The following is a 72,089-nucleotide window of genomic DNA, read 5'->3' on the forward strand; positions in this document are numbered from 1 at the left end:
TCATTCTGTGTAACTGCTGCCAACTCTTCATCCATTGTTTTTCACCAAACTAACTCTTTTACTGCATCTTCAAAACATCTTGGTTCTACTTCAATCTCAGACATCAAAGAAAAATTAGTATAACCATAAATTTCATTTAAAGATTTTGTCCTTTTTTGGAGGAGGACTTGGACTTGAAACAGGACTTGAAGTAGCAGAAGATGATGGAGTGGATGTGGCCTCTGAAGTATTTTGATTACTGGATGGATTTGCAAAAACAAAAGATTCATCCTCTTGTACAACAATACTTGGAGTGTGTTATTTCACATCACGATTCCACTGCCATTCTTCTTTCTCATCAAATAACACATCACGACTAATCATTAATTTTTCAGTTTCTAGATTGTACAATCTATAACCTTTGGTTTCCTCACAATATCTAATAAAAATGCATTTCACACTTTTATCATCAAGCTTTCTTCTCTTTTCAGTTGGAACATGAGCATGGGAAATGCAACCAAAGACTCTAAAATGAAAAATATTGGGTTTTCTTCCACACCATGCTTCATATGGGGTAATATTTTTCACACTTCTTGTTGGGCATCTATTAAGGAGATAAACAGATGTAGCTACAACTTCAGCCCAAAAAATGTTTGGAAGTATTTTACCTTTCATCATGCTCCTAGCCATCTCAGCCATTCTGTTGGGGAGTATAACTAGTTGTCAATTGCCTTTGAATTCCATTAATTTTAAAATAAGAATCAAACTTATTGGAAGTGAATTCTCCCCCTCTATTTGTGAGTAATATTTTTAGACAATAACCTCTTTTCTTTTCCACAAGAGCTTTAAATTGTTGAAATATGACAAATGCATAAGATTTTTCTTTAATGAAATATACCCATGTTCTTCTACTAAAAGAATCCACAAAAATAATGAAATACTTATTTTTGTTGAGAGACAAGTTTTGCATAGGACCACTTATATATGCATGCATTAGTTCCAATGGTTTACTTGCTCTCCATGATTTTCCTACTGGAAATGAATCTCTATGTTGCTTACCAAGAATACACCCTTCATAGAATTTATCATTAGAACTAATAAGTGGTAACCCTTTGACCATTTGCTTGTTATATAACAGTTTCAAGCCTTTCATATTCAAATGTCCATACCTTATGTGCCATAGCCAAACTCTCATCATAAGCAACATTTAATGTTATACTTGCTTCACAAGGGAGATTGAAAGCAAAAATCTGTTTTGCAGCATATTAGTCTTAGCAATAATTTTATTGTGATCATTTTTATCATAGATTATGCATTGCTTGTCTTTGAAAACAATTAAATATCCCTTTTCAAGGAGCTGCCCCACACTCAACAAATTATGTGCTAGATCAAGAACATATAAAACATCATTAATTTGCTTTGGTTTTCCTTGTTTTGTCTTCACTGCAATTGTTCCCTTACCTTTAGCTTAAACTGGTTTGTCATTTCCCAATAGTACATCAGATTTTGTAGATTCATCTATCTCTACAAAGCCATCTTTGTTTCCTGTAACCACTATCCATAAGCCACACCTCTTTGGAAACATTATTAGTTGAATCAGAAGCCAAGAATAAAGTGCCAACCTCTTCTTTTTCTTTAGAAAAATTAGCTTCTTCTGTTTTTTTTCCAACGATTTCTTTCATAATGACCAAATCTTTTACAATAAAAACACTGAACTTGGGATTTATTAAATCTTTTACCTCCATCATTGTCATCATTACCTCTTCCTTTGTTGTATGCAGAAAAAAATCTTCCTCGACCTCTGCCTCCTCTATATGTTTGTCCTCTTCCTCTTCCTCTTCCAAAAGTGTTCTGGCTTTCCTCATGAGAGGAACCACTTTTGTCTTTGAAAATATTTCCTCTTGCTTGAAAAGCTTGCTCAATAGATTTTTCAGAAGATCTATTGATTCTTTGCTCATGAGATTGAAGAGACCCCATTAGCTCATTCATAGACAAGTGAGTTAGATCCTTAGATTCCTTAATAGCAACAACAACACCATCAAATTTTGCAGGCAAACTTCTTAAAATCTTCTTAACAATTTTTTGATCTTTTAAATATTCTCCATAAGACCTAATTTCATCCAATATATGCATTACTTTAGTGAGAAAATCTTGAATAAATTCAGAGTTTTGCATGCACAAGGTTTCAAATTCTCTTCTTAATGACTACAACTTAACAATTTTTACCTGATCACTTCCTTGATATGCTTGCTACGAAGCATCCCATGCCTCCTTTGATTTTGTTACTCCAACTAGTATTGGAAAAATAGAATCATGCACTGCTTGTTGGATTAGGAAGAGAGCCTTTGAATCTTTCTTACGGTTTTCCTTTAGTTGGTTTTTTTGGTCTTGAGCCTAACAGGCAAGTGTTTGAGCATGTAGTTCTGTATATCCATTCTCTACGAAATCCCACAAATCTTGTGAGAGAAACAATGTTTTCATATTAATGCTCCAAAATCCAAAGTTCTCACCTTTAAACATTAGTATTTGTGGCTGAGAAATATTCATATTGTTGGCCATTGCTGCTCACTGTTGAGCACTCTCACCAATAACTTGAATCTACACAAACTTCATAAAATTATGAAAAGTCTTGCTAATGGCTTTCATAAACTTTTGAAACCTCCTACCAACAAAACACACTTTACATATAAATAAATTATCTTAACCTATAGCTTTGATACCATGTTAAATCTATCAAGAGCATACATATGAAAACATAAACAAAACTAATAATAAAAAATAAGAGAAATCTGATTCTCAATCCATGAGCTGAACTTATTGGAATCTCATATCTTCATAGGAGCAATGAATACATTATTATATAGCCCACATATTTCTAATTTCATTATCCATTATCTCACTAATCTATTGTCCCTAATAATTTGTTAAATGATGAATGACTACATCTATAAATTTTTTGTCCGAATTCTCATAACTCAGAACACAAAATTTGTTGGCTAATTTATTACATATCTTTATTTTAAACATTATCCTCAACAATATGAACATTAGCCATGCATTAAACCAATGATTAATTTAGTGACTTTTGCTAATTGGCCATGAAATAAACCAATAATTGACTTAGTAACTTCTTATTTATTTGCCTAAATTCTTTATATGTACGTTCACTTAGGACACTTTGGAAATTTTATTAATTATTTTAAGACAATTCAAGCTGTAAAATTGTCTAAAATATGTGAATTAAGAGAGTATCGAATCTTTATTCTATAGGGGAAAAATAAATGTGAATTAAGAGAGTATCGAATCTTTATTCTATAGGGGAAAAATAAAAATTTCGAAAAGTCGCGCTGGTCTATTTAACAGCTCACTCCATTTTATGGACGACAACACAAGCTTTTATAAACTCAAATATTAAACACGCATTCAGAAATAAGGTATAAGTTACGCTGTCTATAGTGTTGGATGCACTAAATTGGGCATTATACTGTTGTCCCATAAATATGTGAAGTTTTGATTTATACTTCTTTTTTGAATAGTTTCGAAGGATTGTGATTTTCAACGAAACAATTTTAATTTATATATGATTCTCATCATCAAATACTTATATAAATTATTTGAGAGTGTTCTAATGCATTACAAGTAAATTATTTAACAAATTAATAGTGTTATAATATATTACATGTAAATTATTTAACAATATTATATGTACCTTGTTATTACTTTGACTAGTGTTATACTCTTCCACATTTTTAAAGAAACCCGGCTATTTGTTTGAATATTTTTGGCTGGACCAATACGTCACAAATTGAATTGCTAATTATTTATTTCATGATCATTGTGGTGGATGTTAAAAGAGTTTCTTTGTGATCTGAAATGATCATATGTTAAAACTGAAGTAGAATTGATTATGCCAACAGTGAAATGAATGTTAACTTAAAGTGTTGAAACCGTGAGAACTGCTTGAGAAGAAAGACTTTACGACAGATGAGAAAACATAAGAGATGCAAAACAGAAGTGAAAACAACAAATACACAGCGATACCAGACAACAAGATTGATTACGGAGTTTGTCCTTGATGGACTCCGTCTCCGAGTCCACTTTCAAGATGGGTAAGCGCTTTATTAGGATTGAAACCGAAGAGGTCGATTACATAGCAATTTGACCGAACTGAATGTGAAAGTAGGAACATTTGGTCATTGTCATAAGAAATCTCTCTAAACTAACTTTACAACACCTATCTCAGTTTCCAATTTCGACTACCGATGCCCTTGTTACACTGAAACCAAAATAGACTATATCTTTCAGAACCTGCACATAAAACTCAAAACCACTCCAATGTCCTCCTCATGAACAAAATTGCCTTTGTACCCCTTCAGATGCATTCTAACTTCCTCTTGCCTAAAGTTGGCATGACTAGGTTCTAATTTTGGTCAAAAAGGCTCGGTCTAGTTATGATTTGCTACCTTACGATAAGTTACATTGTCATTTAATTGAAACAACACCAAAACTGCAACGAAAACCCAAATCGGACTTCAGATTAACACCGAACTACTGGCGGTCAGAATAAAGCGCGGAGTAGTTAATTGTTAGCATGTGAACAGTTAGGGTCTAATCATTGTCAGACACCTGGTGGCTACCCCTAACGGCGCAGTAACAATGCTACTCACATGGCACATTCTCCGCCCGACGGTTTCGTTCATGCGCGGTTTAGTTGCTGCGGTTACAATAAACTCTGTGGTTACTGCCCTCTGGTCATATGTCATAATGGGACATCGTAGCTGCTGCGGTATGAACTCCGCTCAGTTAACCATAACATTTTTCCTACTCACATAATTATAGTCCTCGAGGTCTTCTCCCGTGCGGTTTCACTGTTGTTAGGACCGTGGGTTGTAATTTTAATGTTTTGTAATGTATTGTATAGGACGAGAGGGTATTACATAGGGTTAAGGTTTTTTAATGTATTTTTAATGTATGTTTAATATATGGGTTTAGGAATGAGGTTAGGGTTTAGTGTATTAGGATGAGGAACTTAGGTTTAGTGTCCTTTAATGCATGGATTTAGGTTTTTAGATGTAGATTACGGTTTTAGGTCTTAGGTTAGAGTGCGTCATTACATCATTTTTTTCTAAAACAACAAATTGTCACAAAGTGACATTTGTGACAAAAGTCACATGTGTAGATTTTAACCCCGTACAAAAATTACCTTCATACGAATTCTAAAACACAGAAAATAAACAATGCGAGAGCATAACACATAAAACACATATACACAGAGATTTCCCCTGGATCGCAAAACCGGGACTACCAGCTTGATTTTTCATTATGTTCCTTTCAATGTTACAATACATATTTATACATGCTGAAGCATCCAATACCATGGACTGAAAACCGTCGCGTCCAAAACCATCTGCGAAAACCATGCACAAAACCATAGGTAGGTCTGTCAAACCTAAGATAGGGTCCAAAAAACATTTTGCTCGGGGCGTTGCCCCGGACCCCATAGAGAGGGGCTACTTGCCCCCCTCAAACCCCCTGTGACCCCCCGACTGCGAAATCAGTGCAACGAAGGGGGGGCTCTACCCCCACTCTAACCCCCTAGTTAACTACGTGGGCTAGTCATGGAAAGAATATAACATAACCCAACATTCTCCTACTTCTTGTTTTCTTTCCACTGGAGAGCTTAATCATTTATCCAGCCCTAAAATGCCATTGTTTCTCTACACCAAGAGAACTTCTCAGAGCTCACAGATTTTGTCAATGCATCTGCAATATTCTTCAGAGTGTCCACCTTTCCTAGCAACACCTTTTTTTCTTCTATCATATCCCTCACAAAGTGATATTGGACATCATTGTGCTTTGTATTTAAATGATAAGCATGGTTCTTTGCCAAGAAAAAATGCACTTTAGCTGTCACAGTCTATCCTTATAGCTCCTTGTACTAACCCCATACTTGAACACATTCTCTGCAACCAAACTGCTTCCTTGCTTGCATGAGTGGCTGCCATGTATTCTGCCTCTATAGTTGATAATGCCACTACAAATTACTCCTTACTCATCCAACTGAATGCACCTCCAAATAGGTTAAACACATACCCACTTGTAGACATTTTATGATCCAGATCTCCAGCCCAGTCTACATAAACAAAGCCACGAATATCCAAGACTATGTCCAATCCTGGTCTTCCTTTGTAGCACAAACCATAATCACTAGTGCTAGGAAAATACCTGAAAACCCGCTTCACTGTTATCCAATGCTCCTTCCCTCATTTTGACATAAACTTGCTCAATACTCCAATTGCATATGCAATGTCTGGTCTAGTAGAGACCATCGCATACATCAAACTACCGACTGCACTTGCATATGGAACACGGGACATGTCCTCTTCCTTTTCTTATGCCTTGGGACACTATTCGGTAGATAACTTTACACCTACAGGAATAGGAACCTTCATCGGTTTACTATCCTACATATCAAACCTTTGCAGTATTGTCTTGACATACTTCCTATGGTTTAACCAGAGCTTCCTCTTTGCCCGATCTCTTTTAATTTCCATGCCCAAAATATAGTTTGCAGCACCAAGATCTTTCATGTCAATTTTGGAGGACAATTGGGTCTTCAAATCCTGGATAATTTCTTTGTCATTTTCTGTTGGGTCCCTATAATACTAGTGATTACCCCATTACTATTGTAGTTATACCCCTTATTTATATTGTTGTGCCCCTATTACCCCCATATTGTTATTTCTGTGCCCCATAGAATCCCTCTATTGTTATTTTTGTGGCTTTATATTATTATTGTTAGGTCGGCTGGATTATATTGTGACTCCTTAGACTCCTATATATAGAAAGGAGGTTTTGTCATTTGTATCATCCAAGAATTGTTCATTTATGTAATGTAAAGGAGGTTGCCCCCTCGAAGAGGCTGAATTCTAAGGCGTTGATCTATCTTTTCTATCTTTTCTTGAGCTGGTTTCATAACATTTGGTATCAGAGCTTTGGATTCTAGGGTTTCGCTGCTCCAAACAGGTCATCGTGGCATTTTCGCTATAACTTTTTTTCTGTGACGTTTCAGAAGTCGCAAAAAAAAACCCATTTGAGAAGAATTGGCGCTGAACCTTGGGTCCGAATTTCAGAGCTTTTTGCGCGATATTTTCGGAGATATGATCTGAGGAAGTTGGTCTTTTTGCAGACTCCTGAATTACATTCAAAACAGGTGACCTGGGGAAAATCGTCATAACTTTCTCTCTGAGGATCGGATTGAAATTTCGTAAAAAGGTACAGAAAGAGGACGGACTGTAGTTTCTTGTGGGTGTTGTTTAGATCCAAAGGTCGAAACAGTGACTCGTGGCACGTCGTACAAGTTCGCTCTACTGAACTAGTCTATAATCAAGTCACTGTGGGAGATTTCGCATAACTCTTCCTTGGAGAATCCAATTTGGGTCAGACTTGTGGCATTGGAAAGAGGACACAGAGAGCTACTACAGGTCACAATTTCAGAACTAGATGATTGGAAAGTACAGAGATACATCAGAGGCAATATCGAGCTCCTACAAAGTGAAAAAAGGTGTGTAGATTTTTTTAAATTTTTGCTTAAGCTTGGTTTGAAAAATTATTTTGAAGGAATTCAAAGGGCATAGTAGAGCATTATTATCGGTAACTGATGCCCCGAGGAAAGAAAATGCAAACACCTAGTAAGGAACCTGAAAGCTCTAGCATGACTCATGAAGAAGAGGAAGAAATGCTACATGATATATCAAAATTACAAGAACAAGTGCAACAAATGTCACGCTCACAAAAGCTAACAGATGCTAAGATAAATGGCGTGGAAGCTAAGATGAATGGCATGGAAGCTAAGATGGACAATTTTAAGATAGATTTGAACACAAATTTGAAGACAGGCATGGCAGATTTGAAGACAGATTTGACTAATTTTCTACAAGAAATACTTACTAATGGTGAAAAGGTAGTAAAGGAAACTCATGATGAGAACAAAAGAAATGTTAATCATGATTCCATAGATCTAATGTTGGATCGAAGAATCACCATATTCCAAAAATCGATATGAGGAAGTTTGATGGCAAGGATCCCGCCACATGGATATTACAGATGGAGCAATTCTTCGATCTCAATAATGTGCAAAACACACAAAAGGTACGTATGGCAACTTTATATTTGGAACCAAATCAGTTTGTATGGTATCAATGGCTTTGTTCTCGTAAACAATTTATCACTTGGGCAATTTTTACGGAAGAATTGATAGCACATTATGAGGATACAAAAAGCAACACTTTTTTTAGCCAATTGATAAGTCTCAAACAAAAGGGTTCAATAATGGAGCACATTGAGGAGTTCCAAAAATTGAACATAAGGGTAAAAGATATTCCAGAGGAGCATAGGATTGATGTGTTCATAGGGTCTTTAAAGGATAATATCCAACATGATGTGCGCCTTTGGGAACCTGATTCATTAGAGAAGGCATTCAGGTTAGCAAGAAAAATGGAAAGCAAAATTATGGCAACTAGGAAGCATACCATTCACAACTATAAAGACGGAAGTGTTGTTGCCCATAGTCTTCCACAACCTACAAGGTTGACACCACAACAATTGGAAGAAAAAAGAGCAAAAGGGCTTTGTTACAATTGTGATAGCAAATACACAAAAGGTCATAAGTGTGCTGAGAAGAAATTATTCTACATAGATTGTGAAGAGGAAGAAGAAAAGGAGCAAGAAAGGTCAAAAGAAGAGGATATATTCCAGGAACAAAGCCTAGATGAAGAACAAATAAATCCGACCATATCTTGTAATGCATTGGCGGGAATTACCACTCCTCAAACCATCAAGATAGAAGGACAAATCAAGAAGAAAAAGGTAATAGTGTTGATTGATTCAGGAAGCACCCACAATTTTATTCATTGTAGGGTAGCAAAAGAATTGAATTGCTTCCTATATCCAGCACCAGAGTGTCAAGTGATGATTGCAAATGGAGGAACAATAAATTGTTCTGGAAAGTGCCATAATATCAAGCTATCCATGGGAGAATATGTATTGACTAGCCCAATGCTTTCCATTCCAATGGGAGGTGCTGATGTTGTACTAGGAGTCCAATGGCTACAATCCTTGGGTACAATAGCTTTTAATTTTCAAGAACTTTTCATGAAATTTTCTGTGGAAGGAAAGGAAGTTGAATTAAGGGGTATTGCAGGGAAACCAGGAAAGATAATCAGCTCTAATGGCATGACAAAGCTTCTAAAAAAGGAGCAAAGAGGTGTAATTGCACAATTATGTTCGCTAGATGTTTCCACATTGGAATCATCTATTTCTCCAGATCTCCAAAAAGTCCTGGACAATCATTCCAAGGTATTTGAGACTCCCAAAGGTCTCCCACCTATGCGTGATCATGATCATGCTATTCATCTGATTCCAGGAAGTGTTCCTCCAAACATCAGGCCGTACAGATATCCCTATGTCCAAAAAAGTGAAATTGAACGTATGGTTGCAGAAATGCTAGAGGCTGGTATAATTCAACCGAGTCAAAGTTCTTTCTCAGCTCCAGTAGTATTGGTGCACAAGAAGGATGGATCATGGCGCATGTGTCCAGATTATAGGGAGCTCAACAAGCTCACTATTAAAGATAAGTTCCCCATTCCTGTCATTGATGAATTACTGGATGAATTGCATGGATCAATTTACTTCACCAAGTTGGATCTTCGTTCGGGATATCATCAAATCAGAATGAAGATTGAAGACATTCCGAAAACGGCATTTAGAACTCATGAGGGTCATTATGAATTTTTGGTCATGCCTTTTGGCCTTACCAATGCACCTTCAACATTTCAAGGTTTGATGAATTCAATTTTCAAACCATTCCTTAGAAAATTTGTGTTAGTATTTTTTGATGATATACTAATCTACAGCAAGTCTTGGAAGGATCATGTTGAACATGTTGACAAGGTGCTACAACTATTGGAGGAGAAACAATTATATGCAAAAAGATCCAAATGTTTCTTTGGAGTCCAGGAGGTGGAATATTTGGGTCATATTGTATCTCATGAAGGAGTTAAGGTAGACCCTAGCAAAATTAAAGCCATTAAGGAATGGAAAATCCCCACATCCATAAAGCATCTGCGAGGATTTCTTGGGTTGACAGGGTATTATCGCAAGTTTGTTAAGAATTATGGGAGAATAGCAGCACCTCTAACAACATTATTGAAGAAAGATTCATTTTCATGGACTCCGGAAGCAACAAAGGCCTTTGAACATCTTAAAGAGGCAATGTGCCAAGCACCGGTCTTAGCTACACCGGACTTCACAAAAACCTTTATTGTGGAATGTGATGCTTCAGGAAATGGAATTGGTGCTGTTCTAATGCAAGATGAAAGACCCATTGCTTTTGAAAGTCGTCCAATCAAGGGAAAGTTTTTAAGCAAAGCTATTTATGAGAAGGAAATGTTGGCAATACTCCATGCACTTAAGAAATGGCGACCCTACCTAATGGGAAGACACTTCAAGGTAAAAACGGATCATGATAGCCTTAAATACTTTTTAGAACAAAGATTATCCTCTGAAGAGCAACAAAAGTGGGTCACAAAGATGTTGGGTTATGACTTTGAAATCATCTACAAAAAAGGGAAGCAAAATGTGGTGGCAGATGCACTCTCAAGAAAGGATGAGGATGTGGAAGCATTGTTGTGTGCCATTTCTATTATCCAACCAGATTGGATAAACGAAGCAAGGGAGGAATGGAAGAATGACGAAGAAGTGTGGGCACTTATTCGAAAGCTACAACAAGATTCCAGTACTTCTGATACATTTAGCTGGCAAAATGATTCGTTATGGTACAAAGATCGCTTATACCTCTGTAAGAATTCCCAGCTAAAACAAAAGATTCTTATGGAATTGCACACTTCTCCCTTAGGAGGGCACTCAGGATTTTTAAAAACTTACCACAGGGTTAAGAAGGAATTTTTTTGGGATGGCCTTAAATCAGATATTCAAAAGTTTGTGGCGGAATGTTTGGTTTGCCAACAAAATAAAGTTGAAACAATTAAGACACCGGGTCTATTACAACCTTTATCCATTCCAAGCCAACGTTGGGAGGAGGTTTCAATGGATTTTATCACAGGTTTACCCAAGTCTGAGGGAAAGAGTGTCATCATGGTGGTAGTTGACAGACTTACCAAGTATGCACACTTTTGTGCATTATCACATCCATTTAAAGCCAGTACAGTTTCTACTGCATTTATGGAAACAGTTCAAAAGCTACATGGAAACCCAAAGATTATTGTAAGTGACAGAGATCCCATTTTCACTGGAAATTTTTGGACAGAATTATTTTCTTGTCTTGGTACTCAGTTAGCTCATAGCTCATCTTATCATCCTCAATCTGATGGGCAAACTGAGATAGTAAACAAATGTTTGGAAGGATATCTTCGTTGCTTTGTATCTGATAAACAGACACAATGGGTCAAATGGTTGCCTCTGGCTGAATGGTGGTATAACACTTCCTTCCATACAGCAACAAAAATGACCCCATTTATGGCACTTTATGGGTATCAACCACCATCCATCACATCATATTTAAGAGAAAATTCTAAGGTTCAGGCAGTGGAACATCACATCGAACATCAACAACAAGTCCTCCAACTCTTAAAGGATAACCTCGTGTTGGCACAAAATAGAATGAAACAACAGGCAGATCAACATCGCAGTGAAAGAAGTTTTGATGTAGGTGATTGGGTATTCCTACGGCTACAACCATATAAGCAAATGTCCCTAAAGCAAGCTAAGAAGGATAATAAATTATCACCAAAGTATTATGGTCCGTACAAGGTGTTGCAAAAGATTGGTACTATGGCATACAAATTGGAGCTTCCTGCAGCTTCTCGATTGCACCCAGTTTTCCATGTTTCATGTTTAAAGAAGGTTATAGGCGACAAGCTCCCAGTTCAAACAATATTGCCAGAACTTGACGAGGAAGGAAAAATTATATTGGAACCGGAAGCAGTCACAGAAACAAGAACTCGACAGCTACGAAATCGATCAATTTCAGAGTATCTTATCAAGTGGAAGAACTTATCCGCTGAAGATTCCACATGGGAGGATGAGAATTTTATGCAGAAGTATCCAGAACTACTCAAGCGTTGAGGACAACACTTTTTTGAAGGAGAGGGGCATGTTGGGTCCCTATAATACTAGTGATTACCCCATTACTATTGTAGTTATACCCCTTATTTATATTGTTGTGCCCCTATTACCCCCATATTGTTATTTCTGTGCCCCATAGAATCCCTCTATTGTTATTTTTGTGGCTTTATATTATTATTGTTAGGTCGGCTGGATTATATTGTGACTCCTTAGACTCCTATATATAGAAAGGAGGTTTTGTCATTTGTATCATCCAAGAATTGTTCATTTATGTAATGTAAAGGAGGTTGCCCCCTCGAAGAGGCTGAATTCTAAGGCGTTGATCTATCTTTTCTATCTATTCTTGAGCTGGTTTCATAACATTTTCAACCAGCAACATATCATCCACATACAAGACCAAATAAATAACACGGTCACCAATTAATTTAAAATACACACAGTGATCTGTTTTTCTTCTGGTGAAGCAAAGTCCCCGTATAAATGTATCAAATTTCTGATACCACATCCTTGGTGATTGTTTTAACCCATACAAATACTTATTTAACTTGCATACCAGTTCTTTCTTACCCTTCACTGGAAAACCTTCATGTTGCTTCATGTAGATCTCCTCTTCTAGATCCCCGTGAAGAAATGTTGTCTTCACTTTCATTTGTTCTACCTCAAAATCAAAAGCAGCAGCAACATATAGAGGTAATCTAATAGAAGCCACCTTGGCAATAGGAGAAAAAATATCACCAAAATAAATTCCTGGCATCTGCGAATAACGTTTTGCTACCAACCGTGCTTTGTTTTTCTCCACCTTTCCTTATACATTTGTCTCCTTCTTGAATACCCATTTGCTACCAATGGGTTTCCTTCCACCCGGAAACTCCACCAGATCCCAAGCCTCATTTTTGTGCAAAGATGCCATTTCATCAACCATGGCCTCTTTCTAGAGTTTTCCATTCTATAAATCTACTGCTTCCTTCACAGTTCTGGGATCATCATCAGTGATAGATAAAGAAAAATTTGAACAGAAAGCAGATGGAGTATACCTTTCTGGCTGCCTTTTTTCTCGAGCTAATTTTCTTACACCCGAAGTTTGTGGCTCTTCATCTTCTGATTCCTCCTATGTTATAGAGTCTGATTCTTCCTCCTTTAGATCAAACTCTATCTTCTCAGGTTCCTTTTATGGGACTTCATGTTTAATAACATCTTTCACCTATCTGAACACCACATCTCGATAGTACACAACCTTCCTTGTTACTGGTTTCCAAGGCTTATAACCCTTTAAACCATCCTTATACCAATAAAGATGCAATTTTTAGATTTACGATCCAATGTGGTTCTTTTCTCCTTTGGAACATGTCCATATGCATCGCATCCAAATATCCTTAGATGTGAAAGAGAGGGTTTCTTACCAGTCCATACCTCTTGTGGAGTCTTATCCTCCAATGTTGATGAAGGTGATCTATTGACTAGGTAACATGTTGTCTCCACCGCCTCTGCCCAGAATTCCTGTCCTAACCCGACACCACTGAGTATGTTTCTTTCCCTTTCCATCAATGTTTTGTTCATTCTCCTGCAACTCCATTTTTCTCAGGTGTGTATGGAGTAGTCTTCTGCCATGCTATACTACACTTCTTACATAATTCTTCAAATTCCTTACTGCAAAACTCTCCACTGTTATCTGTCCTCAGCACCTTTATCTTCTTCTCTGTTTGGTTTTCCACCAAATCCTTAAATTCTTTAAACCTGTCAAAGACTTCAGATTTCTTCTTGAGGAAATATATCCATGGATTCCTTGAGAAGTCATATATAAATGATACATAGTACATAGACATACCCAGTTATGGAACCTTCACAGGTCCAAACACATCACTGTGCACAAGCTATAATATATGTTTCACCCTCTTACCACCAAAGGGGAAACTGACTCGATTTTACTTCCCATATACACAATTTTCACAAAAATAAAAATCTAGAGAGCTATTACTCATACCTTCTACCATACCTTTACCATGAAGTATTCAAAATCCCTTCTCTCCAATATGTCTAAGTCTTTGATGCCACATCATCATCTTCTCTCCAGAGACTACTAGATTTTCTACTCCACTTTTAGGAACCAAAGAACTGTTGCACCCATCAACAACAGTGATACCTTGTAGCTTGTACAGAGTTCCAATCCAAACTCCCCGCATCAATACCAGTGCTCCTTGAACCATCTTGTAGGTATCCTTCTCAAACACTTTTTTTACACCTTCATCTCCAACTTTCTTACAGAAAACAAATTTCTGGCCAATGCAGGAATATGCAGAACACCCGGAAGCTTTCTAACCCTTCCACCTTGCAACTTCAACTTTACTTTTCCGTGACCAATGATTCTAGCCTTCCTATCATCCTCTAAGAAGACATCACCACCATTGTATTTCTTATACTCGTAGAACCACTCTCTATGTGGATTGAAGTGAAAGGATTCACCTGAGTCAATCAACCATGCCTCATGATCTACATGTGTACTTGAAGAAGACAAGTACACATCCCCACCTTCATCTGAGTTGGTTTTCATCTCTGCAGAAGAAGCATCATCTGATCCCTTTCCTTTATCAAGAGAATTAGATTTATAGTCCCTTTTGTAGTGTCCTTCCTTTCCACATTTCCAACAAACTACCTTTACAGGTTTTCCTGTAGATTTAGATCTCCTACTCGATGACTTATTTTTTTTCTGTACTGGGCCTGTCCTGATATAGACAAGGCATCGCCATTATCGCTCTTTATATTTTTCTGTCTCATCTCCTCCGTCAACAAGGATGAGATTATTCCATCAAACTGCAAGGCAGTTGCATTGCTACCTATTACAATAACCAGACTATCCCAAGAATCTGGTAGAGAACACAACAAACTGATGCACTTATCTTCATCTAAAATTTTAATATCAATAGATAATAATTGACTTACCACAGTATTAAATGCGTTCAGATGCTCTGTCACCGAGTCTCCATCTTTCATCCTCAGGGTATACAACTTTTTTGATAGGAACAATTTATTCACCAAAGACTTAGATTGGTACAAAGTCCCTAACTTGTACAACAAAGCCTTAGCCGTAGCTTCCCCTGATACATTCAACAATACTGAATCTGAGGCACACAATCGTATTTTTCTCTTTGCCTTCCGATCCAACTTCTTCCATTCTTCATCGGACACTCCCATTGGTTTAGTACTCGGATCTACCACGATCCACTTATCTTTATCCACCAATAGATCCTCCATTTTGATTTTCCACAACTAAAAACTCTGACCATTAAATTTATCGATCTCTATCTTTCCATTGTTCACCATCTTCTTTCACCACTAGAATCGATCTCGCAGATCTCCCACTGAACAGGGTCTACCATAGGCCCGAGCGAAACCCCTCAGCAACAAAGACGTCCCCTTGAAGCCAAAACAACTCTCATACCAAATTTAGGTTTTAACCCCATATGGAAATTACCTGCTGTTGTGCCCTAAAACAACCCCCCATTTCATATCATTCTTATTTTTCAAAAAAATTAACATGTGGAATGGGTCCCTTTTAAAATTTTGGCATCAATGCTTGCATGTTCAAAAAAGGCCGCATAATCAAATGAGCTTTCATGTACTTAAGCCTTTTTTGGACATTAATGTTTCAAATAACAAACAATCTTTTATTATTGCGATAAAGCGATCGCAAGATCGCATATCGCAACAACATGAGAGATGCATTCAAATGGAATTTTGGTTTCCGCCGATGCGATATCGCTATCGGCGATCGACAATGTTACATACACACCAAGTAAAGGCACATAACTCATGTCCCGATGCGACGCGATATCGGCGATCGGTTATCGGCGATACCTCATGTGAAACCGCCTTGTGATTTAAATCCCGACCCGATGCGATATTGCTATCGGCCGTCGCGCACTTCGGTAAGGCATTCGGTTCCTACCCTCGATGCGATGCGATATCGCAATCGGTAACCCCAAACCATTGTATATGCGCCTACTTCTGTTCCCATGCGCTAGCCCGATGTGATATCGCTTATCGGCTATCGGCACGATCTTTTGGTAATAATTGTGCAGCACCTAATCCCCGAAGCGATGTGGTATCGCTCATCGGTGGTCGGCAGTCTTAAAAGCCATCACTTAAAAGCTTTAATTTTATATTCATATCCGGTTGACAAAGCGCGAATCCCAAAATGCCGTTAATACAAGGGATAAGGTAATGCGTGGGTATTTAAAAGATTTTGCCCCTTCGATTAATGAGCACCTGCGTTTAACCTCCAGAATATCTGTTGCACGCTTAAGTGAGTCATTCACCCGGATAACGGTATAATTATCACATTTAATGAGTAGTAGGCCTCAAATCACCATTAATGCATCTGCAATATACTCTTAGCGATTGGATCCGCAGCCACTTTTGAAAATTAATCTTGGCACGCTTCAAATGATATATCTATCTCACTGTGTAGCGTCATTGTTATTATGTTGTTACGATTTCTCTTGCAATTGTGTAGAATTCGTCTTTTGAGAGAAGCTTAAGCATGATGGGGAAAAGATCCAAGAGGGCTACGGGCTCTACTGTTACACTTGTAGTAGGTCAAGCTGCTGCAAATAGCAAGAAAGGCCTCGTTTCAGACACTACATGCACTGGTCTTAACAAGGCTACATGGCAGGGCCACATATAATCTATTAGAGGCCGAACCTACCACAAGTTTCAGTGACAGTAGCTACTGCGGACCCACTCAAAAAGTCCGACGCAACTCTCAAGGAGTTGGCCGATTCCTTTCTTCACAGAATAGCTGCTAGAGAGCAAGTCCTTCCCTACACTGATGTAGTGCGATGGGCAATTGAGGAAATTCCAATCACTGATAGAACGTTCCACACAAGAGACGGACGGATTTTCGGGTCGTTCAAGCCAGAGCACCTGAGGGAAATGTATCATTTGCCTGAGCCAGAGATAATCTACAACAAAGACTTCGTGGAGAAGTTTGCAGCTGAAAACGATGTACCATCTGAGCCCATTCGAGATTGGAGGCAGAACCCGACCAAACACAAGCACGAGAGCTCGGGTAAGTATTCTGTCGATTCCTTGGCTTCTCCCTATTGCTATGCGGGAATTATGATGTGTAGGCTATGGGGATTACATGATTCTGCCAATTTCGATATAGAAATGGTTCCCCTAATGGAAGCAGCTGTTAATAGTTTTATCATGGATTGGGCCACCATTCTTTCTGATAAATTGACTGTAGCTATTCGGGATTTTAGAGCTAAATCTGTAGTCACCGAAAGGAAAATCCCCCCATTTTATTATAGCGCCTACATTATGGACACATTGTGTTTTAACTCTGAGTTTCCCATCCTCGGTTGGAGATGGACCACCCAAGACCCTTCGCCCATTCATTTGTATCATCGGAAATTATGGAAGTCCTCTTACAAGGACCATTTGTATCAAATTTGCAATGGTTTTATGGTTCCCATTCATTATTCCATTTTTAATCGGCCTATTCCCAAAATCTCCTATCTCGCTTCCTTCGACTTACCAGCTATCGCAGGATGGTTTGGAGAAGAGCACTTTACCTATATTAGGGTTTATGGAAGCCAAGCCAAACCGCATGTTCTCCCTCTATATGTTCCAGATAAACTGTTAGCCCGAGAGATATCCTACCAAATTATGGCTGAGAGTGTAACCCAAACACTCAAGAAAGAGAAGAAGAGGGGCTGGCCCTCTTTTCCCTTAAGGATGGGTGTTTTTACTCTGCATAATCTCCAACATGCAGAAAAGGAGGCTATAAAGATGCAAGCTTTATCCCTGCCCACTATGCCAGCCAGACTCTATGATCCACATAAAACTGCTTACAATGCCCTAGAACAGGCCAAACTGACTAAGATTGACCATCAAGAGGATGAGTTTGATGACCTGTTCAGAGCTGCCGATTCAATAGGCCAAACCAAGTAGCTTGCCAAGATGAGATATAATGATGAGAGTTTAACTGAGTTCAATAAACTTAGAGAGCAGAGGTTGCAAACTTTGCCTCTAGATTTATTTTCATTAACCTCAGCGTCCTCCTCAAGCGAGCCTGGTCAGAAGCATACAACCCAATCTCCTGTTGTAAATAAAGAACAAAATAAACAACAGGAGGAAAGACAAGAGAAGCTGCAGGCAGAGAAGCAGAAAAAGGAGCAAATGGCTAAGTAGCAGAAAGAGCAGAAGGAACAAGAGCAGAGAAAGCAGAAGCAGATAGAGGAACAGCGGAAGAAGGAAGAGGAAGAAAAACAAAGGAAAGAACTGGCAGATAGACAGAAAAAGGAATTAGCAGATAAGCAAAGAAGAGAGCAAGAAGAGAAACAGAGAAAGGAGTTAGAAGAACAGCAGCGGAAAGAGTTGGAGGAGAAAAAGAGGTTGGAACAAGAAAAGGAGAAGAGTAAATCACAGACCTCCATAGATCCTGAATTGCTGAAACAATGGAATCAATTCGATTCCATTATCAGTGGAAAGGAAGGCTCCAAAGACGCACCAGACACCACTTCTTCTCAGGTTCTATGTGGAACCAGCGGCCCACCCATTTCAAAGGATCTCGAGGTAATCACCAAAGACCCTTCCGATCAGATTGTGCTCCAGGTGGAAGATATTCCTCCCCTGGACGTTTTCTACAGCCCAAGGCTCAAAGCAGTTGTTAAGCGCTCAAGGAAGAGACGAAGGCTTGATCAACCTTCCATCTTTCCTGAACAGACAGTCACAGGGAATGTAGTCTGGAAGGAAGAATTGGACCCCTCTGATGATCTTACCAAGCTATCGCAGTATGCAGGAGCTTATTATGCAGCAACTATAGATAAAGCATCAGAGGTAAGTCTTTTGTTAAAGACTAAGGACCAAGAGATTTGTACATTGCAAGCACAAGTAGCCGAAGCACGAAACAAGACAACACAGGTAGAAGCAAACAATGTATTAACCCAGCAACTGCAGACTGAAAAACAGAGGATTGATCAGAGTGCAATCCAGAAGCAGAAAGAATTAACGGAGGCATTGGCATAATTGAGAGAGGCAAACGAGCTAATGACGAAGTCAAAGGATGAGCAAATCGCTCAATTTTTAGCACAGCTCGAAGATATCAAGGGCACTAAGAAAGTCGAGAATTTCAAAGCAGAGGCAGCTCAAATAAATAATGCATTAATCTCTCAGGTTAGACTCTTGTGCCAACAATTAACTGAGGCTGAGCCATTATGGGAAGTATCTACAGCAGTATGTCAGCAGATTGAAAAAGCCAGAAATGAGCTAGATCAGACCGAAGAAACCATAACTTCATATCTTGATTGGCAAGATACTGATATGGGGAAAGAAGCAAAATTGCCTAGGATCTATGAGCCATTCAAAGACATACTCTTCACGGAATGGAACACTCAGATGATGAAAGCGGAAAGGGCAGCTTCAAGGTGTAAAATGATTGCCAACAATATGATTGATTTGGTCAACAATACACTCTATTGGGCCAACATGATCTCTCAGTGTACACCTGGAAGCATAACCATGGCGAACATAATTGAACAAACAAATTATCATGGACTGGAAGAAAGGAGAAAGTTAATCGCTGGAGTAAATACTTTAACCTCTGACGCATATTGGCACTTTCTAATCAAGCCGCACACTCAAAGGTCGGCTCTTAAGTGTTTAACAGATGCTCTCAAGTGCCTAATCCCCGACTTTCAAGATGCCACATATGATGCCCAGCTCACGTCGCGTCTCAACACTCCACCGGAAGTACAGCCAATGCTTACGATATGTCAGTTGAGGTTTAAAGGCAAAGAGCCCACTGAATGAAGCATTGCTGCCGACTGCCAAATCACCAAGAAAGATGGAAAAACATTTATTGATGCCAATTTCATAGTTGTTCAGTTTTTCTTAGATATTTAGATTAGATTAGTATTTATAGACCCTTTCATTGTTTTGGAAAGGGTCGTAAAATTTTGTAATAGACTTAAAGGCTGAAGTTTGCACTACTGTGCTTCAGCCTATATTCTTTTGTGAAACTCGACCAATAGTCCTTTATTTGACGAGAAGGCTATTTTATGCATTTGTGCACTATTGTCTCTTTTCTGGAATGCTTTCTAGTTTGAAGAAAGGACTGCGACATAGCGATTTATATAATGGATTGTTGAGCAGCTTACATGGTACTTTTATCTGCATCCGTCCTCTTTCTTTTCATATGAATTGCTGTGTTATTATCTTTTGCTATTGTTGATTACGTGTATGCGCTGTAACAGCAAATCTTCATTTCATTCCACTATTGGATGTTTTGTGATATGCCTTTCTTTTAATCATGCATGTAGCAATGATATGAGTGACAATGTGTAATAATTCGCTATTATCGCTCTGCATAACTAATTATGCAGAGCAATCTTAAATGGTTTAAACATCTATGCTTTAGTGTTAGAGTCATCTATATGCCTGCCTTAAAGCACAGATTATCAAACGCTACGCTTTGAAAGATTGATAAGTCCCGGGATTAGATTATAGTTAATATATATTTCGCTGATAGTTTTAGTTGTTTATTCATCACTATCATACCTCACAAGTTATTCATCCATCCCACTTTTATCTATTATTGGGAAACTGGTCCCATTATCCCCAGTCAGAGCCACTATCCCAAACGAAAAAGGAGCTACTTTCAAGGTCCAAACCGGGTGGTTTCCCCTTTGTTGTGGCAGCGATTTTCGAGGCCTCAACAAAATTGGCGCTAGAAGGAGGACCTCAGCTGTGAATGGAACATAAATCCAAACCTATAAGCCATTCTAAGAGTACTTCGCCCCTTGAATCTCCTCGATCTTCCCATTTGTATACTGGTTCGCCGGTACCCAAACAAGAAGAAGAGGAATCAACTGCCACTGCTCAAACCCATCATACCACAGAACAATTAAGTCTTGAATCACCTGAAGTTCAGTCTCTAATCCATAAACTTCAGAGCTTCTCGATTTCACCACAGAAATCTGAGGTATCAGAAAGCAGTGCGACTTCGCAGTTCAACCTTACTCACCCTCTCACCAGACTTCAGAGCGAAAAACTCGGTATTGAACCCACTGAGTTTCCTTTACCTAAAAGGAAAAGGGCAAAGAAAATTACTGAAGGGTCTGCTAGTGAAGGGCTTTCATCCACGTCCTCCATTTCATTTTCTCCACTGCAAGGTCGACCATCCACTCCCCCATTACAAATTGTCGTTCACCAGGGATCAGAAGCCTCGATATCCCAACCTATTCACTCCTCATCTTTAATTCCTTCCCATACATCTGGAATCCCAGCATTAGTCTCAACCACTGTTGCTATCATAATGGCAGATCCATGGACTAGGCCAGGAGCAGTCAATATGCCTGCACCCTTGCATCATCTACCCGATTATCCCGAAAAATGGCTGCCTAAATTCAATCCAGATGATGGGACTCAGGCTGAAGAACGCATCAACAACTTTATGTTAGCAGTTAACCTAAAAGGAGTGACAGAGCAAGATGTTGTTGTAAGACTTTTCCCTTACACTTTACAAGGATCAGCAAGATCCTGGTATTTTTCCTTACCTTCTGGTTCAATTACCAGTTGGAACACATGCCAAGAGCAGTTTCTCACCAAATATGGAGATGACAGGTCCCTAGCAACTTTAATAAACGACCTCTCCAATTTGAGAATAGAGCACAGGGAACCAATAAAAGAGTTTAATGCCAGATTTAATAAACTACTGAATAAAATCCCTACTGCTTCTAAACCAAGTGAAAAAATCTGAAGCGAATGGTATATCACTGCCCTACCTGCCAACATAGCCATTTTTGTAGACAGGGCTGGCAAACCTACCTTAGCTGAAAACATGAGAGAAGCACTTGTTGTTGAAAAGCGCATTAACGCTCTAGAAAAGAAAGCTGCTCTAGAGGATAGAAAAGCTAAAAAAGTCTCGTTTAAAGAAGATTCCAAGAAGAAAACCCCGAAGGACCCGTATGACATGGAAGGTTTACAAAAGGTCCTTAAAACAATGTCTAACGAAATGGTTGAGATAAAGAAGCAGGTGGCCGAAACTTCAAGCAAAAGACCATTTAGAACTTTTAAGAAAACCGAATCAAAGCCGCCCAATGTAATATCTAATGCCGATTCAGACCAAGAAGAAGAGGAAGAGGAAACATCTTCACAGACCGATGATGAAGAAGAAGTAGCAGAATGCCACAGAATGTGGGATTTTATACTCCCAAACTCTGATACGGAGAATGAAGAAGAAGCCTTCCCGGTTACTACAAGAAGTAAAAGCACTCTTGAACCCGCCCAGGCAATTTCAAAGAAGAGGAGCGCAGGCGCTACTACAGCAAAGGAAAAAGTTCCCCCAAAGAAGTTACCTGTAGTAGTTCCTCAAAACCAGCCTTCAACTTCTAGTTCTCCTTCAACATCCAAGACTCTAGTGGTATCGGATTCAATGGAATATAACATTGTTGATGACATGAAGAAGACTAAGGCAAATATAACCATGTTTGAACTCAGTAAACTAAAACATCAACAAAAGCTACTTCTCAAAGAATTAAATGCTGTCCCCTCTACTCCCCTTCCCAGTGCAAGAGCTGCCAACGATTCAGGCCAGCCTCCTGCAGGTATGGTTGAAATTACCGATTCAGTTTTAATCAGAGATAAATCTAATTCTCACACTCCACCCTTCCTGCTCACTTATGAGATTTATAATAGAAACTTGCACAATTGTTTAATTGATTTAGGGGCCTCATCTAATATAATGCCAGCTTCAATTTGCTCTAAGCTGAACATTGAACCCCAGAAGTCTGCCATTCATATAGTGCAGTTGGATAGGACTAAGGTGCAGGTTGTGGGAGAAATTAATTCTGTAACCATCAGGTTGTCAGCCGACCCCAGAATAGTTCAGAGGATTGACATCTTAATTGCCGACATACCTGAATTTTATGGTTTGATTTTAAGCAGAGATTGGTCCGAAAAACTACATGGGTATATTTCCACAGATTGGTCACATATGTGGCTTCCCTACAAGGGAAAGCCGAATCAAATAAGGATCGATCGGGAGAAGCATATGACCCACACAGTTACTGAATTTGAGCAAGAAAACCAACCTGTGGCATTCAACAACAATATTTTGGGGAACTATTCGTCCGAATCATTCTTTGGCAACTTTGTTGCCCAACCATCTCCTTTTTCAGTTAATCATTTTACATCTCAGATTGAAAATTTTTCACAAACAGATAAGTCCAGATGTTTTAATGATGCTGAGAAAATTGTAGATATGTTTGTTAATACTCCTTTATTTTGGTCTTTATATTTTGATGGCTCTAAGTCCAGTGAAGGCTCAGGAGCAGGTTGCATTTTGGTTAGCCCGCAAGGAGAAAAGACAATGTTGTCTTGTAGGTTAGAATTTGAGTGTACTAATAACACAGCCGAATATGAAGCTTTGATCCAGGGTTTATATAAAGCGATCGGCCTTGAAGTGCAATATCTAAAAGTGTTCGGCGATTCGGAAATCATTGTTAAACAAGTTAGAAATGCAATTCATTGCCTTTCGACTCACCTTAAGCATTATCAATCGCTAGTGCAGGATCTTACCTCACACTTTTCAGCCTTCAACATTTCTTCTATTCCTAGGTCACAAAATTCAGCAGCCGACCTACTAGCCAATGTAGCCTCCAAACTGCTACCTTCCGAAGACTACAGCCTTGATAGATTTTCTGTAGAATTACTTTTTAGACCTTCAATTCCTGACAATGTCACTAATTGGAGAGTATTTAACCATGATGAAGATATCTTGCAGTTTCTAACTTCGGAACAATCCTATGACAATCAAGTCATTGAGGAAGATGATCACGATCTACAGATGAAACAAGCGCCTCAAGAAAATTCGATTCCTAAACCCATGGTGAAGCTTGAAGACCTTTATGATATCAAAGACAGGTTTAAACCTATAATTAATGCAAAGCTTCAAAGTTCCACCCTTAGGTTTGAATTAATAAATCTAGGCACAGAAGATGCTCCTCAAAACATCAACTTAGGAATAGGACTTTCCCAAGAAGAAAAGGAAGCATTTATTAAACTATTGAGAAAAAACAAACAGATCTTCGCTTGGAAATATGATGACCTAAAGACATATGATACATCTATTATCCAACATACCATCCCTATGCTTCCTGATCAGAAACCAATTCAGCAAAAATTAAGAAAAATACATCCAAATTTGGAGACCCAAATAAAGTCGGAGCTTAATAAGCTTTTGAAAGCCAAAATTATCTTTCCGGTCCGACATTCAAGTTGGGTCTCTAATATGGTGCCAGTCAGGAAGAAGAATGGCGACATTCGAATCTGTATTGATTTCAGGAACCTCAATAAAGCGAGCTTGAAAGATAATTTCCCGTTACCTACTATGGAGCAAATTCTTCAATCAGTAGCAGGTTCTGAATTGATTTCCTTTCTTGATGGATTCTCCGGATACAACCAAGTTTTGGTTCATCCTGATGACCAACTCAAAACCACATTCAGAACAAAATGGGGAACTTATGCATATCAGAAAATGCCTTTTGGACTCATAAACGCAAGAGCGACATTCCAGAGAGCCATGGATATAGCCTTCAAAGGGTTGATTAATCGATCAGTAGTCATCTACTTAGACGATATTACTGTATATTCTAAAAAGAGATATAATCATTTGCATGACTTAAATCAAATCTTTCAGCGATGCAAAAGGTATGGTATTTCTCTAAACCCAAAGAAGTCTTTCTTTGCTCTTGATCAAGGAAAGCTCTTAGGCTTTATAGTATCCAAGGATGGCATTTATATTGATCCTGATCGGATTAAGGAAATTTCTGAAATCCCTTTCCCACACAATAAAAAATCGATGCAGTAATTCTTGGGTCAGATTAATTTTGTCAAACGATTTGTTCCAGATTTCTCTCAAATTGTATTACCACTTCAGACAATGATCAAGAAGAATTCAGTCTTCAAGTGGGGAGCAGAAGAAAAGCAAGCTTTTGATGTTATCAAGCAATCAATAATCAATGCCCCAGCCTTGAATACTCCCAATTTTTCTAATCATTTTACATTGTATACCGTTGCGTCCGATGTATCCTATGCTGCAGTTCTCACGCAGCCAAATGCTCATAACTTGGAAGCACCCATTTCATTTTTTAGCTCAAATCTTCAGGGTGCCGAATTAAATTATTCTGATGTGGAGAAACAAGCCTTTGCTGTGTTCAAAGCAGTTAAACATTACATGCCCTTTCTTTTGAAAACTCACACGAAAGTTATAGTCCCTTTCCCGGCGGTAAGGCAACTTTTAATTCAAAAAGAACTAGGTGAAAGAAGGGCCAATTGGGTCACAGCACTTCAAGAATATGACCTAGAAATAAAGCCAGCAAAGATTGTTAGGGGCCAAGGTTTTTGCAGGATATTGGCAGGAGCATCAAACATTCCTGAATCAAGCGACATGGATCAGACTCAAACAATCAATCAGATAAGTGTCACTGATTCCGAATCTCAATATGCAGATTTGATATTTTATTTGAAGAATGGTTATGCTCCTCCAAATTTATCTTAAAAAAATAAAAGGGCCATTAGGTTAAAAGCAAAGAATTTTACTCTCATTAATGATGTGCTCTTTAGACAAAATTATGATTCTATCCTGTTAAGATGTCTTGAGAGACCTGAAGCTCAAAAAGTTTTACAGGAACTACATGATGGGCCAGCGGGAGGACATTTTGGGGCAGACAAGATAGCCCACAAAGTTATTCATGCTGGATATTATTGGCCTACACTGTTTAGAGATGCTCATGAATACGTAAGAAAATGCTTCAATTGCCAAACTGCTAGTGGAAGACAACGGAAATCAGCTTTCCCCCTGCAACCTGTCAACATTGAACAGCCATTTGAACAATGGGGATTAGATATCATTGGAGAGATTACTCCACCATCTTCCAAACAACACAGGTATATCCTCACTGCTACCGATTATTTTACCAAATGGGTAGAGGCTATTCCTTTGAAGGCAGCAAATTCAGAGGCAATCATCGAGTTCATAGACCAATTCATCATTACCAGGTTTGGTGTCCCAAACGCTCTCGTTTTTTATAATGCTTCCTATTTCTCAGGAAATGCTATATATGATTTTGCTATTAAGAGGGGGTTTAAATTGAAATATTCTGCTAATTATTATCCCCAGGGAAATGGTTTAGCAGAATCTACTAATAAAAATCTCATCAAAATCATTAAGCGAACTATTGAACAGAATCATAGAAACTGGCACAAATCTCTAGTATTTGCATTATGGGCTGATAGGATTACACAAAAGGCTTCTATAGGTTCCTCCCCATTTAATCTAGTTTACGGAAAAGAAGCATTATTGCCTACCAATCTTGTTCTACCCTCTTTAGCCCTAGTACAGTACATCGAAGAGACTCCTTCTTCCTCTATCCAACTTAGACATGACCAAATTCTCAAATTAGAAGAAGAAAGGGAGAAAGCCAGAATCACTCACGCCAAACATCAACAAATGATCAAAGCATCCTTTGACTTAACCTCATCCGATTCCAAACACTTCCAAGTTGGTGACTTAGTTCTCAAATGGGACAAGGCCCATGAAGATAAAGGTAAGCATACCAAATTTCAGAAAATGTGGCTTGGACCATTTCAGATCTGTGACAAGATAGGCCATTCAACCTTTATATTGCAAGACTTATCAGGGGTGAGAGATTCTCTCCCTGTTAATGGCCTGGTCTTGAAGAAATTCTTTAATTGAGAAGGTGATCCCTTCTCCTCTTTGTAGATTTGTGTAGTTTGTAGGATCGATAGGAAATAAAACTGTAGAGTATCTCCATTGACCTTTAGCTTGGTTCGAAAAAGCTGTCTCACAAAATAATCCAAATATTTGCTTTTAGATAGTAGAACCCTCAACCAAAAGGAATAATTTCTAGGGAACTAGATATCTGTTTGTTCTGAAATCACCACTTAATGTTTTGAAGACTCTTCTCGAAAGGTTAAAGTTCTGTAAATCATTCTCGGTTTTTTAAATACTGGTCTCCAAAGGTTATTCATTTTAAGATAAAAACTAACCCATTTTCAGCATCTTCAACTCTTCACCTGTCATCCATTTGCTCTTAAGGAGAAAATTGTTCACCCCATTCACTAAAGTTTATGGTTACTCAGAGTGTAATTCTAAAATATAGAAGATTAAAGATAAGAGGTCTTATTACAAGCCTGCTTACCATGTTCATAGGAAAGTAGTTTGACTGACATTACCAATACTGCCTATCATAACAGGGTAATGGCTTGAAATTTCAAGACAAAGAGGTCTCATCACGAGCCGGCTTGTTCAGTTAAATTATTACCAGTGAATGGCATTGTCAATAGCTGGCCACCAAACCAGGACAATGGCTTTTTATCTTATCAATGACAAAGAGTGAAAAAACGGATAAAAAATAAAATATGGCAACATATTTTAGTTTCATTCTGTTAACTACAATCTTATGTGAATGGAAAAGTGAATAATACTATGGTTAAAAGGTATCCCTGTCGAGACTATAAAAGTTTGCTGGCAACAGAGGCTCTACCTATGACAGAGGGGTTAATTATAAAAGCTGATTTGGGAAAGTTTTTTGTTTTATCATTATAAACCAATAAAGGCCTATTTTCAGACTAAGAATGTATTTATTTTTCTCGAAACCAAAAGGATAGAAGTTAACAGAATTCACTTGGTTCAGAACGCGCGAATATCCAGTTAAATTAGAAGTTTTTCCCTTCTGATTGAGTTTCTAATTTTGAAAAGCTTAAGTGTTTGGATTACTTTCAGAGATAACTGGTTCTTCCAGCGAATCGCCAATTGTTGTGCCCTACAACAACCCCCCATTTCATATCATTCTTATTTTTCAAAAAAATTAACATGTGGAATGGGTCCCTTTTAAAATTTTGGCATCAATGCTTGCATGTTCAAAAAAGGCCGCATAATCAAATGAGCTTTCATGTACTTAAGCCTTTTTCGGACATTAATGTTTCAAATAACAAACAATCTTTTATTATTGCGATAAAGCGATCGCAAGATCGCATATCGCAACAACATGAGAGATGCATTCAAATGGAATTTTGGTTTCCGCCGATGCGATATCGCTATCGGCGATCGGCAATGTTACATACACACCAAGTAAAGGCACATAACTCATGTCCCGATGCGACGCGATATCGGCGATCGGTTATCGGCGATACCTCATGTGAAACCGCCTTGTGATTTAAATCCCGACCCGATGCGATATCGCTATCGGCCGTCGCGCACTTCGGTAAGGCATTCGGTTCCTACCCTCGATGCGATGCGATATCGCAATCGGTAACCCCAAACCATTGTATATGCGCCTACTTTTGTTCCCATGCGCTAGCCCGATGCGATATCGCTTATCGGCTATCGGCACGATCTTTTGGTAATAATTGTGCAGCACCTAATCCCCGAAGCGATGTGGTATCGCTCATCGGTGATCGGCAGTCTTAAAAGCCATCACTTAAAAGCTTTAATTTTATATTCATATCCAGTTGACAAAGCGCGAATCCCAAAATGCCGTTAATACAAGGGATAAGGTAATGCGTGGGTATTTAAAAGATTTTGCCCCTTCGATTAATGAGCACTTGCGTTTAACCGCCAGAATATCTGTTGCACGCTTAAGTGAGTCATTCACCCGAATAACGGTATAATTATCACATTTAATGAGTAGTAGGCCTCAAATCACCATTAATGCATCTGCAATATACTCTTAGCGATTGGATCCGCAGCCACTTTTAAAAATTAATCTTGGCACGCTTCAAATGATATATCTATCTCACTGTGTAGCGTCATTGTTATTATGTTGTTACGATTTCTCTTGCAATTGTGTAGAATTCGTCTTTTGAGAGAAGCTTAAGCATGATGGGGAAAAGATCCAAGAGGGCTACGGGCTCTACTATTACACCTGTAGTAGGTCAAGCTGCTGCAAATAGCAAGAAAGGCCTCGTTTCAAACACTACATGCACTGGTCTTAACAAGGCTACATGGCAGGGCACATATAATCTATTAGAGGCCGAACAACCACAAGTTTCAGTGACAGTAGCTACTGCGGACCCACTCAAAAAGTCCGACGCAACTCTCAAGGAGTTGGCCGATTCCTTTCTTCACAGAATAGCTACTAGAGAGCAAGTCCTTCCCTACACTGATGTAGTGCGATGGGCAATTGAGGAAATTCCAATCACTGACAGAACGTTCCACACAAGAGACGGACGGATTTTCGGGTCGTTCAAGCCAGAGCACCTGAGGGAAATGTATCATTTGCCTGAGCCAGAGAAAATCTACAACAAAGACTTCGTGGAGAAGTTTGCAGCTGAAAACGATGTACCATCTGAGCCCATTCGAGATTGGAGGCAGAACCCGGCCAAACACAAGCACGAGAGCTCGGGTAAGTATTCTGTCGATTCCTTGGCTTCTCCCTATTGCTATGCGGGAATTATGATGTGTAGGCTATGGGGATTACATGATTCTGCCAATTTCGATATAGAAATGGTTCCCCTAATGGAAGCAGCTGTTAATAGTTTTATCATGGATTGGGCCACCATTCTTTCTGATAAATTGACTGTAGCTATTCGGGATTTTAGAGCTAAATCTGTAGTCACCGAAAGGAAAATCCCCCCATTTTATTATAGCACCTACATTATGGACACATTGTGTTTTAACTCTGAGTTTCCCATCCTCGGTTGGAGATGGACCACCCAAGACCCTTCGCCCATTCATTTGTATCATCGGAAATTATGGAAGTCCTCTTACAAGGACCATTTGTATCAAATTTGCAATGGTTTTATGGTTCCCATTCATTATTCCATTTTTGATCGGCCTATTCCCAAAATCTCCTATCTCGCTTCCTTCGACTTACCAGCTATCGCAGGATGGTTTGGAGAAGAGCACTTTACCTATATTAGGGTTTATGGAAGCCAAGCCAAACCGCATGTTGTCCCTCTATATGTTCCAGATAAACTGTTAGCCCGAGAGATATCCTACCAAATTATGGCTGAGAGTGTAACCCAAACACTCAAGAAAGAGAAGAAGAGGGGCTAGCCCTCTTTTCCCTTAAGGATGGGTGTTTTTACTCTGCATAATCTCCAACATGCAGAAAAGGAGGCTATAAAGATGCAAGCTTTATCCCTGCCCACTATGCCAGCCAGACTCTATGATCCACATAAAACTGCTTACAATGCCCTAGAATAGGCCAAACTGACTAAGATTGACCATCAAGAGGATGAGTTTGATGACCTGTTCAGAGCTGCCGATTCAATAGGCCAAACCAAGCAGCTTGCCAAGATGAGATATAATGATGAGAGTTTAACTGAGTTCAATAAACTTAGAGAGCAGAGGTTGCAAACTCTGCCTCTAGATTTATTTTCATTAACCTTAGCGTCCTCCTCAAGCGAGCCTGGTCAGAAGCATACAAGCCAATCTCCTGTTGTAAATAAAGAACAAAATAAACAACAGGAGGAAAGACAAGAGAAGCAGCAGGCAGAGAAGCAAAAAAGGAGCAAATGGCTAAGCAGCAGAAAGAGCAGAAGGAACAAGAGCAGAGAAAGCAGAAGCAGATAGAGGAACAGCGGAAGAAGGAAGAGGAAGAAAAACAAAGGAAAGAACTGGCAGATAGACAGAAAAAGGAATTAGCAGATAAGCAAAGAAGAGAGCAAGAAGAGAAACAGAGAAAGGAGTTAGAAGAACAGCAGCAGAAAGAGTTGGAGGAGAAAAAGAGGTTGGAACAAGAAAAGGAGAAGAGTAAATCACAGACCTCCATAGATCCTGAATTGCTGAAACAATGGAATCAATTCGATTCCATTATCAGTGGAAAGGAAGGCTCCAAAGACGCACCAGACACCACTTCTTCTCGGGTTCTATGAGGAACCAGCGGCCCACCCATTTCAAAGGATCTCGAGGTAATCACCAAAGACCCTTCCGATCAGATTGTGCTCCAGGTGGAAGATATTCCTCCCCTGGACGTTTTCTACAGCCCAAGGCTCAAAGCAGTTGTTAAGCGCTCAAGGAAGAGACGAAGGCTTGATCAACCTTCCATCTTTCCTGAACAGACAGTCACAGGGAATGTAGTCTGGAAGGAAGAATTGGACCCCTCTGATGATCTTACCAAGCTATCGCAGTATGCGGGAGCTTATTCTGCCGCAACTATAGATAAAGCATCAGAGGTAAGTCTTTTGTTAAAGACTAAGGACCGAGAGATTTTTACATTGCAAGCAGAAGTAGCCGAAGCACGAAACAAGACGGCACAGGTAGAAGAGCAGTTGCTGGCGCAACAGCAAGCAAACAATGTATTAACCCAGCAACTGCAGACTGAAAAACAGAGGATTGATCAGAGTGCAATCCAGAAGCAGAAAGAATTAACGGAGGCATTGGCACAATTGAGAGAGGCAAACGAGCTAATGACGAAGTCAAAGGATGAGCAAATCGCTCAATTATTAGCACAGCTCGAAGATATCAAGGGCACTAAGAAAGTCGAGAATTTCAGAGCAGAGGCAGCTCAAATAAATAATGCATTAATCTCTCAAGTTAGACTCTTGTGCCAACAATTAACTGAGGCTGAGCCATTATGTGAAGTATCTACAGCAGTATGTCAGCAGATTGAAAAAGCCAGAAATGAGCTAGATCAGACCGAAGAAACCATAACTTCATATCTTGATTGGCAAGATACTGATATGGGGAAAGAAGCAAAATTGCCTAGGATCTATGAGCCATTCAAAGACATACTCTTCACGGAATGGAACACTCAGATGATGAAAGCGGAAAGGGCAGCTTCAAGGTGTAAAATGATTGCCAACAATATGATTGATTTGGTCAACAATACACTCTATTGGGCCAACATGATCTCTCAGTGTACACCTGGAAGCATAACCACGGCGAACATAATTGAACAAACAAATTATCATGGACTGGAAGAAAGGAGAAAGTTAATCGCTGGAGTAAATACTTTAACCTCCGACGCATATTGGCACTTTCTAATCAAGCCGCACACTCAAAGGTCGGCTCTTAAGTGTTTAACAGATGCTCTCAAGTGCCTAATCCCCGACTTTCAAGATGCCACATATGATGCCCAGCTCACGTCGCGTCTCAACACTCCACTGGAAGTACAGCCAATGCTTACGATATGTCAGTTGAGGTTTAAAGGCAAAGAGCCCACCAAATGAAGCATTGCTGCCGACTGCCAGATCACCAAGAAAGATGGAAAAACATTTATTGATGCCAATTTCATAGTTGTTCAGTTTTTCTTAGATATTTAGATTAGATTAGTATTTATAGACCCTTTCATTGTTTTGGAAAGGGTCGTAAAATTTTGTAATAGACTTAAAGGCTGAAGTTTGCACTACTGTGCTTCAGCCTATATTCTTTTGTGAAACTTGACCAATAGTCCTTTATTTGACGAGAAGGCTGTTTTATGCATTTGTGCACTATTGTCTCTTGTCTGGAATGCTTTCTAGTTTGAAGAAAGGACTGCGACATAGCAATTTATATAATGGATTGTTGAGCAGCTTACATGGTACTTTTATCTGCATCTGTCCTCTTTCTTTTCATATGAATTGCTGTGTTATTATCTTTTTCTATTGTTGAATACGTGTATGCGCTGTAACAGCAAATCTTCATTTCATTCCACTATTGGATGTTTTGTGATATGCCTTTCTTTTAATCATGCATGTAGCAATGATATGAATGACAATGTGTAGTAATTCGCTATTATCGCTCTGCATAACTAATTATGCAGAGCAATCTTAAATGGTTTAAACATCTATGCTTTAGTGTTAGAGTCATCTATATGCCTGCCTTAAAGCACAGATTATCAAACGCTACGCTTTGAAAGATTGATAAGTCCCGGGATTAGATTATAGTTAATATATATTTCGCTGATAGTTTTAGTTGTTTATTCATCACTATCATACCTCACAAGTTATTCATCCATCCCACTTTTATCTATTATTGAGAAACTGGTCCCATTATCCCCAGTCGGAGCCACTATCCCAAACGGAAAAGGAGCTGCTTTCAAGGTCCGGACCGGGTGGTTTCCCCTTTGTTGTGGCAGCGATTTTCGAGGCCTCAACACCTGCATACAAATTCTAGAACACAGAAAATAAAAAATGTGAGAGCATAACACATAAAACACATATACACAGAGATTTTCCCCTGGATCCCAAAACCGGGACTACCATCTTGACTTTTCATTATGTTACTTTCAATGTTACAACATGTATTTATACATTCTGAAGCATCCAATACCATGGACCGAAAAACATTGCGTCTAAAACCATGTGTGAAAACCATGCACAAAACCATAGGTAGGTCTGCCTAACCTAATATAGGGTCCAAAGAAAATTTTGCCCAGGCTGGTGCCTCGGACCCGTAGAGGGGGGCTACCCACCCCCCTCAGACCCCTTGTGACTCCCCCGCTACGCAATCAACGCAACGAAGGGGGGGCTCCGCCCCCCTCTAACCCCCCTGTTAACTACGTGGGCTAGTCATGGAAAGAATATAACACAAACCAAAAACGTGATGATGAAAACTGAACCCTACAACATGGACGACAAACCCACATCGATGACCAAATCCTATGAGACAGATGACAATCACATATAGATGACCAAATCCTATGAGACAGACGAAAATCACATGTCGACAACCATATCCTGGCAGAACTAAAGACAACCAGGTACCAAACCATATCACCATGAAAATCATATACATTATCAGACAACCTGAACCATAAACATCACTGTCGAAGCTGACGACACCGGACGTTGAATGTTGACGACGAAATTGAACTTGTGTAGCTGATTTGACGAGATCCTCCTGGATCAATCCTCTCCACTTGAAATCTTTTGGACAACAAAATTTAGACTTAAACAGATAGTAGATGAGGGTAGAGTTCCCTCACTCTCCACCTTTCCCTGATTATTTACCAATACATTCGATCAACCACCTGAAAGTGATGACCCTGATGATGCTGAAAATGGCACATTTTGAATCGATGAACTGTTTCATCTATGTGCAGTATGAAAAACTTGTGAAGATGGTGAAACAACCTGTTATGAACATGGTAATTCTCTTCTTTCCACGAAATACCATGAGTTAGTGATTCATAATCATCGTTGAAAATGGTCTCTACAGGAAATTGTTCAATACTATTGACATGTATTAATAGTCTATATTGCAGAATGACAGAGACAATCAAAGACATTTTTGAAATCATACCAGCGACTTGATTTAATATAATTTCCTGATTCCTTATTATAAAGTGATCTTGCTCCAATAAACCCATCAAACTGTGAGGTGTAAACTGTTGCAACTTAGTTTGACTTTGAAAGTATTAAAGTGGTTGTTGATTTGTTTGAATCACTGTTTTCTTATTCATTAAATTATGTTTCCATTGATTAGCACATTTCTCTGATGCATAAGTTTCCCTTAGATGTATTGGATACTTTGACACTGCTTTAGCAAATGCTTTGATATGAAAACAAATGGGCTTCCTCTCCACTTGAAAAGAGGCTTCCAAACTATTTGAAACATGAAATGGTGACACAATACAAGATAAATTTAACACTAACTTTCCCTAATACTGACCTACATCCCTATAACTATTAACTTCCAAACTTGGACTGAATTGATTCATTTTGACATTAGGAAAAGCAGCTTTAGGCACAAACTGTAAGTCATGTTTTATTCCCTTCTTGTGAGTAAGATGTTTGGTTTCTTTAACTAGAACTGGAAAAGTTTCTACATCTTTGATCAAACTATATTTAAGTTGAGACTCATAACTTTAACAAGCATCATGTTGATTGTTATGTTGTTCCTTTACACACGTGATTACAAATCTCTTATTGGAACTTATTAATCGCTTCATCTGATTAGCAACAACTAAATTCAAGTGATTTTTATTTTGATGTGCCCCGACAATAAATTCAACCCCATCTTTCTTAAGGTGATATTTATTCTCTCTCTTGTAAAACACTGCATCACAATCATAAAGATAAGGACTTCCTAAGACAACTCCATATATGTCTATTGGAACCACATCTAATTCCACTTCATCAATGTAATTATATGTAATGGAAAATCTTAATCAACACTGTTTTGTGACTTTTATCTGAGTTGATTTATTTAGACATCCTAATGGGTAAAGTCTTGGATGATTTTGTGTCTCCAAACCCAAATTCTTAACTAAATATTAAGATGTTAAATTTGCTTGTGATCCACTGTCAAACATTGTATCTATCTTTGTGTGCTTAGAAGTTATCCTTATGTTAAACAATTCAACTCTTTTACCCTCATTTGAAGTATTTATGTTTAATGAAGATGCAATAGTATTCGAACTTGAACCAGTGTCAAAAATTTTACTTGTAGAAACTATGGCAACTATCCTCCTTTCATCACCTGAATGGTAACCTGGATCTTGTTGGACTGCTGCAATTGGCTTCTTTTCATCCTTCTCTTTAAGGAACATTTTGGGCTTAAGTTCTGGATGAAGTTTCGAACACTTATATTTATCATGACCGATTCTCTAGCAATGAGAACAAGTAGGTCTTTCCTTCTGAGCTATCGCTGATTTCTTTCTCTTCGAATTGTTCTTCCCTTTACTATCATTGGAATCCTTGATTTCCAACTCTTTGGATGATTGTGGTGAAAACTTGAATGGTCTGCCACCTGATTCAATATGTATGGCTTGAACACACACTTCATCAAAAACATCAAGATTAAACATCAATAATGTATGTTGGAAATATGAATGTAAACTGTCGATTTATTTTAATAAATTTTCATGTCTATCCAATGAAATACCAAGCGTCAATGCTTTCTTTCCGAACTCCTAAGTAAACTCTTGAAAACTTTGCCCTTTACCTTGCCTCAAATGCTACCATTCAATAACAGCTTGTTGCATGTATCCTAAAGGATAGAATTGTTTCCTAAGATCTTTTAAAAACTTAGACCATGAAGAGATGAATTTACATTTTCACTTTACATCTATCTAAGTTTTAATTTCCCACCAGATTAAAGTTGTTCCGCCATTCTAAGTGTATCTAACTGAATTTTCATTTTATCATCAGAAATGTTCTCAATACGACAATACACTTCTAACTTCTTAATCCAGTTATCTAGCTTTTCAGGATTCATTTCGCCATCATAAATAGGTAACTCAAATTTTACATCAAGTTTCAAAAGAGATGTTTTCTTAGGTTTCTTTTCTGTTTCAGATTCTACACTGGAAGAAGAAGAAGAAGATGATGATGATGATGGAGATGATGGAGGTGAAGGTGGTTTATTAGCCTTGCCTTTACCTTTATCCTTCTTTAATGTCTTTGAAGAAGAATCTGCATCTCTCACCTTCTTATCTTCATAAAGTTCTCCCAACATCTGCTGCATAGTCAAGAATGCTTGCTGAAACTATTCATCACTCATCTTAGTTTCAGGATTTTCACCGACATCAGTTCCTGTCATGGTCAACTTATGAATGAATCTTCGCTTTCCAATCTCTGGATTAATCTCCTCAAGGATTCCTTCTCCTCATTGCGACTTTGACCTAGTTAACATTCAATAGGAAATCCTACAAATGCAACTTGCTCTGATACCAAATTATATGATCTAAAATGATCATATGTTAAAATTGAAGTAGAATTGATTATGCCAACAGTGAAATGGATGTTAACTTAAAGTGTTGAAACCGTGAGAACTGCTTGAGAAGAAAGCCTTTATGACAGATGCTAAAACATAAGTAAGATGCAAAATAGATTTGAAAACAACAAATACATAGCAATACCAGACAATAAGATTCATTACGGAGTTCGTCCCTGATGGACTATGTCTCCGGGTCCTCTTTCAAGATAGGCGACCGCTTTATTAGGATTGAAACCAAAGAGGTCGATTACACAACAATTTCACTGAACTAAATGTGCATGCAGGCACTTCTGGTCACTGTCATAATAAATCTCTTTGAACCATCTTTCCAACACCTGTCTTGGTTTCCAATTTTGACTCTCGATGCCCCTGTTACATTGAAAACAAAATAGACTATATCCTCCAAAACCTGCACATAAAACTCAAAACCACTCCAATGTCCTCTTCATGAACAAAACTGCCTTTATACCCCTTCAGATGCATTTGAACTTCCTCTTGCCTAAACTTGGCATGAATGGCTTCTAATTTTGGTCAAAAAGGCTCAGTCTAGTTATAGTTTTCCACCTTAGGATAAGTTACATGATCATTTAATTGAAACTGCACCAAAACTACACCAAAAGCCCAAATCGGACTTTGGATTAACATCAAACTTCTAGCAGTCAGAATAAAGCACAGAGTAGTTAACTATTAGCATGTGAACAGTTAGGGTCTAACCATTGTCAGACACCTGGTGGCTACCCCTAACAGTGCGGTAACAATGTTTCTCACATGGCACATTCTTCGCCCGACGATTTCATTCGTGCATGGTTTAGTTGTTGCAGTTACATTAAACTCTGTGGTTGCTAACCTCTATTCATATATCATAACCTAATACGACAGTTGCTGCAGTCTGAATTCTACCTAGTTAACCATAACATTTTTCTTACTCACATGATTACAGTCCCTGCGGTCTTCTCCCACGCGGTTTCGCTGTGGTTAGGACTGTGGGTTGTAATTTTAATGTTTTGTAATGTATTGTATAGGCAGAGAGGGTATTACATAGGGTTAAGGTATTTTAATGTATTTTTAATGTATGTTTAATACATGGGTTTAGGAATGAGAAAAGGGTTTAGGTGTATTATGATGAGGGACTTAGGTTTAGTGTCTTTTAATGCATGGATTTAGGTTTTTAGATGTAGATTAGGGTTGTAGGTCTTAGGTTAGAGTTTGTCATTACATCATTTTGTTCCAAAACAACAAATTGTCACAAAGTGACATTTGTGACAAAAGTCACATGATGACGACAATCAAACCCTACAACATGGACGACAAACCCACGTTGATGACCAAATCCTCTGAGACAGACGACAATCACATGTAGACGACTAAATCTTGTGAGACGGACGAGAATCACATGTCGACAACGATATCCTGGCAGAACTGACAAAAACCATATTTCGACAACCAGGTACCAAACCATATCACCATGAAAACCATATACATTATTGGACAACCTGAACCATAAACATCACTGTCGAAGCTGACGACACCAGACACCCAATGCTGACGACAAAACTGAACCTGTGTAACTCATCTGATGAGATCCTCTGATCCGGATTTAAATAGGAACACAACAAATTACAGAGATAACCATATACACAAAGATGCAGCGGAAATAATACTTCATTTCATTAATGGAAAATACTGAAATATTCTTACAACCAGAAATGGAAATAAACCAGCTAGGGTGATGGTAGCTTATCTCTGAGAAGAGATGTGGTGGCTACATGCCTCTGAACTGTGTTACAATGAGGCTCGAAGGCCTATTTATTGTTGAGAAACAATGGAAAACCCTTAACATTCCAAAACCTAACCCTAGGAGATGAAACGCCAAACTATGGGCCCCGTTTGGGGGTAAGTTGGTACATCAACTTCCTGGGGTCGTAATTTTGGCATATGATCTCCGTTTGACGCATACAATAGCTCATTAGAAAGATCTATCCGAGCACTATCATTGTTGGAACGGGCAACATGGGTGATGTTGCCCCTGGATTCCCCAAAGAACGTCGTTTAGGGCCTCAAAATGGCTCCGGAAGTTCAGGACCCGAAAAACTGCTAAAAATAGTAAGTTGTGCTACAATTAAGGAAACTGAAAATGCTGAGAAAGACAATGGTGGGGGTCCAGGTGGACTTGGCAGGTGGCCACCAATATCCACCTGGATCATTCCTCCCCCCTTAGGAAGCAATGGTCCCCATTGCGTTGAGCTCCTCCATGAGATGAGGAAACTTCTGCTGAACTTGTTCCCTGGTGAGCCACTTTCCCTGCTGAAGGAGTTGGCCTGCTTTGACAACTCGATACAGTTGGATATTCTGTTGGCGAGTGTTCTTGATCTGTGTGTCCATGATCCGATCAGTTGCAGCTTGTTCCATGCAATCTGGATTTAATTCTGTGGGTTTGAGTTGTTCTGCAATGTCGGATGTGTCTAGCAATGGTGGAAAGTATGGCCGAAGGGTCCACATTGAACACTGGGTGTAGGCCAAGGAATGGGGGAATGCTGAGCTCAAATGCATTGTCTCCCATAGCCTTAGTAATGGTGTAAGGACCATATCGGAGTGGTCTCAATTTCCGATAGGCTCCAGTAAGGCGTTCCTTTTGCAAATGCAACCAGACTTTGTCGCCCACCTGAAACTTGTGTGGCACCCGGTGTTGATCATGTCGCTGCTTGTACTTGGCATTTGATTTCTCAAGAATGTCATGGACCTGCTGGCGAATATGTTGGATGCGCTCAATGAAGCTGGTGGCCTTATCTGTTTTGGACTGGACATGAGCTGAATTCATGTGAGTAGCTGCAAGGGGCATGGCCACATCAATGGGGCATAGTGGCTGGAATCCCAAACCCACCTGAAAAGGGCTATGGCCAGTGGAGCTGTGAAGAGCTCGGTTGTAGCTATGCTGAACATAGGGGAGGCTCTCGTCCCATGTGCGTGGATGCTTTGAGTTATACATGCGCAGAATGTGCACAATCATCCTATTGACAACCTCTGTCTGGCCATCAGTTTGAGGATGGAAGGCTGTGGACTTTGTGAGTTTGGTGTCCAGCATTGACCAGAGACTAGACCAAAATGTGCTGAGAAACCGACTGTCCCGATCTGAGATGATAGACTGTGGGATCCCAAAGTGCACCCACACTCGTTCAAAGAAGAGTTTAGCATGGCTTCTGCTGTGATATTCTTCTTGCAGGCCATCATAATGGCCATCTTCGAGAACCTGTCGACGACCACAAAAACACAGTCATTTCCATGCTTAGTGGAAGGAAGGCCTGACATGTAATCCATGGAGATGGATTCCCAAGGTCGACTAGGGGTAGGCAACGGGGTATAGAGGCCGTGCTTCTTAATGGTCGGTTTGGCAATGGCACAGGCAGTACATGATCGGATGTACTTCCCAACATCCTGTCGAAGATTCGGCCAATAGAAATAATTTTGCAGTACTGCCACTGTTTTCTCGACCCCGAAATGCCCAGCAGGCCGACTGTAGTGTGCTTCCCAAATCATCTTGGCACGCTCGCTTGAAGGAACACAAAGGTGACCGAGGTGGCATAATAGGGCATCCTGGAGGTGAAAATCTGCAACATGCCGACCCTCCAAGAGTGTCTGGTATGTGTGGCCGAATTCTGGGTCGCTTTTGTAGAGAAGTGGCCAATCAGCAGTCTCGTGCCCGCAAGAGTTGGGCACGGTGGTTAGCGCCATGATCGGTGGCCGACTGAGGCAATCTGCAACATTATTGGTGCTGCCCTTTTTATACTTGATATTCAAGTGAAACTGTTGCAGGTATGTAGACCACTTCTGATGGCGATCATTCTGCAATTTCCCTTGGGTCTGTATGAACTGCAGAGGTCGGTGGTCTGTGTGGATGACCGTTTCCTTCCCCAAAATGTAATGCTTCCATTGTCGGCAGGCCTGTACAATGGAATACATCTCTTTATCATAAGTGGGGTACTTCCGGACTGTGTCTGAAAGTGTTTCACTGTGATATGCCACTGGATGTCCATGTTGAGTAAGGACTGCCCCAATAGCATAGTCAGAGGCATCTGTCTCGACCTCAAATGGTTGTTGTAAATCTGGTAACGCGAGCACTGGTGTTGTGCAGAGGCGATCCTTCAACTCCCCGAATGCCTTCTGTTGAGATTCAGACCAAAAGAATTTTGCTTTCGCCCCGCCCTTGGTGACTTGACTCAAGGGCCAAGAAATATGAGAAAACCCCAACACAAACCTGCGGTAGAAGTTGGCAAGACCTAGAAAGCTGCGGAGCTCTGTTAGAGTGGTTGGAGAGGGCCAATCCCGAATGACTTGGATCTTGGCCGGATCGACATGCACCCCCTGTTCATCAATGATGTATCCCAGATACTGAACCTGGGTCATGCCAAAAGTGCATTTCTCCAAATTGGCACATAGCTTGTGTTGCCGCAATGTTTGGAGAACCTGTCGGATGTGGTGGAGGTGCTCTTCCCAACTCTGGCTGAAGATCAGAATGTCATCCAAGTATACTACTACAAAGGAGTTGGTGAATGGCCGCAAGATGTCATCCATTAGCCTCATAAAGGTTGCAGGAGCATTCGTCAATCCAAAAGGCATGACCAACCATTCGAAGAGGCCCTCCTTGGATTTGAAGGCAGTCTTCCACACATCGGAGGGTTCGATTGGTACCTGGTGATATCCTGACTTCAGATCGATCTTGCTGAAATATTTCGCCCCCTTTAGTTGGTCTAGGAGGTCATCAATCCGCGGGATCGGGTACCTATTACGGACAGTGATCTTGTTCAGCACCCGATAGTCAATACAGAGTCTCCACGTCCCATCCTTCTTTTGTACCAACACGATCGGGCTCCCACAGGGCGATGAACTCGGACGGATGGTCTGCAGGAGCTCCTGAATCTGCCTCTTGATTTCATCGTTCTCCAGAACGGAGCGCCGATAAATTGGTCCATTGGGTAGCGGCGCACCTGGGGTCAGATCGATGGAGTGCTTGACTTGACAGTGCAGAGGAACCCCTGCCGGGGAGGTGAAGATGTCCTCGTACTCCTCCACAACCTTGTCCATCTGTAGTTGTCGTGCAGAGGGACCCCGTTTGGAGGCCGCGGCCACTGTCTTCTTCTTTCCTTGAGGGCGTATCATCAGGAAAACAAATTTCCTGGTTTTGGAAATGATCTTACTGCATTGTTTTGCAGTAATCAAAGAGATGGCGGCAGGTGGTGCTACCTCTGGTATCCTGAACAACTTATTTCCCAATGTAATAATAACAGTACGGGGCCTTGATTCATACATAGCATGTCGCTTCCACAAGTATGGTTGTCCTAGTAATACATCACAAACTTCAAGGGGAGCAATGTCACACAATACCTCATCCGTGAAGGGCTTGATGTTGTATGGAAGGCGACACTGCTGGCTTACGCGAAGATCTTGTCCTTGGTGAAGCCACCCAATGGTGTATGGTTGTGGATGTGCTATGGTCGGTAAGCCCAACCGCTTCACGACCTCTGCCGAAATTAGGTTCTTTTGACTCCTGCTATCAACAATGAACTATATCGGGGAGCCCTTTACCCACATCTGGGAGTGGAAGAGACGCTCCTCCTCCTCTGGATCTTCGGGTTCATTTTTCTGGATCTTTGCGGTAGCAACAGTGGCGCTGGGATCCGCATCAATGATCTGCTTCCCTTTTTCATACCCCTGATCGGGTTCTGACTCAGAGTCGGAACATGCATCTTATTCTGAAACCTTTAGCTCAGCCACTAGTGACTACTTGGCCCGACACTCACTTGTGTTGTGAGTGGAGCTCTTATGGAACTCGCACCATTTTCCAGTGTCCTTTCTCGGCTTCGCGGCGCTGTTCTTTGCTTGCGGCTTCGGCTGGTTGTCTTGGGCTGTCCCGCCTTGGCTTTGTCCTTTGTTCTGTGGTTTAGGGGCACCTTTCCCCTGCTTTGGATTCGCAGATCCAAAGTATCGCTTCTTTTGTTTAAACTTCTGCTCGACCTTGACGGCATATCGGTATGCTGCGCCGAGCGAGGGGATGTTTAGGAATTGTATTTCTTCCTGGATGTACTTGTGCAAGCAGCCACGGTATTTGAGTATCAAATGTTGCTTCGAATCCTTGATACCCAACTTTGTGCGAAGGGTATGGAAAAGATTGGTGAACTCCGGCACGTCTTGGTCCCTTCCCTGCCGCAGCGTGGTCCACTTTATGTATTCATCCTCATAGCTTCCGACAGGGTAGTACTGCTCCTTGATGGCATCCCGAAATGAATCCCAGGTGGGTGCGGCTGAAAATAGTGAGCCAGTACTTTCATCCTTCTGCTCGCAGTAGGTTTCCCACCAGTCCTTGACGTGGGGGGTTGCTTTGAGAAGAGCAAAAACAATCTTTTCCCGACTCGAAAATTCATGAACAGAAAAATAACCCTCTAGCAGATTTAACCATTTATCTACGGCATCCGCGTCTATCTGACCCTCGAATATGGGGATTTCAAAATTGACTTGTACCTTAAAGGGTGTGGTGTTTCCAGAGTAGCTGCTGGAAGCCGATGCGTTGCTTCTTGGTAGCCGCTGAAGGATCTGGGCAAAGTTGTCCATCATCGCGTTCTGTTGTCGCTCGAGGGCTTCTTCGAGCAAGATTTTGATGGGATCTCTTGCCCCCTCGTCTTTCTTCTCGTCCGCCATGGGAGGCCGTCGGGATTTGCGAGGCTGGTCTTGCAAAGGTTCAACCAGTTCAAGCCCTAACTCCTTATATCTCGACCTTGTTGGGGACATGCAAAGAAAAACAGAGAAAAAGCAAACCGCTCTGATACCACTGATCCGGATTTAAACAGGAACGCAACAAATTACAGAGATAACCATATACACAAAGATGCAGCGGAAATAATACTTCATTTCATTAATGGAAAATACTGAAATATGCTTACAACCAGAAATGGAAATAAACCAGCTAGGGCGATGGTAGCTTATCTCTGAGAAGAGATGTGGTGGCTACATGCCTCTGAACTGTGTTACAATGAGGCTCGAAGGCCTATTTATTGTTGAGAAACAATGGAAAACCCTTAACATTCCAAAACCTAACCCTAGGAGATGAAACGCCAAACTATGGGCCCCGTTTGGGGGTAAGTTGGTACATCAACTTCCCGGGGTCGTAATTTTGGCATATGATCTCCGTTTGACGCGTACAATAGCTCATTAGAAAGATCTATCCGAGCACTATCATTGTTGGAACGGGAAACATCGGTCCATTCCATGGACCCATGTTGTCCCTGGATTCCCCAAAAAACGTCGTTTAGGGCCTCAAAACGGCTCCGGAAGTTCAGGACCTGAAAAACTGCTAAAAATAGTAAGTTGTGCTACAATTAAGGAAACTGAAAATGCTGAGAAAGACAATGGTGGGGGTCCAGGTGGACTTGGCAGGTGGCCACCAATATCCACCTAGATCATCCTCCTAGATCACTCTGCTTCATTAGCGAGCGGATCCCTACGTGAAATATTGAAATGCCTAATTCATATGCCACCTTGCTCTCCTTTGTTGTTACTCTAATTTAATCATAACCAAAAGTTCAACATTATGGTGTTGGATAATAAAAAATAAATAATAATGTTTAATTGTGAAATATTGTTATTAAGAGGGTATATGTTTATATGAAAAATAAATAAATTAAATAGTAATTTTTTTTTCCTTTACTCTTTTTAGCCCAGAAGGGGAATTACCCATAAATAACTTCTTTTTTATTAGTTAGGGATGGGGATTACCAATAAATAACCTTAACATTAAAGAGTTATTAACACTTTATCGGGGTTTTATATTTGATCTTTTATTTTTAATAATTTTACATTGTTTTTTATAATTTCCAACAATAATTTTACATTGTTTTCTATACTTTTCAATTTTAGTCTTTGTATTAGAGACAGTCTATTTAATTTTGTAGTAAAAGAATATTTTTTGGTATATAAAATAATAAATAATAACTATCAATAATTGATTTTATTATTTTATTTGTTTACCGTAGGTATACATATGGAATCTCTTATTTAAATACAAAACTTATTAGAATAGGGCGAATCTTAAAAAATTGCAGGTTATGATAGTGATAATGGTTAAATTTTAAATTACTTATCATTTGTTAATGAGAAAATTTGAAATAATTTTTCATCTAGCTTAAAACATTTAATTATTAATATTAAATTAATTTTATTGAATAATATATTTATTTAAAAAAACGAAAATATAAAAATAAATTTAAATAAAATTTATTAATATCGAAGTATTAATATTAAATTAATTTTATTGAATAATATATTTATTTAAAAAAACGAAAATATAAAAATAAATTTAAATAAAATTTATTAATATCGAGAAGAAAGTATTTATTAATATTTATAAGAGTTTAGATTGAAAGTGAATGGGTGTATTGTTAAGGTACTATTTGTAATATAACTTTAGTTTAAATTGTTTATAGATATTAGTTTAAAATAAATTATTTATTTGAAGAAAAATAGTGAAAAATAATTTTTCCTTTTATTAAAAAATAAACTAAGAACATATTTAATAAACATTCATAAAATATTTTATTTATAATTTATTTAAAATATCAAAATTCAAATTATGATGATGAAAACAATGATGATCCTTGGATGGGGTTGATACAGACACATTAATTGACATCCTAGATCCTCACGCCCCCCCCCCCACCCCCTCCATTGAGCCTCGATCCTTGCATCCGGTGACGTTCGCTTGAGGTGAGTCTTAACATCCCTATTATACTTTTACTCCAGCGATCATGGCGACAACCTAGACTCCATAGAGCATTAACTAACAACATCCACATGGCCTCATGATCCACTCCTCCCTCGACTATAACTCGACCTTGGATGCCCCCTATCAAGAATTTGATCCTCCAAGGTGGGAAAAGCTCTGCCCCGCTCCAGAGACGAGTCTACCCCTGTCCTCAATTCATCACCCTTGGTCATCTACTCCTACTCTCTTCAGTTGTACTCTACTGCAATCCTTTCTTAGGTGCTTTATGTTGCACTCCATTTTTGTTGCAATCCTCCCTTTAGGGGTCCTTCGCAACGTTGTCATCCAACCCATTGTCGACCACTCTTCAGCAACATCCCTTTGTCTGCCTCAATCAAGTTCAATGGTTTGTGAATGAGGCTGACCTCAACATGGTGGGCATGGTAGAGACATGCATGCTCACCCACCCTAGTATGGCTTGGGCATAGAGAAATTCGATCTAAGAATCCCTCGAAGAAACTGGTGTCAAGTTGCATACCTAAAATTTGTCAATATTTGATTTGTGGATGACAATGCATGGACTCTCAGGTATATCCTGGATCGCCTTCTCTGAGACCAAGAAAAAATATTTCTAGTCATGGAGACACAAATCCTAAACTTGGACTACTTCCACAGGAACATCAATGCAACTCTCAGAGACATGGTGGGCTCTCTTAGCATCAACCTTCCTTCCTCCTCTTAATATAGATTTTCTAGAATGGACAATAGCAATCCCTCATAGTTAACTCCTCTCGGCATTGACATGTTGTCTGTGCCTTCTCATCATGGAGAGGATCTTCCCTCCATGTATATACCTCCTTCGAATCGTCAACGAAATAAAGACAAATTGAAAGCCATCAAGAGCCCTCAATTTGGTGATGATGAGTACTACGATTCAACACCTGTCGAGGAAGAGACTCCTATCCTACTATGGTCACCATGAACAGGTTTATTCCCTTGTTTTGTATTTTTTTGGATATTAATGAATCAGAGCATGCCATCTCTCTTTTGGAAATAATTTTTTCTAAAACCAATCCATGGCCCACAACCACTGGCATATTTTTCATGAAAATTATCACTATTCTTTGGACTTACACCCTCCGAAAATTTAAGTCTTACTCTAAGGGATATTGGCTCACTATCCAAGGAAATGTAATCATTGTATATTTCATGTAATACACATCTTTTGAACTTACAAAAAATAAAGACGAAAACAATAATGAGGAGGAGGGTGATGATGATGTCAATTATGACAATGTGGACGATGATGATGACCATGATGAGAATGACAACGATAATGATGATGATGATGACAACAATGATGGTGATGATGGTAATGATCACAACGACAAGGATAACAAGGGTGATGTTGAGGATGATGACGATAACGATTTTGATGATGATGGTAATGGCAATGATGATGATGACACCAACAACAATGACGATGAGGGCAATGAAGAAGAAAACAATGATGAGGAGGAGAATAATGACAATAACGATGATGATGATAATGACAATGTTGAGGAGGAGGAGGAAGAGGAAGAGGACTGTTGAAGGATTAATGTTCACCATTAGTTCTCTCCATTGCTCTATTTATTCCTCTCTCAATGTCTCTATTCTTGTAGAGAATCCACATGAAGATAGTTCTAGATATGGGTCTCCTTGCTAAAGACTCTATGACCCAAGTGTTTGTCTTGCTTCCTAGTAATCAAAACATCTATGAATGGAATGTCACCATTCTCCTCAAATTCCATGGTGAATTTAAAGTCATCAAAGAGATCATTAAGTTGATTAAAGAGTTTTTTCTAGTTCATTTCTTCCATGTTTCCATGATATATTGTTGTTGTTCAAATATCTATATAATACTATTTAAATTAGAATATTACTTAAATAATGAATATACCATATTCAATATTGTAATTAATTTTCTTTATGAATATGTGTTATAAGTTTAAATATCAAAATAGTTTCAAAAAAACGTGACGAAGAAGCACATGTTTTTTATGACCATTACATGTCTTCGTATTTGTATCTATATATATCATCTCTACATGTGGATTATATGTCAATGTATTAAATGTTATAACAATTGTCAACTGACTTTCATGGACATTTTATGAGGATAGTTGCTCCAATCCAGTCAATATAGTGAAATCAACACTTGAGAAAGTGCCAATTATATGTGAATGGCTTCAAAATCATGACCATGTGAGGAAAAATTTAATCATACATGTTTAAGAAAAAAATTATGGTTTTTCTACCTTAATTTTGCATAAAGAATTGAGTGGTTACATTGTCTCCCCAATAAAATAATATGGTGGAAGTTTTTAAAGATCTATTGTGTAAAACAAAAAAAAATCAATAAAGTATAAGGTGTTTGGGAAACATAACATTAAACAACTAGCAATATTGAATAAAATCCTTTGAATATTATTGCACTAATTCACCAAATGATTTACTTCTTTCAAATATGATAAAGATATGTTTGGAGGTGGTGCATAAACCAGCAATTATTATAGGGTGATATTATTTGATTTTTGATATAAAAAAAGTGTTTACGTTAATGTGAAGTAAGTTTTATCACCTTACATCTGGATGCTGGTGTATAGTATGGCACGCAGCACGACGGCGGCGTGGAGGGTGGGTGCGTGGCTCATCACCATCGCCAGCCGGCTTCGCATGAGAAATGTATTAATGACTCAGGACAACAAATTAAATGTTGCCTTAACGCAGCTCCTGACCGCACTCCAGTTTGACAGTTTAATTGTAATGGCGCTCTGCCTGTTTTTCATTCTGGCTCCTCCCTTGCGCTCAAGCTGGTCTAGCGAGACTGAAGTTCCTCGCTCTTGAGACAGATCAGGGTACTGTCTGGCTCGGGATCAAGGTGTTGCCATCCATCAGTGTTTTCATGCTCCTATTAATCAGTTCTGCATCCTCCTCTGTCGTCCCCTCTCAGTCTCCTCCACTGCTGTTTGTTCCGCTCCTCTTGCAAACTTCAAAATGCCCCGAGTTCGCTCAAGGATGAGCTGTAGAAGAGGTAGCTCCCATGGCCATGTCTCCCGCCAGCCCTCCTCCACGACCTCGGACCCTTCGTCTGATGCCTCGGACTTTTGCTTTGATAGATACCCTGTGACCAGAAGTGGTCGTGGCAGGGGTCGAGGGAAATTCAATACCGAAGCGTGCTCTCACCACTCCCAATCTCACACAGCCCGCTTTCGCTTCCCCTACTCCTTAGGCAACTCCTCCTTCATTGCGTCAGTCACCGTTGAGTTGTGTGAAGACACTGTCGGTTCGGGAGTTGTTGGTCCAGGGGCTCCCTTGGAGCCGAAGATGGAAGACAAGAACGATTCCTCGCAGATTGAGATTACTCAATGCAAGGACCCTGGTGGCTCAGCAATACAGGAAACGACCATCCATGCCGGTCTGAGCACTCCTGCAGGGGGTGGTTCTTCAGGTAAAGAGGGCCAACCCTCTGAGTCTGAAGATTCTGACCAATTTGGCTGCCGCATTGTTGAAGAATCGCCTCCAACCTCGCAAGATGAATGAACAGGTCTGCACCTTCTGTTTTTTTCAGTTGCTGTAAGAAGACGCCTAATCCCTTCCGGATCCAAAGTCATGTGTACTTTTACAATTATCGAGATCATGTCTTATGCTAATTTTTACTTGCCGGTTTCCCCTGTGTGGGCGGCACTCTCCGGTCTTTTTGTTACTGTCATGGTCAACGTCTTTTGGTTCTGTCCTCTTGGATATTGTCTTGGGTCAACCTGTTTATGGTCATCTTCCAGTCATGAAAGAGCTGCGCAGCACTGAGTTTTTGACTGATTCCAAACACTCTGTCTCGATTTTCAGTTACAGTCTCCAGATAAATCAAGTTTCAAAGCAAGTCATTAGGAAGGTGTTAAGTTATGGTATGTTCTATGCTTATAACAATTTACTTCTTTTTCTTATTATATTCCACCGATTAGCAATCACATGTACATAAAGTAAAGTGCAGATAGAACATTAAACGATCGACAGAAAACAAGCCAAGACAAGAGACACAAGATGTGGCGGCTAGCCAAGGACAAACCCCACAATGTGTGGGGAAACCCTTTGATCAAATCTTCTTTTATCTTCAATAATTTAGCAAAGAGAAATAGTACAATAAATCTGATTCATATCAGCAGTAGCAAACCCTAGATCAGTAGCATCAGCATTAGCGGCTTCATTATCAAACTAGGGCAGACCATATCTCACAAACCGACAGTCGGATTGACTTCATTCCACCACCAAAAGTTTCGGCTTCCAGAGGAGGTTCAGATGAACCTACAGCGCAGTTCAGATGAGGAGATATTCTAGGCCACACAAGTCAATCTTTGCTTTTGCAGTTGTAGCTTCAGTTTCAGCAGTTTCCGGCTTCAAACTATGGCAGTCGATATCTTGCAAACCGTTCGTCGGATTGACTTCATTCCACCACCAAAAGTTGCGGCTTTCAGAGGAGGTTCAGATGAACCTACAGCATAGTTTAGATGAGGAGATCTTCTAGGCCACGCAAGTCAATCTTTTCTTCTGCAGTTGCAGCTTCAGTTTCAGCAGTTTCCAGCTTCAAACTAGGGCAGTCGATATCTTGCAAACCGTTCGTCGGATTGACGTCATTCCACCACCAAAAGTTGCGCTTTCAGAGGAGGTTCAGATGAACCTACAGTGCAGTTCCAAAGAGGAGATATTCTAGGCCACGCAAGTCAATCGTTACTTCTGCAGTTGTAGCTTCAAATTCAACAGCTTCCGGCTTCACATGTGTGAGAGAGAGAGACCCATTTCAGCGCAGTAGAGAAGAGACTCATATCTGCGTAGTAGAGAGAGAGAGATGTGATTAGATGAGTGAATCTAAATGAGGAAAATTCCTCTTATATTTATACACAACGTTGGTGGGTGAATAGATGCAACTGTTGGGCTTCTGAGCCTACATGAGTTGTAGGTCGGCTTGATAATAATTCCATAATCAAAATAAATTCATATCTCCATGAATACTTATCGGAATTGGATGATCTTTATATCAATCCTACACCTCTCGACGAGAGGAATCTAATAAAAATATTATTAGCCATGAATAAGATGACCCACATGAAGTTTTTCCCTGGTTGCCAATTTTAACACTCCCTCTCAACCATGGAGAACTTCATCTGCAATCTGTCTATCGGTCATTACTATTCATCCATCAAATGCACTGCCTTGTACAGCCTAACCCTTGCCCTTCTTTGCTCTATTTTTCCTGTTCTGCTTTGTCTTGTTCTGCCCTGCACTGATCTGTACTGTTTTGTTCTGTTCTGCTCTGCTTTTGCATTGTTCTGTTCTACTCTGCATTTGTCTGAATTATGAAGAAGAAGAAATGATCGAGGATGTATCATACTGACTCAAAGTTAGTCTCAGAGTATGTACCACTGGTCCCAGACCAGTCTCAACCAACCCAAAGTCAGCGTCATAGTGGGTACAACTCCAATGGTCCCAGACCAATATCATCCTCCACTGACTCAAAGTCAGTCTCAGAGTATGTACCACTGATCCCAGACCAGTCTCAACCGACCCGAAGTCAGCGTCATAATATGGTACAACTCATACCACTGGTCCGAGACCAGTATCATTGATCCCAGATCAATGGAGGTCATCCTAGCGTAGGGAGTACGGTAGTTACAACGATGCGTCCATCGGTACTACTATGGTCCCTAACTTCATTTCCCTGCTCATTGATCAGATGAGAGGTAATTCCCATGAGTCCCAGACTGCATGGGTAGGATGCCTCGACAGGAGAACTAATCAATCCTGTCCTCACAGGAGAACACATCAATCCTGCTACAATTGCCATGGAGAACACATCAATCAGGCCGCCATGGAGAACACATCAATCCAGGCCTCACAAGAGAACACATCAATCCTGCTACAATCGCCATGGAGAACACATCAATCTAGGCCTCAAAGGAGAATACATCAATCCTGCTACAATCGCCATGGAGAACACATCAATCCAGGCCTCATAGGAGAACTAATCATCCTGCTACACAGGAGAGCAAATCATCCTGTTCCACAAGAGAGCGAATCATCTTGTCTCACAAGAGAGCGAATCATCTTGTTCCAGTGTGCACCACCAGGGGAGGGTGAGTCACCCTGTGGTCGTATGTTGCTCCAGTAATAACCGTAAGCCCTCAGAGCTCCCAGAGCTCAATGTATGAAACATGTAGGACCCTTGTACAAGGGTTTCTTACCGACTCCAAGTCGTTTGGGAAAATCACAGATTAGATCTTTCCTCGGGGCTTTGACAAGGTGTATCAACCTGTACATCATCTTAATGCGATGGAGCCTCCTTGCTCATCAACTTACCATATCAAAGATGATGTCTATCTGCTGGAGCAATCGACGAATACGGGATTCCTCAATAATCAAATCCCACCTCTGCTTGTTATAGAGAATCACAGTGGTATCCAATGTAAATCTAAACAGCTCACTGAAGAGCTTTCGCAACCAGACTACCTCACACGAGGTTATGCTAGCAACAATATATCCTGCTTCGGCGGTGCTCAAAGCCATCGACTTCTGCTTCCTGCTCATCCAGGATATTGAAGCAAATCCCAAGTTGAAACAATACCCAGAAGTGCTCTTACGGTCCACCACACTGCCTGCCCAATCAACATCAGTATATCCAAGTAGACTCACATCTCCGACAGTGTATCTTAGTCCATGAGAGATTGTGTCCTGAAGACATCTCAGGAGATTCCTGGCATCAATCCAGTGAAGCTCAACCAAATATGACCTCACAATGCTAACTGCAAAACATATGTTCGGACGGAGGTTCGCCAAGAACATCAATGCGAATGAGAGGCATTTCCCAAGTCTGGTCCGACATCATTACCATATAACTGCTAAAAGTTAAGATCCTCGAGGTAGTCACAGGCTTCCAGTCCATCATACCGAATCTTTCCAATATATTTACCACATATTTTCCTTGAGATAGGAAAATTTCCCTTGGCTTCTACCACACTTCAAGTCCTTGGTCCTTCATTTCAAATTCAGAAGCCAACTCCCTCTTACATTTTTGAATGAGAGGGTGTGCACCTATTAGAAAGAGTTCATCCGCATACAACACCAGTATGAGAGGTTTATCATCTTCAACCTTAAAGTAAAGGTTAGGATCAGCTCCACTCCTAGTGAATCCTAGCTTCATCAAGTAGCTCTCGATCCTCTCATAGCATGCTCGAGGTGCTTGCTTCAGCCCATAGAGAGCCTTCTTCAACCTGCATACATGAGATTTTCGATCATAAATCTCAAATCCTTCAGGTTGCTCCATGTAGACCTTTTCTTTGATAGAACCATGCAAGAACGTGGTCTTAACATCCATCTGATGTAGGTTCCATCCTTGTGAAACCACAAGGGCTATGATCAAGCGAATGGTCGTATATATTTGCTGCATGCTTTATCTTGTAAAGCCATTTTGAAGTAACAATTGTCTTGTCCAGGGTCTGGGAATTTCTTCGCAGACATCATTCTCCATAATAGACTCATATTCTATGGTCATAGCATACTTCCATAGTTAATGCTTGATGACATCTGAGAATGATGAAGGTTCATTTTGTATGATCGTGTTCATGATGGTCAGGTATCCCTGATACCTGTTAAGTTTCTTACTTTGATGGAAGGTTCCTCAGGGTGCAGCATGTCCTTCAGCATCATCAAGTATCCCCCTAAGCCATGAAGGCCTCTTCCTAGAAGAGGAAGGGTCATGTGGATGAGGATCAATCAGATCCAAGGGTTCTTCTACATCAGGCATTGATTCATCATCCTTTTCTTTTGGTTCCCAGGTGTCGGCTTCTTGAGAGCTACTCAAAGTCAGCAGATTGTCCACCTTGCTGAGAGCCATATCTTTGTCAAAGGTGACATCATGACTAATCACGACTTCCCTTTGACCAGTGGTGAACATTTCTTCAGGAGTTTAGGAATCCAATGCTTGATGAGGGCATTGATTTTGTACACATACGTCGGTGATTGTAGTTTCAGCCCATAGAAAATTTGGAAGTCTTTGATCATGTAGCATGGCCCTAACAGCTTCCGTCATCGTGTGGTTCTTCCTTCCCACCACACCATTCTGCTCAGAAGTATGTGGTGTAGTAGTCTCCCTCTTAATGCCAACCTCAGGTATGCCTGAGTAAACCAATTGTAATATATCGGAGGTCTTGCTTTGGCTTGAGGGGAATGGTCCCCTTTTGAGCTTTCCTTTGGCACATCCCGGACATACACCTTCTTTCTCTACTTGGAATTCAGGCATCCCTGTTACCATCTGTCTTACATTGGGTAGAGCTTTGAAATGAAGGTGGGCAAACCTCCGATGCCAAAGTTCGGACTAAAGAGTTGTGTCACAAGACATGACACCTAGCGGACTTCCATCGACCTGATATAATGGATCAACACTAAAGCCAACAGTAAAGGAATTTTTAACATTATTTTTCCATATACATACCTTGCCATTGCTGAAGCTTTCCTTGTAGCCTCTATCTTCCACTACCAAGATGGACACTAGGTTCCTTTTGAGGTCAGGTGCATTTAATACATCCTAGAATTTCTAGCCTTCTTGAATGCTTGTCCTCTTCCTTGATTCCCAGCTCTCCTCTTACCTTTGCTATTGAATTTGTCATTCCTTTGATTACCATCAGAGGGATTTCGAATTGCACCACTGCATACTGTACCATGCTTCTCTAATCATGATTATCATCATGTTGCCCATGTCCATGATTTTATCCATCATAATGCTGCTCAAACTAGTGTGCACCATCATAATGCTATCCTATATGTCCATGATCTCATGTTGCCCTTTATGTCCATGATCTCATTCATCATGATGCTCATGATCTCATACATAGTGACTTGCTTTATCACAAATGTAACATCGTCATTTTCTTCTAGCCTTAGGTCCAGCCTTTCCTTTTGATTTAGTCCTGGAATTATTTCTTTTCTTTGCATGAGAAGAAAAGGCAAAAGGAGGACCTTTAGGCATGGGCATTTCTTGCACTTCTTCCCTTGTTTCTTCTTGAATGAATCTAGCCATTAATTCCTCGAAACCAGAAATTACATTATAGTTCAGAAGAGTAGTCTTGAACACGTACCATTCGCATGGTAATCCTCCAAGAGTTGTGAGTTCCATTTCTCTGTCAGTAATAGTTTCCCCAATAGATAGGAGATCGTTCTTGATCTTAAGAAGTATGCTTGCATACTTTCATCCTTACTCTTCTTGATTTACCTCAGCTTATTTCTAAGAAACACAACTTGATTTGCATTATTAACTTTAAATAAACTCACCAGTCTATTGTAGATTTCCTTGGAGGTGTCCAGTTCAGAGATGTAGGCCACCAAGTGCTTGTCGATAGAGTCCCGGATGATCTTCTATTGTTTTGACTTCTCCATTTTTCCATTTTTTCTAGGCAGCAGCGGATGCATTTGATGGAGGCTCAACAATATTGCCTCTCACATGATCCAACACTCCTTGATCTTCAAGGGTTAGATCGATAGACATCTTCCATCCGTGATAGTCAGCTTTCTCACGGAGCTTATCTTCGGTAGGAAAGAGTGTTGAGGACCCCATAGTTCTTTTAGGATAGCCTTGCCAATCTTCTCTTCAATGATTGCTCTTGCTCTTGCTCGGGCTTTGTCTTCACGTCAGCTCTGATACCATGTTAAGTTATGGTATGTTATATGCTTATAACAGTTTACTTCTTTTTCTTATTATATTCCACCGATTAGCAATCACATGTACATAAAGTAAAGTGCAGATAGAACATTAAACGATCGACAGAAAACAAGCCAAGACAAGAGACACAAGATGTGGCGGCTAGCTAGGGACAAACCCCACAATGTGTGGGGAAACCCTTTGATCAAATCTTCTTTTATCTTCAATAATTCAACAGAGAGAAATAGTACAATAAATCTGATTCATATTAGCAGTACCAAACCCTAGATCAGTAGCATCAGCATTAGCGGCTTCATTATCAAACTAGGGCAGACCATATCTCACAAACCGACAGTCGGATTGACTTCATTCCACCACCAAAAGTTTCGGCTTCGAGAGGAGGTTCAGATGAACCTACAACACAGTTCAGATGAGGAGATATTCTAGGCCACGCAAGTCAATCTTTGCTTCTGCAGTTGCAGCTTCAGTTTCAGCAGTTTCCGGCTTCAAACTAGGACAGTCGATATCTTGCAAACCGTTCGTCGGATTGACTTCATTCCACCACCAAAAGTTGCAGCTTTCAGAGGAGGTTCAGATGAACCTACATTGCAGTTCAGATGAGGAGATCTTCTAGGCCACGCAAGTCAATCTTTGCTTCTGCAGTTGCAGCTTCAGTTTCAGCAGTTTCCGGCTTCAAACTAGGGCAGTTGATATCTTGCAAACCGTTCGTCGGATTGACGTCATTCCACCACCAAAAGTTGCAGCTTTCAGAGGAGGTTCAGATGAACCTACAGTGCAGTTCCAAAGAGGAGATCTTCTATGCCACGCAAGTCAATCTTTACTTCTGCAGTTGCAACTTCAAATTCAACAGCTTCCGGCTTCACATGTGTGAGAGAGAGAGACCCATTTCAGCGCAGTAGAGAAGAGACTCATATCTGCGCAGTAGAGAGAGAGAGATGTGATGAGATGAGTGAATCTAAATGAGGAAAATTCCTCTTATATTTATACACAACGTTGGTGGGTGAATAGATGTGACTGTTGGGCTTCTGAGCCTACATGAGTTGTAGGTCGGCTTGATAATAATTCCATAATCAAAATAAATTCATATCTCCATGAATACTTATCGGAATTGGATGATATTTATATCAATCCTACACCTCTCGACGAGAGGAATCTAATAAAAATATTATTAGCCATGAATAAGATGACCCACATGAAGTTTTTCCCTGGTTGCCAATTTTAACAGCAGGTTTTCAGGTTAGTTTTTCAAGTGATTTTTTGTAAGCATGCCCTCTTTTGGGCTAGAACTCTCGAGGCCTCAGCCTCTCCATAATTATAAGCCAAATTCAGAGAAAAAAAAAAAGAGGAAAAATAAAAGAAAAAGAAAAAAGAGTTTTATCACCTTACATCGTATAGTGATGATCTTTGATTTAAAAAATGTTTTAAATTAATACAAAGTAAGCATATCACCTTACATGTGTAGTGATAAACTATGATCATGAATTTTGTTGAACTATTTCACCACCCTCAATAGAAGCAGTGATAGATTATAAATACCTGTTATAGATGTAATGGGGAATTATTATTATAAATTCATTAAAACCACTTCCCCATCCTTTATAGACTTTCTAAATAGACAATTTATAAATTTTTCTAATTAAAAAACGTGATATATATATATATATATATATATATATATATATATATATATTTGTTTATTTATTTATTTATTTTGTTGTTACTCTATATTATTTATACATTTCTATTTAAATTGGATAAAATTTTTTACTCTTTAGTTAATTTTTTATTTTACTTTTTAAATAGAATATTAATATAAAATTAAATCTTAATATAATTTTTTTCCCCTAGGAAAAAGTCGTAATTTTATTCATAATTGATAAAATTACATTTTGTAGATGCCAAGGCATATGCAGATGGCTGATCCTGTAATGACAGGCAGCGAAACAGAGACAAAAACACTAAAATAGCAAAGTAACAATCCTGTGTAGACAGGTATCAACAGAGTAACAGTAAAAGAGATAATATGTTCCAGCAAGCCTATACTTTTCTTCCCTTCTTCTTCTCCACCTGACGCCATCCTTCAGCAGTGGGTGTAATAATAGCTAGCTGGTTTTCCATCGTGTTTATTTGTTGTTCTTTGTCGGAGTCTGAGCCCTCTGATCCGTGAGTTCTCTTTATGCCACTTACCTCCATCTGTAATTCTTGATGCAGATCTGTAATGATCAGCCCCATATGAGTAGATGGGGTATTCGCTTCCTGATCTTGTTTTTGTCCCTTTTGAGGGTCTGGTTCCCTCTGGTTCTCTGTGGGTTCCTCCTTTAAGTCTTCTTCTTCCAATGGGTCTGTGTGCTGCCAGCCTTTGGGCTTTTTTTGTTGCTTCTTAGCTTTCCTGGGGTCCTTCCGAGCTAAAGGGCAGTTGTATTGGAGGTGCCCTGTCTGCATGCAGCTCCTACATCGGAATGCCGTGTTTTCGTAATCAAGCTGCTGAATCCATTGAGTATTATTAAAGTTCAGCGTGATGTGGTCAGGTAGCCCCTCACTCAAGTCCACTTCCACGCATATTCTGGCAAAGGTAAAGATTCCCCTGATAGCTCTGTCTTCATCCATTTTTAGGAATTTCCCTAGAGAATTCCCAATGGCAATTAACACTTTTTGATGCCAGAAGTGTAGTGGGAGTCCATGTAGCCTTACCCATACAGGCATTTTTGAGACTACCATTGTAGTGGCATCAAAGTCCGAGAACCAGGGGGTAATGAAGAGGCCGGCACTGCCCCAGAACCATGGCCCCTGATTGATTATGCTGTCTCTTTCCTGCTCTGTATTGAATCTAACTATGAAAAACCCCTTAGGGCAGAGATAGATTTCACAGTTAGGTGTCCATGTTGTGTAGATCCATTGATGCAGGGCATCTGATTTAGGCCAGAAGCCATTGAATCTACAAATAACTGCAGTATTAGATAGATCATTGTAAAGGCTATTTACCTCTGGCATGGTTACTTGTAGAGTTGGTGATTCTGGCTTTTGTTCAACGATGTAGGGTCCTGGCAGCTCTGATGGTGTTGCTGTTTTGTTTTCCATTTTTTTCCCCCTTACTGCATCCCGAAAAGAGCTGGTATTTTTTGAGTTGGAACCAGTGCTTCCACCACACAGTCGCAGATTGAGGATGATGGTTGAATCGTTGGTAATGTCGTAGTGCTGGAGTGTTAGGTTGTCCTGCAAACTGTACCCAGAATATATGAGATTTTGATATTGAGCTGGGGTTCCAAGGAGACCCTGGATCTTCTTCTTTAATTCGTATATGCTCATCCCCTTACTGAGCCTCATGAAAATATGCTTGCCTTCAATTGATTTAATGAAGATCTGGATCAGATCTGTGTTTGTGTTTGGTAGACCCTGATTCACTGATTTATGAATCAGATCTGGCGGAGATATGGCAGATCTAGGGTTCCCATATCGTCTGACCCTGGGAGAAAATGGTCCGCCTTCAGCTAACAATTTACCCGCTGCTGCCATTGCCAGTTTGATGTGAACTGCGACTGTTCCAACTCCTTCAGCAGTGTTATTCGTGAGTAAGCCCCAGATCTGGCCATCCTCACTCTGTTTTGCCCCCACACACGCCTCCATCTCCAACCATTCCGCTTCGCCCTTGCCCAAATGCGCAGATATTGTCTCTGATTGCGGATCCGGTCTTTGGCTGACTGTATCTTCATTGCCGTGACCTGTTTCATTAGAAATAAACGGTTTGCAAGAAATATGACCCTTAGATCGGTAATAAGTGCTCGTCCATGACCTGTGAGCAGTCAGATCGGCCTTCAGGGATCGATTTGTTGCAGAAAATTTGTGTATTGTTGCGTTCTGGTTCCAAATCCTTGACAGCGCGAGCAGATCCAATGTCCCTGCGGTCGATTGCCTCCAGGATCTCTCCGTTTCCTCAGCCCCTTCGCATCGCTGCAGCATGTTGGCGGCCCCAAAAACCCCAGCCATCTTCATCCGCGAGAGATCAAAGCTTCCGCAGTCGTTCGAAACCCTCTCGACCTCCTCTCTAGTATGAAATATGTTCAAATCTTAATATAATTAAAATAATTAATTATATAATTAATTTTCTCAATAATTTGATTAAAAAATTAATTCCTATATGTCTTAATTTGTTCCTATTATGTAGGAGGTTGTTTAGGCCTATGTGGTTGGTTGAGTGATTCCCTCCAACTAGTAGCTTTATATTTGTGTGTGGTTGAGATATTCTCTCAATCAAGTAATTATGTGTGGAGCTAGTTTTTCTATCTTTGCACGAAACTTTTTGTATCTATATGTAACATCATTTGATTGATCTAGGTAAAAAACGTCATTTGACCAATGAGAAGTGTTTTGTTTGTGTTCAATAATTATCTTTGTTGGTATCTAAGCCTGGTTATGGTCTACTCACACATGAGAGGGCCTAGGGTCACAGGGAGATTAAAGCATCGTGGGGATGCGTTCGAGAAGTGTTATCGATTCTAAGTGATAGATCGATTTTCTAAGTTGGGGTCGAGCCTAATGCGGTGAGCATGAAGGCCTTGGATCATAGATTTCATGTTTTTTGAGTTGTGACTATGGCATAAAAGGACTTGATGTTAGAGAATTTCCAATAGAAGGAAATGCAATCAAATACTGTGTCCGAGTGTTGGTGAACATTGCTAGTTGGTTATTGAGAAATGTGGGGGATTATGCCTGCATGCTCATTGGAATCCTTTGGACATTAGAGAAGTGAACCAACCAGTGAAAAGTTGTAGTGTTGTGCTACGTAATTGAATTCTAAGAGTGAGGAGAAAGAGGCTCAAGTTTGGAAGGTTCTAACCTATAATGTGCAATAGAACGTAATTGGATTTGTGTTGAGAAGTTGTGAGGAAGAGGCATAGACCTCATGTCCGTGATTGTTGTGTGGTGTCGAGCTACATATTGAAGGTTTTTTTGATAATAGCGTTCATGTTAGAGAAACTAATTCCAACCACCTACTAGGTTTCATAGTTGTTAATCTAAGTGTAATAGTATGTTCTAGCTCAATTTCTGTTAGTTGTGTCTCAGTTGAGTTTGACTTAAGAGATTTAATGTTGATGTCTTCTATGTGCCTCCTATGTAATTGTTGATAGTGCTAGACCCGCTAACATTTACGGGTTCTCCCTAATATATGGAGTCTCAATTAGACCTCACACCGTTTGGTGTAAGAGCCCCGTCTGTAATACAGGCCGATTGCTGAAGTAGTGGGTGTTAATGATGTGCCTTGGCTACAATAACGCATAGAGTGGTGTACCTGTGACTTTGGTGAAACAAGTGTGTGACTCTGCAGAATGTCAACTGCGTTACATGAAGTGTTATAACACAACAGAAGGGAAAGGAAGTGAGCTCCTTAGAAGCATGTAATAGTACGTAGCTTAAAGGAACACATGAGCATACAGACATCACAAGCTATCTTGTGAAATAGTTCCCAAGTTAATCATGATGGAAATAATACAACAACACACATTCAACAAGATTCATACTAACAAAAATGAAATAGTTCATAATCTTTAATGTAAGTTAAATAACATACATTGCAAATATAACACGAATAGTCCTACTACATTCACAACATCAAACGTGTCGGCTCTGATCTTTTATTAAATTGAAAGTTCCAATCATACATATACCATTGATGAACCACTCGGTCCAATAGTGGCACATGAGGTCAACACATGATCCGCCAAAGAAATATACTCCCCCTATGCTAGGGAGAAGCCAAGGCTCTCAACAAACTCCAAATCTCCTGAATCTAAGCCTAAGCCTAGCCAAAAGCTTGGCTCCCAAAATCCCTTTACATGAGTTATGAGGATGTATTTATAACAATAAGGGGTGACCTTTCAACTCCCCTTTGTGACTCTTGGTCTTCCCTAATGACTCTTCAACTTCTTTACAATATGACTCTTCAATTACATCATGACTCTTCACATTCCACAATTGTCACTTGGACTTTCACTTACAAATTATTCGAAATAATATTACAATACACTCGTACCCAAATAAGACAAAATTGGGTAGAGTCAAATAGGCAGCCTAATATTGCAAAACAATTAAGCTTGTGTTTGGGGAAATGCAAGATCAACAACTTCCACTTGATGTCTCTCAGTCAGATAACAATGCAAAGCTTGGTAATGTGCGATGACATCCCCAAACTATGCGATGCTGTATGTCTAGAAGCAGACTCTAGCCTCCATGGCATCCGAGTATAATGATTTGGAACCTATTTGAACTTCCTTCTGGAGTAGGAGAAACATTTTGTTGACTTGGAGAGGACCATCAATGTATTTTTGCATGTTCTGTTTGTTCACCTCAAAATATTCCTTCATGGAAATTTGTCTAAGCTGCTCCAAGTATTCTTCAATATTCTACCTAACTTGGTTCTTGTGTTTGGCTTCAATGATTAAGATAAATGATGGGATCTTGTGTTATTTCACCAAGAAATCGAAGTTGTTGCACAAACGTGCATCTGAGTCTTGAATGATAACAATGAACAGGGTGAGTTGTTTGTTGTTATGGATCAACATATTTACTCTTACTTTCTCCAACTCTGCATGTTGCTTTGTTTTCTTGCCCAAGTCAATCGATGCCCCTTTCTATTGCATTGACCATTCATGCATGGTAATGATGGTAGCTTGTAAATTCCTGAGAGTTTTAACAAAGTCTTTACACTTCTGCTGCAAGCCATGAAAGTGGAAAACTGCTTTATGCATGGTGATGAGCTCCTCATAAATATTCTTGATGGTCTCTCCCAAAGTTGATACTTCACCAAGTATCGCTACCTTCAACTCTTTCAAATAGACCTGTGTGGGAGTTGTGTTCTTGATTTCTATGTGGAGTTGCTCAAGTTCTTGCATGGAAGCTTGCAAGTTCTTTTCAATTTTATTATTCTCGATCATCAAATACTCATTGGTAAAATTTGTTGCAACTATGAAGGCCAAGTTGGTTGTGGCAATGGAATTTGGATTTCTATTGGTGTCTGCCATAATCAGCTTTTCTCTGAGAAATGAAGGATATGTGAGATCATCCGGGAAATTATTTCTCTGTGCTTATATGATCTTCTTCTAAAGTTCATTGTAAGATAGATTGTATGTGTCCATAACGGATCATCATCAAGAGGAACAATTTTCTCTTCCTCGCTTAGAGCTAACTCTTCTGCTAGAGGTGGTGGAGATTGAACAATGACTTGTTGTGTTTTCGACATCAGATCGACATCTTGATTTAGTAGCTTTGGTTTTGCCTCCATGTCTTGGATCTCAATCAACTCTTCAATCTGTTGAGAAATCTCCTTACCCTACATTTGTTTTCTCTCCTCCTTTAACTGTCAGTTTTGTTCTTTCTCATCAACTTGTCTCTGTGTTGTTTCAAATGCTATTACTTCTAATTTTTTACTTTATTCTTCTTATTGCTTCTGCTTCTCTTCTGTTTCTTTCCTCCTCTACTCCTGTTCTTTCCTCTCCTTCCTTTTTTATTCCTACATCCTTTGTTTCCTCTTCTTCTCTACTGGTATAACCTCTTTCATAATAAATGGATCTAGTTTAATCTTATGGCTTTTCTCTCCCCCTAGGTTATATGCAACCTTCCTCTTTCCTTTCTCATGTAGTGGGTTGCATGCTTCTATTAGTGTTTTCTCTGGAGTACCTTCCTTGTGTGGAGCAATCTACAATGTTCCTATGAAGCTGACTGGATTGAGGGACTTGGAGGCATTATAATAATTCTTCCATCCTTCTTTCTCATGCCAGTGGAATGCCCCACTTAGCCACTAAAAATGGATTATCGCACAATAGTCTTTACAAATATCCCTCAGATCATATGGATTGAAGTCCTAAGTACCAAAAGAAAATTTATCTATCACCTTCCCTTTGGTATCTACAACTTTTATTTTCTTGATCTCGTACATTTTGATCTACAAAGGAAGGAGAGGCCAAGGTGTTTTCTTCTTCCTGTGAAGAGAAACTAATAACACTGTGGAGAGATGATACACAACTTGTTGCATGACTATGTTATCGGTGACATAGCTTGGAAAAATATGTGGTGACTTCTCTCTGCCGAACATTCTAAGGAATGTGCCATTTGATGAGCAAACCAATCTGTAATCTGCGATACTTCTTCCATTTCCCCATGTGACATGCAAGGTGTCTCTTCCTCAAATATCATCTCATACAATAGAATGAGGAAGTGATCAGTAATCTTCTCCATTACTCCTATATGGATGCACTCTAAGAGTATCTTACAATAAACATGCACGATAGATTCTTGTGGTGTTCAAGTCGAATTCATGTTAGGGAATGAAATGTGTGCACATATTGCATCCAGTAGATATGCATAAATATAAAATGTTTCTTTCCCACCCTTGGGAGGACTCAGGGTGTTAGCTACATGGATCTTGAATTGTTGAGCCAACAAGTATGACCATTTGAATGGTCTTCCTTCGCTCACAACCTTGTTCAGAAAGAATGCCCACCCTTTGGGGAATATCTCAATGCTCTACCGACTATGAATTATGTAACATAGGATGATTAAAAGATGACAAGACCTCCTAAGAGATTTTTTCTTGTATGTGTTTTTGGGTGTCTAGTGGAACTTTATTGGCTCTTTCACCTAGCCTTTGATAATGATATGTAAATGAAAACTTGAAGTTGATATACAAATTGCAAGAGAAATTTTATGTGTTATGGGTAATGGATCAAGTTACAAAACACATAAATAAGTGATTTTCAAAACTAGTTAATGGTCAAATAGAGACAAAATACCATCTCAGAAATGGATAACAACAAACATGATAATGGAGTTCACTTCTCTCCTGAGCTACATCTCCCGGTCCAACTTCCAATGTAGGGCCTCTTTCATTAAGTGATAAAATTTATATTTGCATGGATTTTCAATGCTTATAATGCACTATAAATGTTTCCAATGGATCTAGAACTCTCAAAAACCCCTATTTGGGTTCTTTTTGCACCTCATTTGGCAAAAATGTGAGAAAGTTATGCTTGTTGAAAGTTTCCCCAAATTCCCTCGCTAACCATTCTATAATTTGACCCAAATCTGGCTTGAGCGCCCCAACCCAGAACTGATGCAGAAACCTGGCCTATAATTCCACCTGAATGGTGAATTTTTCGGATAGTTAAACTATCCATTAACCCCCTAATTCCAAAAATCGCGATCACATGGGGCCCAGGGGCCGAGGTTAACCTCCTGCCCCCGTTGATCGGGCCCCCAACACATGGTGCTTGTTCATATTGTTCCCATAAAACTTAGGCTTCGTGCTTAAAATTCGCATTGAGGAAAACATGCTCCAACTATTCGGCGTAAGGTCATGTGATGGGCCATATGGCCTAGGCCTAGCCCCTATTGTAGTTGACTACGGGTTGGACCCCCTTCTGCTCTACGCTCCCGGTCATATTGTGGGTCATGTGACCCAGGGTTTGTCACCCAAGGGCTGGCCCCCTCTGCTCTCTGCCGACGATCACGTGGGGAACCTCATGTAACTGTGGGTTCATGCTAAACTTATGCATCCTGCTCCAACTCTTCCATGGTTATGTGATGGTTGCCCAAGCTTGCCCCCATCTGAATATGCCATGATTCCACTACATTAATTGTTGTAGCCTTTGACCATGCCTTGGGGCTGGAGCTAAGCCCCAAACCCTTGGCTCCTTCGTCGGTCATGTGGTGTGGGGTGTGGCCACCCTTACCCCAATATGAAATGTGCATAACCTTAAATCAAATCCGCAAAATTATATGGTTAAGAAACCTGATTTGGCACAATGGTAAAAGCTTGACGTGCTTGTTGCTTGGTCATGCGTTCGATTCCTGTGGGTAGCTTGGCCCCTAAAAAATATTTTCCTTGTTCTTGGAGCCCACGTGGCAACCTCCAATTGGCCCACGTGGCGCTCCCCCATTGCTCCACCCAAACATAGTCACTAGCCTAAAATATTAATAAAAAATTCAAACCATAAGCATTAAAAAATTCTGAGCCTGCCCAACAAGCCACCAAAAAGGATGTGAGACAATTGCAGAGTGCAATAAATGAAAATTAGTTTCTGAGAAAAATACAAGATGTTGGGAAATTGAAGTGCAGGCTTGTGGGAAGAGAAGCAATTGGGTATTGTAGCACAGGCTCACAAGCTAGAAAACAGAGATATAGCCAATCCAACCACCACAAGTGTGTCTGCAGTCGTTGACTACGCAATCATTGTCATCGTAACCAAGTTGTAGTGCAGAAGCCAATCAATATAATCATAAATTTTTGGACCAATCAAGAGTGGCCAAGTGGTAGCCTGGCACTGACCCAAAATGTACAGTCACCCTATCAATTCTGCAAATTTTTCCTGTTTGAGACTTTGATCAGAACACAATATCAAGAGCATATGATATTGGTTTTGAGTGAAGTGAGTTGCACCAGGCTCATACGGCTGAGGTCTATTCAATCATATAGGTTTCAAGATTTGTCGCACACTTTGAATTTTAAGCACTAACTTGATCCCCTGTATCATTCCTCCCCCATTGGAAGATTTTGGACCTCCAAAAGCTCATTTTCAATCAAAAAATAGATGAGGGTACAATTCCCTCACCCTTCCCACCTTAATCCATTTGGATTTTTTTGTTTCTGTTGCTTTGAGATTCTCATGAAGGTACTTCATTTTTGAAGTCTTTGTCTTTCTTTCAAAGATAGGACCTTGCTATAATTCTTCAATATGTTAGATGAAAAATTTATGCTAAATAAATTTGAACATTCTCTCCTCGATATTCAATCAAAGAAGACTTATTCTAGTTCAAGTTAACTTCACCTTGAACATTGTAGTCATAATGATGCATAACATTTCTAGCCTTATTTTTGACTTGACTCTTTACCAAATGTGATCGCCATCTCCATGCACCATTCTTCCTCAAGGCCAAAACATTATGAAACCCACAAGAATATATTTTAGGACCAATGTCCTCTTTGTCAAATAGGTTTTTCATTTTCTTTTCGACTCCTACATTCCTTAACACTAACATCTTGTTCATACCAATGTTCAACAATGAAGCATCTTGCTGCAAATGAACTTCATATTGTTCTTCTCTTTTAGGAGGCAACATGTTAGACTCTGGAAACATCTTATCACATGGATTAGAAACCTCAATGAAATCATATTTTAAACTTGATTCACATCCTTAAAAGACTTCAGATTCATCAACATATTTATGTTTAATGATCAACAACGTAAAATTCTCACTAACATTTACAAACCTATTCATTTGCCCAACATTCACAAGAGAAAAATTCAACTTATTTATATGTGCTCTAAAAATGTACTCAATCCCATATTTAAACAAGTGATACTTGTTCTCATGGTGATGAAATATGTCTTTCATTTCATATAAGAATGGGCTTCCCAAAAAAATCCCACAAATGTCAAGTGGTACCACATCAAGTTCTACCTCATCAATAAAATTTACAGTGATGGAAAATCTAAGTTGCATTTTCTTGTCACTTGAAAGTTAATTAACAGCCAAAACAAAGAACAAATACCATCTTAGAAACGCATAAAAACAAACATGATAAAGGAGTTCATCCCTCTCCTGGGCTACATCTCCTAGTCAACCTTCCAATGTAGGGACTCTTTCATTAATTTCTCAAATTTATGTTTTCATAGTTTCACGATGCTCATAATGTAACAAAAATGTCTCCAATGCATCCAAAACTATCAAAAACACCCATATGAGTTCTTTTTGCACCTCATTTGGCCAAACATTGAGAAAGTTATGCCTGTTACAAGTTTTTCCCAAATTTCCTGTATAACCATCCTACAATTAGACCCAAATCTAGCTTGAGCGCCCCAAACCTGGAACCGGCGCGCAAACTTGGACTATAATTTTGCCCAAAGGTTGAATTTTTTAGAAATTTAAACTATCCATTAATCCCCCAGTTTCAAAACTTGTCGTCGCATGGGGGCCATGTGCCCAGGGGTCAGGGCTAACCTCCTGCCTCCATTAGTCGAGCACCGAACACCTAGCGCTTGGTCATATTGTGCCCATAAAACCCAGACCTAATGCTTAAAATCCACGCTGAGGACTACGTGCTCCAACTGTTCGGCGTAAGGTCATGTTACGGGTCATATGGCCTGGGGCTAGCCCCTGCTACAGGAAACTAGGGGATGGCCCCCATTCTACTCCATGCTCCCGGTAATATTGTGGGTCATGTGACCCGAGGCTACCCCCCCAACAGCTGGCTCCCTCTACTCTTTGCCAACCATCGCTTGGGGCACCACATGTGATTGTGGGTTTGTGCTAAACTTCTGCCCCCTACTCCAACTTTACCACGGTTTTGCGATGGTTTCATATGACTTGGGTTGACTTCTTAGGGCTAGCCCCCATCTAACTTTGCCACAATTCTATTGCCTTAATTGTTGTGGGATGTGAACATGCCTTGGGGCTGTGGCTAAGCCCCGAGCCCTTGGCTCCCCCAGCAGTCATGTGGTGTGGGGTGTGATCATAGACTAGGGCTTAGCCTTGGCCCCCTTCCCCCAATATGAAATTCATCTAACCTTAAATCAAAGTCACAACATTATATGGTTAAGAAACATGATGTGGCACAGTGGTAAAGGCCTATGGTGCTTGTTGCCTGGTCATAGGTTCGATTATCATGGGTAGCTTGGCCCTCACAAAAATTTTGACCTGTCACTCGAGGCCATGTGGAAGCCTCCAATTGGCCCACATGGCACTCGCCCATTGGTCCACCCAAACACAGTTAGCAGCCCAAAATACTAATAAAAGATCTGAACCATAAACATTAATTTTTTTTTGAGCCAATCAAACTTGAAACTTTTGGACCAATTAGGAGTGGCCAAGTGGCATCTTGCCACTAGCCCAAAATGTACAGTCACCCTGTCAATTCTGTAATTTTATGCGTGTTTGAGAATTTGATCATAATACGATATCGAGAGCATACGATATCGATTTTGAGTGAAACAAGTTGTGTTGGATTCATATTGTTGATATCTATGCAATCGTACAAGTTTTGAGCTCTGTTGGACATTTTAAATTTTGAGCACTAAATTGATCTCGTGGTTTAGGCCATTCAATGCCACCATTTATGACAAAACCTCCCTTCCTCCATGGAACTAATTCTAAGTATGGAAGGCCATTCAATGCCACCATTTATGACAAAACCTCCTTCATCTTCCTATAAATTGACCACTCATCTAAGTGATCAGGGACTAGATTATGTTGAATTATATGGAGATAATGCTGCTATGAGATTTGGCTTTGAAGCAAGTATTGTAATGCTACAAGTTTTTCATGCTTTTGATGTGATGTGGATGGGATCCAAGCTGGAGGAATGGCTTTGAATCAAACACAAATGGTTTTAATTCCTTCTTCTATTCAATAAAGTGTTTGAACATTTCTCCCATATGTTTGTATTGTTTTATAATGCTTATATGTGTGAAATGTATATGATTCCATTCACTTATATTCAATAGATCTTTTGCTTTAATCGACTCTTTGTTTTCTATTGTGTTTACAGGTACTTCTCAAGCATATTAAGTACAGGAAGGAGCGACGAGATCGATACAAAGGAGACAAGAGGAAAGCAAAACTACAAGTAGGTCTTCTCATCTTCTCATCTTATCTATTGCTTACAGGAAGATACTAAAACACTTTAAACTATTGTTCTAGATATGGCTACTTATCTAGGCAATTAGTATATATCTGTAGATACCAAATTCTGCAAAATAAATTGGTGACCATACTGGGGAAGATCCTCTTTCGTATTAGCTTATCCACCTCCTAGGACATCCTTGCGGACCTTACTTGTGTTCATAGATTGTAATTCAGGTCTTTTGCATGAATTTGGTCAAAACTATGTCAAATTGCCTCTTGAAATGGATCACTGTCACCAGCGTAGGCTTGTGTGGGACACAGTGTACTGCAGAGCAACCCTCACGTAGGGACAGTGCTCTGAAGCACACTGTCTCCCATTCAGGGCTGTGTTGATCCTCTTAGGGTCAATTTCCCACCTTGGGAAAGTTTTTTTGCCAACTTTTCTCTGTTTGTTTGTTTGCTGATTGATCAATGAATGTTATGTCTCAGAGAACAAGTTTCTATCTCCTTATCTAGCCCTAATTTGATTTGATTGATTAATGTTTCTTTAATGTTTTCTTTGTCATTATCAATCTATAGTCAAAGTTAGAATATAGTTGATTAATATTCATTCGAAATAAAGTTTTGTAAAGTCTTCTTTTCCTTCGAAACAGAACTGTCGTAAGAGTCTTCATCCTTATGAAATATTGATTGACTATATGTGCATATTTCCTTTTGTTCATATTCACATTAAGGAAATCAAAAAGAAATACATGCACGTTGCATTGAAAAAGTTTTTGTGTGCTCATAGGAATAGTGTAAGGAAATTGCATTAGATTGTGCTCTTTGCTATTTGATCAAAAGAAATTTGATTGTTCTATCCCTAAGTAGATAGGATTTTCATCGTTAAATTGAATGGAAAGAATGGTTATCATGATAGTTCCATTCCTAGGAATTTCATAATACATTGCGTGGTGAACTTGAAAGGCAAATTCCTAAGCAATATCAACTTAAAATTAACATCAATTTACCTAATGGAGCATTGTCATTAACGAAAACATTTAGTGGTTCTAGGCTAGAGACGTGTTCCGGTGTCGTAAAACAAAGTAGCTATCGCAAAATTATCTGCAATACATCCCGAGAGTGATACCTCATTCCACGTATGTGAGTAGATCATAGCTTGTCCGCGTACCTTCGGGTATATAGGGCGGTGTTATAGTACGTAAAGTATATGGGAATGCTCTCACTGTGCAGTTTTGCATTAGACAACACTTATACGGACTGGACCTCCATGTACCTTCAGGTATATATGGGAGGAAAAGACTAGGTTGCTATCAATCCTTAGGTAACCGAGTCAGCTGCCTTGTACACTATGATACACCAAACATAACATTCTGGGAGATTGCCTGCCTGTACTTCTTGGTTCAACAAGAGGTATTCTGCAGTTCACAGTTGCTTGCTAAACCTTTTGCCTAGCTTACCCCCTTTTTTTAATTTCTGTTTTGATAATAAAATTAATTATCAATCATTGAGGAACATCAACCCATACCCTGTTGTTCACAGAGAACAGTGAGTAAATCGCCTTTGCAGCTCGAAGCTACACTTATTCGGTGAAAGAATTCTCGCTTGACTGAGTCAAGTACATCAAGAAATCCTAGTTATTCATTTGAATTACTTGAATCATCTATTTCAGTAAGTACTGAAACTCCAATTACTCCAACCATTTCTGGTACATCTATTTCTAAAGAATAAGTTTCACAATTACCTGAGGACATTAGCACTGATCCTAGTGAAACAGTAACCAAAGTTGTTCAACAACAAGTTGATCCTCAACATGAAGCTGCTCAACAAGAAATTACTTCTGAACTTGAATTAGTTCAACTAGAAGTTAATCCAGAACCTATCACAATTCAAACAGAAGTTACATCTGAACCTGAATTTGTTCAAGAACCTCTTTCTGAAAATGTTGTTCTTTTACCCGAACATCTGGACTTCGAACTTGAACATTCAGAAGTTTTTACTTTACCGGAAGACGATCAACCGATTACCCCTCAGACATCAGTAACTATTGAAACTTCCACTTTATCAACACCAGAAATCTTTTACGAACCAGACGGTCATGGAACATTTTAGGGGCGAATGTTCGCCCTTTGGCGAAATTTAGGGGTTTTAAATTTTTAGTGGGCGAATATTTTGTATCATAGTACATTTTTACAAATTGCCTCAAATAGCCCACCTTATTTTAAGGGAGAGGGTAAAAAATGTAAATTTAGCCCTTGAAATTAGGAGTTACAACTTTCCATTCGCCCTAATTTTCAAGAATATGTTTTATTTAAGTGAATCCTATGGGCCAAATACCATACTTATAAAAGAGGTATGGTAAATTAATAAAAGTATAAATAAATGAGAGATATGGTAAATAAATAAAACATTTTTTATATTTACTCCATAAGTCACCTTATATACATGAAAGGATGTAAACAAATAAAAATAGAAATAAAGTTGAGGTATGGTAAATAAATAAAAATATAAATAAACTAGACGTATGGTAAATAAATAAAACCTCTTTTTATATTTAGTCCATAACCCTCTTTCTATTTATGAAGGCTCAAAAAAAAGGTTTTATTTAAGTGAATCCTATGGGCCAAATACCATATTTGTAAAAGAGGTATGGTAAATTAATAAAAATATAACTAAACGAGAGGTATGGTAAACAAATAAAACATTTTTTTATATTTACTCCATAAGTCACCTTATATTTACGAACACTAAAAAAATGTGTTATATTTAGGTGAAATCTATGGGAAAAATACTATGGGCCAAATACCATGGGCTAGATTATTATTAATACCATGCAAAAAAACATTATTAACCCTAATATTAGTATTAATAAAAATAAAAATGGCACATGGTATTGACCCATGGTATTCAACTGGAATGTAGCCTATTTAAATGGGGGAATTAAACTAGCATAGATCCATCTTTATTCTGGATCTACTAAGCCCAGAGAGGTATCAAATATTGTGATATGCAAACTAGCATAGAGTGAAAAAATATTTGATCCCTCTCGGGGCTTGCTCGATCAAGAGTAAAAATGGATGTTGTAATTTAATGTATGTTAAACATTTTAACTTGGTTAAAATAGAAAATAAAATAAAAATCAATTATAATTTTTATTAATTTTTATAAATTACTGTTAGGACTCC

This window comes from Pinus tabuliformis, chromosome 5_1, assembly GCF_031772625.1.
Source record: "Pinus tabuliformis cultivar Carrire ecotype Pingquan chromosome 5_1, CPIR1, whole genome shotgun sequence".
In the NCBI taxonomy this organism is placed as follows: Eukaryota; Viridiplantae; Streptophyta; class Pinopsida; order Pinales; family Pinaceae; genus Pinus; species Pinus tabuliformis.